This window comes from Myxocyprinus asiaticus, chromosome 14, assembly GCF_019703515.2.
Source record: "Myxocyprinus asiaticus isolate MX2 ecotype Aquarium Trade chromosome 14, UBuf_Myxa_2, whole genome shotgun sequence".
NCBI classification, from domain to species: domain Eukaryota; kingdom Metazoa; phylum Chordata; class Actinopteri; order Cypriniformes; family Catostomidae; genus Myxocyprinus; species Myxocyprinus asiaticus.
In genome coordinates, this window is record NC_059357.1 from 13,224,509 (window position 1) to 13,286,238 (window position 61,730).

A 61,730-nucleotide genomic window follows, 5' to 3' on the forward strand; every position below is an offset into this window, starting at 1 on the left:
TCTGACTGAAAGGGCACACCGCAGATTGCACACTGAGGTAAAAAAGTACCCTACAGAGACAGCTAAAGAATTAAGGAATCATTGGAACTGGTTAACATCTCTGTTCATGAGTCAACTATACTGAAAACATTAAACAGGCATGATGTGCATGGCAGGACACCACAAAGGAAGCTGCTGCTTTCCAACAAAAAGATTGCAGCACGCCTGAAGTTTGCTAAAAGCCACATTGACACTCCATAACGCTACTAGGAAAATGTTTTGTGGATTGATGAAACTAAGGTTGAATTTTTTGGGAAGAACATGCAGCAATATGTATGAAGTAAAAAGGGCAACGCATACCAACATGAAAACATCATCCCGATGTTTAAGTATGGTGGAGGGAGCATCATGATTTGGGGCTGCTTTGCTGCTTCGGGGCCTGGAACGCTTGCCATCATTGAGGAAAAAATGAATTCCCAAGTTCATCAAGATTTCCTACAGGATAATATTAGGGTGGCTGTGCACCAGCTGAAGCTCAGTAGAAGTTGGGTGATGCAGCAGGACAATGACCCTAAACATCAAAGTAATTCCACTACAGAATGGCTTCAAAAAAAGAAAATTCACCTTTTGGAGTGGCCCAGTCAGACCCCAGACCTTAACCCAATAGAGATGCTGTGGAATGACCTCAAGAGAGCCGTTCACACCAGATATCCTAAGAATATGGCTGAGCCGAAGCAGTTTTGTAAGGAAGAATGGTCCAAAATTCCTTCTGAAAGTTGTGCAGGTCTAATCCGCAGCTACTGGAAACACTTGTTTAAGGTTATTGCTGCCAAAGGAGGATCGACCAGTTATTAAATCCAAGGGTTCACTAACTTTTTCCACAGCACTGTGAATGTTTAATGGGATGTGTTCAATAAAGACATGAAAGATTATAATTGTGGGTGTGCTGTTAGCATAAGCACATTGTAGTTTGTCTATACTTTGATGAAGATGAGATCACTTTTCAGACCAATTAAAGCAGAAAACCATGCTAATTCCAAAGGGTTTACATACTTTTTCTTGCCACTGTAGATGGCCAATTTGAGATTATCGGCTTTGTCTTGTAACAGTGGCCATTTGGACAATTAACCAAGTGCTCAAGGTTTGGCTGGTTAGCATGGTCCAGTTAGCCCCTGTTGGAAGATATCGTAACTATACCATTCTGTGATGACAAAAAGCATTTTTCTCCATTTAAGGAGTTTCAAACATAGCTGTGTATTCTGACTAATTTTCTTTTTATAACTATATTACAAGTAACATATACTGTAATATGCGTCAATGAAGTGACACTCATTTTCTTGTCCAGATCCATTTAATTATTAAAAAATCCAATTCACACAAAATAATTACTTGAATACACCTCTTCTGTGATTGACATGCTTTCAATACTGAGTTCAAACTAATTTGGGGCTTAAAAAAATGCTGACATTTTTTCAAAAGGAAATGTTAGCTTGTGTTCAGAATAATCTTTTATTATTTCTTAAAGCAGTGAAACAAATATCAAAATATGATTAATATTTGAAAAAAAATGTGTCCACCAAATCAAAGTCATGTGGTGTAACCAACATGCAGGTAACATTAGACCCTTTAGACTCTCAAGACCGTTTGTGAAGATTTTTAAAAATATTTATTTTGCCATATCATTAATCAATATTTTTATATTGTTATGAAAAGGCACATTTTGTTCAGGCCATTTTGTCACTGGGGAATCTTCTTGACTCAAAAATATATTTGTTAAAAATAAATTTTCACCTTGAAATATGTTTGAAAACTTTTTTTTGAAATTAATGATTAAGTTGCATACACTCTTAGGTGCAAGAAAAGTATTTAATTACTGTTTACTTTATTTTTTTTTAATAAAAATAAAAGATAAATGCTACAAATGTTTTAAAAAAATTACATGGACTTAAAGAGTACATTTCTATGAACCTGACACGTGTTTTAAACAAGAGTTTTAAAAGATTTCTCATTTTTATTCCCTCGGACAACATTATTTGTCAATGAACCCTATTCATTATTCAAAATCTAAATATATATTTGCATCAACAAGAGTGTCTAGCTATACTGTACGTATGTGTTTCTGTTTGGTGATGAGTAATATAGGGTGGTTAGGCTTATTAGTATGCATCTGGGAAGGACACTTTTTCATCCCAATCATAAAATATTGAGAATCCTAGTCTGCCCCCTAGCGGCAAATGCTGTTTAATGCAACTGTTCAAACACATGTAGATCCATGTTCCTCTAGCATTCATGCATCCATCCAGTGTTGGGCAAGCTGCTCAAAAATGTAGCTAGCTAAACTACTCAACAGCTGGATAGGATACTATTGTTTAACTTTAGAGAAAGTAGTTACACTATACATGGATAAAGTAGCTTGCTACACTTAGCCTGAGCTACTTCATATTTTTGTAAATATGAGATTTTAAATTTAGTCAGCTCTAATACGTGTTTATTGGTAAACAAACAGCATCTCCAAATGAAGTAGGACTACAACTATTGCCAGATGCTGTTAAAGTTTCTCAGAATCGGCTTTAGAAAAGTGGCAGTAGCTATTTCCACATTCATGGTACTCCAAGATACTTCAAAGAATATGGAACTTAGATATATGTCCAAAAACATGGTAATTCCTTAGTACTTTTTGGTACGGTGTAAGTTTTGTAAGTGTTTTCGTGTATTGTTTGATCTGACACTCTCTAGTGTGGAAAATGTCTTTACCTGGCATACAGAGTCGTTCAAAAGCGGCACATACAGGTGTTGAACTTTATAAAGACTACCTTCATCGCTAGCGGACGATATGACACTTTGGCAGCCTTTGTTTCAATTGATTGTTGGTAAATATTCACTTCATCCAGCGCTCTTTGTACGTATACAGTTACTTCTCCAAACGATGCAGTCCATTAACTGAGCGATTCATTGAAAAGAACCGATTCAAAAGAATGATTCATTCACGAAGTGTTGCTTTTCTAATAGCCGAGAGGAAATACATCATACACGACTTTATTGCTAAAAAAAATATTATTATCCAGTTGAATATGCAGCGTTGTGGCGATTGTAAACGTTTCCCCGCTACTTAATCGATAAATTAGTTTCGTTACTAAAACCTTACATTAAAAACTAGCAACGTTACTATGTCGCTAATATGTAGTTCAGGGGTATTCAACGGGCGCGAGCCTGTCAAGGTAGGTTTTTGATTCATCCCACTTACTCGAGTCTTTTGAATCCGTTCTCCAAAGAGAGTCGTTCAGATTCTTTCACTTGTGCGGTTAATAACCATTTGTGAAATAAGGGAGTCATTGAATCATTGATTCGACTGATTCGTTTAAACAATACTGAGTCGTTCACAAACGAAACCTGAAAGGCTGAAAAGCCGATAACGATTCCACTAATAGCTTCAATATTTGTACTGTAGCGACGCTACTGCCCAACACTGCATTCATTCATTCATTCATTCATTCATTCATCCACCTCAGGGCCGGAGCGGCAATCGGGAAGATCGGGAGAATTCCCGCTGGGCCGGTTAAAAATTGGGCCGGTTAGGTCCGCATGTTGATAGACAAACTTTCATCATATGTCGCATAACAATTGCCAACAGTCCGTAACATCCGGTATTTAAAGGATCAGAATTGCGTTCCGTATTATAGCGGACGCAGTCTGTATTTCATCATCTCACACCCAAACAAATGAGAGAGTATCCTGTGAGAGACGAAACTGATGTTGCCCCGCTTCACTTGACAGCGCGGGAAGGATCACGGAAGATCCATCGAGAACGGATAGACTACTAATAGCTGAATGGATGAACGTGCTTCAGGTACAAGATCATCACAAGTTTAATACTGACTGCAGTCTCACAATCTCAAGCAATTAATCTCTGAAATCCTCTTCCCTAGCAGTGCAGAATGATAATAGCAAAATTATTTTTTGTCACAAAATAACAGAATACTTAAAGTAAATGAATACAGATGCAACAGCACGACACGGTACAAAAATAATAGGACTTTACAGCTCTCAAAAGATTAAAATTAATGAAACAAACTGCACAAAGTGCCTTAAGTGTTGTATAATGCGATAAAACCCTCTTAAAGAGACAGTAACCATTTTGCCTTTGTCCTGAACATTTACAATCCAAGTAAAAGAAAAGTACAAATGTGTTATTTTTGGTCTTTTATTTCACTCTTATCGTTGTAAAATGGCACGTTTTTGAATGGCATGTAAAAATGTAAAAACAATCACTCAACCTTCATTGTTTCACTGGATCTGTTGCTATTTTAATTATCTAAAATACAAAGCACTGACCATTTAAAGTGTGAGCCTGTACATCTTGAAAGAGTTATAAACATTTACAGTTCTACAGTGTTATTATGTGCCAAGATAGTCTTTAAAATAAACTTAGTTTACTCAAAAATGAAATTTCTCTCATCATTTACTCACCCTCATGCCATCCCAGATGTGTATGACTTTCTTTCTTCTGCTGAACACAAATTAAGCTTTTTAGAAGAATTTCTCAGTTCTATTGGTCCTTTCAATGCAAGTGAATGGTGATCAGAACTCAGAAGGTATAAAAATCACATAAATGCAGCATAAAAGTAATTCATACAACTCCAGTGGTTTAATCTATGTCTTCAGAAGCGATATGATAGGTGTGGGTATGAAACAGGTCAATATTTAAGTTTTTTTTTTTTATACTATAAATTCTCCTCCCTGCCCAGTAAGGGGCGATATGCTTATGTAAATCACCAAAAACAGAAGAACTCTTACGAGAGAAGAGCGCTTATGAAAGTGAAAGTGGAGATTTATAGTAAAAAATAGCTTAATTATTGATCTGTTTCTCACTGCTTCTCATTTACTTGCATTGAATGGACCAACAGAGCTGAGATATTCTTCTAAACATCTTCATTCATGTTCTGCAGAAGAAAGTCATACACATCTGGGATGGCATGAGGTTGAGCAAATGATCAAATATCCCTTTAACATTCACTTATTTTTACAACACATACAATGAAGTCTTATGACAAAGTGAAAATCTTAGTGAATGCTGTATGTGGTATAATGACATGGAGAGCTTAAATAATTTTCAAGTAATTGCATATATTGCATATTTTTGCTGTGATCTTGTTTTATTGTTATCATCTTCACCTCCAACCCCCCTTTTGGGTGTGGGCTGACTTAGACATGACATCCCGGGCTGAATATGAATCCCACTCCGACCCTGATCCACCTTATGTGCATTATCAGCCTATTATAACTGTAATGCATCCAGTCTGTGACGAACAAGTCAGTACTGTGTCTCATTCTACATGGAGGGTGGGACATAATCAAACACATCCAGAAAATTAACAAGACATGTGACTAATTCATTAGGATTTTTTTTTTTTTTTTTTTCTCCAGGAGTGACTATTTGCACCCAGGTGTAAATAACACCTGCCACACATCGCGGCTATTTGCACCCCAATCGTCTATTAGAAAAATATTTACACAAAGAACTGCATTATACAGTAAGTGTTGCTTCAGTGGCATGGGGTGGAATGCTGGTAAGACCTTTGCCTTTTCGACCCGGGTTCATTCCACGCTTGTCGCTCTCTTTTTTCCATGCTGTTTCCTGTCTTCTCTCTTAATAATTTCTTTAATACTACTAATACATACAAATTAATATAAAATTTTCCCTTTTTTTGGCTGAAACCATAGATTTTATGCAATTAACAACAGTAACCATGTTTAATTTTGTGGTTACTATGATTTTACTACAAAATACCATGGTGATACTATGGTTACTGTAGATAAACCATGGTTAGTTTTTGTAAAGGAAGGTTAAGGTTAGGTTTAGGGGTTGGTTTAGTGCGTCTGTGGGACTCTAAATAAACACGCTGCAGTGATGTCCCTATACTGTATTTTAGTATTTAATTAAGGGTGCAAATAGTATCTGCCACTATTTGCACCGGGGTACAAATACTGTAGTATGTACCATTATTTGTACAAGTGTTGGGGTGCAAATAATATTTGCCACTATTTGCACTGGGGTGTAAATAGCATACCTTTTTTTTTACTCCAGCTCCAAATTATCTTTAAATCAAAAGTATTATTTCATTTGTCACTTTTGTATGGTAAAATAAAAACTCTGATTACTGTGATGACACATATTTCCAGCAGTCACATAGCAAACATATTCTTTATTCATTTTTTAAACAAATTCATAAAACAAAATATTTAAAACAAATATAAAAATGAAAATTTTTCATTGTCTTCACAGGGACTGAATATGATTCATTTTCTTTCTTTCAGTCAAACAAAAAGTGTTTCCCATAACCTGTTTATTTAGTGTTCAGGGCTAATTCAATCTGAACCAATGAAACAAACAAACAAAAAAACGTTTGAATGATTTCTGCATAACACGACTGTTTGCAATACCATGATTGCAGTGAATGACATCAAATTCCTTGTCTGGTCATTTAGTCATATAATAGTCTAGTGTGATGAAACAGCTGTCTGAGCTCAGTGTGATGTACTGCAATTTCAGGTCATGTGTGACATACCTTTGGCACATGTGAATTAAGTATGCTAGCTCAGATTAACAGCACTGTCATGTCTACACTGTCTTACATTGATATTAAAGGTAATTTTCATACAAATCTATTTTTATATTTATAACTGCAGTGCTAAGCAAAATGATGTTTCAAAAGTGAGCAAAAATTTTAAAGTGTAAAGAACAGCCTATAAGTGCAGAATTGGTGCCACATCTGCCCTCAAATTAACAAAATCTTGCAGCGGATATGAGTAAAGTCAGCATTGATATATGGAAGCTCTGGTTACTGATTCATATAAGCGGTGCTTGCTGAGGCAAGCATCATTATTTGTGAAGTTTTCTGATGCAAGCATAACTATTTTTATTGCTCATAATCAAATGTGGCTTGTTGCAGAGATTTGTGCTAGTACTTTTCTAAGTGATTTGACTTACAATGATGAAACAAGCACAATAGGTTTACATTGAAATTTTCTTCAGAAAATGTAAATGTATATTGTAATTTAAGTCTAATGGCCTTCCAAATGCAGAGAGTGTATATTGTTCCTAAAAGGACCCCAGGAGGGTCCTTGCCTTTTAGACCATTGTGACCAATATATGATCATTCTGGACACATTTGGAATTTTTGGACTTGATTTCAAGTAGAAAATTCTCTTAGAAATGTTATTTGTGCAAATATCCAGCAAGGAGCAGTAAAGTAATTCCCCTTTCAGTCACCAGCACTTCCCGTAACTCCTGCTCAGCTAAAATCACTTTTTCTTCCAAGCCCCACCTCTTACTGTCCTTCTCTCCATCTTCTCCCCTCTTTTCAAACCTCCATGCAATCCCTTTACCATTCTTTCTCTCTCACACATCTTTTTTCTCTGTCTCTCTCTCTTGCCTTGCCCTCTTTGCTCCTGAGTTCTGATTGGTTCCAGACCTTCCACTCGCTGACTCGACATTCCACAGCTGGCCACGGCACCGTTTCAACCCAAGGCCTTTCCAAGAGTTGAAAGGAAAAAAAGAAGGGCAAGAAAAAAAGTGAAAGTTAAGAACTGAAAAGAATAAGAGAAAGATATGGTAGAACAATATAGAGGAGAAAATGGAAAGACACACGGATGAATTACTTGGTGCAGATTATATTTGAGCTCATCATTATGGCTGCGATCAACCAAACAGTTACAGTGAGGTCAGCCTTCCCACTGGGTAGCCCTGCGTTCACCATGTGATTAGAGAGAGATACTGTGGTGCTTTTAACAGGCTCACTCTTATGCACTTTCATCTATCTATTTCTGTCCTAAGCTTTTTTTTTTTCTTTTTTTTCCTCCGTTCTGCACCACTAAACTTCAAACAGGCCGTAGTTTCATTTGATCTGTAATTACTGTCATTATCATTTTCAGACAGCTTTGTGAGGGACCTGGATTCTGACCCAGAGAATGTTGCACATTAGCTGCACAAATTTTAAAAAGCAAAGAAAATGCGTCACAAAAAATAACGTAAAAAGTCACAGTCTGAAACAAAAATACTGTTGTGGCATTACCTTTTGGTTGAAAGTATGTGCTTATGGAGTGTGTACACTCATGAGCCAAAACATTATGACCACTCACAGGTGAAGTGAATAACGTTGATCATCTCCTAACAAGGCCACTTGTCAAGGTCTGGGTAGATTAGATCCTAAGTGAACAATCAGTTCTCGTAGTCAACGTGTTGAATGCAGGAGAAATGGGCAGGAGTAAAGACCTCAGCGACTTTGATAAGGGCCAAATTGATATGGCCAGACGACTGGGTCAGAGCATCTTTGAAATGGCAAGGCTTGTGGGGTGCTCCAGGTCAGCAGTGGTGAGTACCTACTTACAGTGGTCCGAGGAATGACAAACCGGTGACAGGGTGTTGGGCGCCCAAGGCTCATCGATGCACGAAGGCAATGAAGGCTATGCTGTCTGGTCTGAACCGACAGAAGGTCTACTGTGGCACAAGTCACAGAAAATTTTAATGATGATTACTGGAGGAATGTAGCACAACACACAGTGCATTGCACCCTGCTGCGTATGGGGCTGTGCAGCCGCAGACCGGTCAGAGTGCCCATGATGACCCCTGTCCACCGTCGAAAGCGCCTACAATGGGCACGTGCACGTCGGATCTGGACCTTGAAACAGTGGAAGAAGGTCGCCTGGTCCGATGAGTCCCATTTTCTTTTACATCACATGGATGGCCATGTACATGTGCGCCGTTTACCTGAGGAAGTGATGGCACCATGATGCACTGTGGGAAGACGACAAGCAGGTGGAGGGAATGTGATGCTCTGGCCAATATTCTGCTGGTAATCCCTGGGTCTGGCCATTCATGTGGACGTCAATTTGACATGTGCCACCTACCTAAACATCGTTGCAGACCAGCTACTCCCCTTTATGGCAATGGTATTCCCTGATGACAGTGGCTTCTTTCAGCAGGATAATGTGCCCTGCCACACTACACACATTGTTCGGGAATGGTTTGAGGAACATGATGAAGGGTTCAAGGTGTTGCTGCGGCCTCCAAATTCCCCAGATCGCAATCCAATTGAGCATCTGTAGGATGTTCTGGATCAACAAGTCCGATCCACAGCGGCTCCACCTCAAAACTTATAGAACTTGAAGGATCTGCTGCTAATGTCTTGGTGCCAGATACCACAGGACACCTTCAGGGGTGTGGTAGAGTCCATGCCTCGGCGGGTTGTTGCTGTTTAGGTGGCACGTGGAGGACCAAAAGCATATTATGTGGTCATAATGTTTTGGCTCATCAGTGTATGTGTTTGTGTGTTTGTACTTAGCTCTAGTTTGGGGACAAAATTGTCCTGCAAAACTTCCCTTTGGAGACATTTGGGGACGTCCTCATTTGGAAAATCGATTCATAAAGCAAAAACCTCTTTTTCAGTTTAAAAAATTTGGGTGTGGGTTAGGGTTAGTCTATAGTTAGATTAGATCAAAATTAGATTTATCTATAAACAATTGATGTATATTGCATGTCCCCATTTAGACAGCTAAATATGTGTGCATTTGTATGTGTGTGTGATTGTGTGCTCTGATCTCTCGAAGTTCAAGTCAATGTGATTTTTTTTTGGGGGGGGGGGGGTTCCCTTTTGGCTCTAAAGCATAACTATAGTATGTCATTAAGAACTTGAAAACATATGATTACAAACTGCATTTCCATAACCACATAATTACCCAACCCAAACAGCCCCTCTGAGATGGTGGCATTTGATTGGTTGACAAAGGCTTAGATGGGATGTGATCTGCCCATACTGAATGGATGTACTTTCAGATAAAAGAGTTTGCTTCTGTTTATTCTGATTGGTCCTCTGCTGCGCACTACACGGCTCTCTCAATGTCTCTAAAAAACACAAAATCTTTTCCTTAAATGTAAATTCTCTCAGTCAGTTGCTGTCTTAGCAGATTTGTTTTCTTAGATATTCCGAATCAGTTTGAACACATCCGGCATTATTCTCCCTGTTCGTTTAACTCCATGTCCGAAACAAGAATGTTTTTTTCCATTTCTTCTGAGGGTGCTGAGTTAGTGCGGCTATACCGAGCACTCTCAAAGGAACCTGTAGAGCCAAAGCTCCGCCTGCGATACAGATAAATCCCGCCCACCACCAGAGCAATAAGAAGCAGCGCTGCAACCAGGACCTGAATTAATACATGGATATGGTTGGCCTCAGCTGGAGAGAAAAAAAAGAGACAATTTAGTCATTTAGTAATATTCAAATTAAGCAGTATCCAATTTTGTATTTTTTTTTTTACATTGTAAACATGATTAGGTACCAGTACATACTGTATATGAGGTGTAAATATATGACTAGAACTTACAGTGGACTACAGGATCTGCTGAGGGTCCTATTGAAAAGGAGAAATGAAACAAAAAAGCAAATCTGAAGCAAAATTTGAATGAATGTATTAGTACTACAGTATTTCTTTTTTAAAAGGGGTCATATTGATTGACACGTTATTTTATCAATATATTTTTGAGGCATAGATATATTAACATTAGCCAACATTTAAATTAGAAGCCTAATTTGTGTGCTTTCCTATTCACTCAGTTGGGTTTTGTTTAATGTCTGGCATAATAGTGTTGGGAGACCACAAGGGGGTGATATAACATTTACTGAAGCAGGTCGCAAGGCACTGGTATCATAACACAAGACGGGTATTTTAGAGTTCCCTGCACAGGATGCATACACACAAAAGCTACAAAGGTTTTTGTACTTCAAGAATGAAAGTGACATTGGTGAGTTTGCAGGTTAGTGTATGAAACTGGTTTAACTGCACAGACTGAATGATTAGAAATTGTAGCCATGAAGAGGTTTTATTCAAGTTTTCACACCACAAAAAGACATACTTGTAACTGAAAATACATTGTGTAGGCTACATGAAAGATGCATATGCACAATATATCATCCACTGATGGCTAGAGTAAATAATCTTTGTTCTTTGATAATGATTTGTGTCCAATTTTATGGAAAACTATCGAGTTACACACTTTGGCGCTGCAGATTTCTGAGCAGCTTCGAAAGGCGATGAGCCTGTGGTGTGCGTACACAGCTTTATAGAAAATAATTTTAGAACTGGCATGTCGTCCGCCAGACACGTCCGATGTGTGACCCCCTTTAATTTACCCTGCCACTCACAGTTTACCAAAGTTGTGTTGAGAAATATGTTTGAAAAGACAAAGACTACTGTGCAACAAGCAGCCCCATTTATAACTGAAAAAATCCTGATATACACTGGCGGCCAAAAGTTTGGAATAATGTACAGATTTTGCACTTATAGAAAGAAATTGCCACTTTTATTCACCAAAGTTGCATTCAGTTGATCACAATGTATAGTCAGGACATTAATAACGTGAAAAATTACTATTACAATTTGTAACAAATATTCAGAAATTCTTAAACTACATCAAAGAGTACTTATCAAAAAATCCTCCACGTGCAGCAATGACAGCTTTGCAGATTCTTGGCATTCTAGCTGTCAGTTTGGCCAGAAACTCAGGTGACATTTCACCCCACGCTTCCTGTAGCACTTGCCATAGATGTGGCTGTCTTGTAGGGCACTTCTCATGCACCTTACAGTCTAGCTGATTCCACAAAAGCTCAATGTGGTTAAGATCCATAACACTCTTTTCCAATTATCTGTTGTCCAAAGTCTGTTTTTTTGCCCACTCTAACCTTTTCTTTTTGATTTTCTGTTTCAAAAGTGGCTTTTTCTTTGCAATTCTTCCCATAAGGCCTGCACCCGAGTCTTCTCTTTACTGCTGTACATGAAATTGGTGTTGAGCAGGTAGAATTCAACGAAGCTGTCAGATGAGTACATGTGAGGCGTCTATTTCTCAAACTAGAGACTGATGTACTTATCCTCTTGTTTAGTTGTACATCTGGCCTTCCACATCTCTTTCTGTCCTTGTTAGACCCAGTTGTCCTTTGTCTTTGAAGTCTGTAGTGTACACCTTTGTATGAAATCTTCATTTCGATTTCAAGCATTGTATAGCCTTCATTCCTCAAAACAATAATTGACTGATGAGTTTCTAGAGAAAGCAGTATTTTTTTTTTTTTTTTTTTTTGCCATTTTTGACCTAATATTGACCAATAGACATGCCAGTCTATTGCATACTGTGACAACTCAAAAACAAAGACAATGTTAAGCTTCATTTAACGAACCAAATAGCTTTCAGCAGTGTTTAATACAATGACAAGTGATTTTCTAGTAACAAATTAGCAATTTAGCAAGATTACTCAAGGATAAGGTGTTGGAGTGATGGCTGCTGGAAATGGGGCCTGTCTAGATTTGATCAAAAATGACTTTTTCAAATAGCTGTTTTTTACATCAGTAATGTCCTGCCTATACTTTGTGATCAGTTGAATGCCACTTTGGTGAATTAAAATTTAAAAACAGCTAAATCTGTACATTATTCCAAACTTTTGGCCGCCAGTGTATATCGATAATCATCGGGAAAATCCTCCGATTATAGATCGGAATCGATCGGCATCGATCCCAAGCCTAAATGTAAGTCAAGTCTTTTAAGCACATTTCTTGTCATAATTCTTGTTTAATTCCATTGAAATGAAACGGGCCAGTTTGTACTGAATTGATCAGGAACTTGGTGAAAATAAACTTTATACACTCTTTCTTAAAGATGTGTAAATTTTTATTGTAATGTCCTGTACCTCGTGGCCGCTTACAGATGACACCATGAGTCCGATTTTTGCAGGAGCCAGGCCTCCAGAGGCCCGTGTTGCTCTGAACCCAGAAGCAGCTGTTGGCGGAGAGCATGCTCAGGTTCGCGTCCTGCTGCTCCCAGTTACTATAGTCCACCACCTCACTGTCAGACCACTCCAGATTGCCTTCTGTACACACACACACACACACACACACACACACACACACACACACAGGTCTAGATAAATGATCCAAACTGATGATCAATAGATTAAACAAGTGTTATTAGTTAAAGTTCTTGCCTTTGGAGTTAAAGATCATTCCGAGCCAAGCGCCATGAGCCTGTTCTTGAAAACTCTGAATGTGTTCCCACACAAAACCATTCTCGTTTTCATCTAGTATTGACAAGAGCTTTGCTCCCACTGAAAAATAAAATAAGATTATAAAGTTTCTTTTTAGTGTAATATATTCCTGTGCTCAGTTTTTTTCTCTGTGTTTTTCAGTACGTGTTAGTGTGAATGTTACCTTTGCTACAGGTGCGTATGGCCTCGTGTTTAAATTGCAGCTCGTGCAGGACAAATGAGTAGCAGTGATTTCTAAAAGGAATCCAGGACCAATTACCTACAGCCTGTGGGCAAAAACCTGGATACACCCACCTGTGGTCTATCGTTCTCTCTGTAAGAAAGACAGAAATAGGAAAAGACTTTTACAATAGACCTTCACATTTGTGTGCTGTGGCAGCGGGGGCGTGGTCAAGCATCTCTCCGGAGAGAGAGAAAGCGGTAAGGGCGCTTACACCTGAGTTAAATTATGTCTAACACCTGTCTCTAATTTCAGTGAGCACGGGGAGAGCGGCATAAATAGAGCCACACCGCAGGTAGAAGAGAGAGAGCCTGGGCATCAGAGACCCGATTGTGGAGCGAAGAGTTTATTGTAAAGTTGAGAGTTTTGTTTTGTGAAGTAGTTTGTGTATTTTTAGACTGACTCATTGAACAACGGAAAAGCCCTGCGAGTGTGTATCTGCCACAAAGAGGAAAATAAAAACATTTACCTGAACCAGGAAATCTGCTTCTCGCCTCCTCTTTCCACTGAGAAGTATTACATGTGCAAATAACTTTTATTATAGAAACAAGCCCACCAAGTCTCTATCAGACAGACCAGACAAACAAGCTATAGAAAGCTAGCATACAGCATACTTCACATAATTTACTGAATATGGCCTATTATTTTTCAAAATGTATGTGAAACAGTACACATTATGTAGCGATAAACATTTAAAGCAGTATTATGCTTCATTTTTGTCACAAGACATTAGCAGAGTTTGGAATGGCATACTACCCATACTACATTTATTTCTTCTGCCATATCAATATGTGTAAGAGTAATATTGAAGTATGCTATTTCGAACTTGGCCATTATTACATTTGCCACATGACCTCATTAAGTGCAAGTTTAATTCCACAAGTGGCATCCAATATTCATTTCAGAAACAAAACAGTCATCTCTTAGTGGTCATCCATGCATACTGAGGATTCTAATACTAACCCCAGTATGCATGTTGTATACTTGTATACTGCAGGAATAGTAAGAATAGTATGGTAGCTTGTTATTCTGAATGCAGCCAAAGGCTGTGTCTGGAATGGAATGCTAGCAAATAGTAATAATAATGTTTGATTAAAAGACATCTGGACTAAAAGTCATGTTTCCTTTAATGGTGTCTTTAATATTTTGCAATCCATTCAAATAATGAATGGAGAAGGAAATGCTAAAATGAATTGCCTATGGTTCATTCGTCACACTGGAATTGCAAAATTCCATGTATTCTGAACATACCATAACATTTTTTTACCTGTATTAACTTCACAGATGGCTGCATTTAATTTTGTATTACAAGCTGCCACAGACCACTGGCCCTCAACGGTCATGTGACCACATCCATACATATGATTGGGCTCTCCATCCCGCCAGTCACTAAAAGTGATCTCCTCTTCGCCCAACCACGTGTAGCTCCGCCCCTAGTAATACAACAAACATTTGCTAAAGCTCGGACATGTCAAAGGTAGTATTATCGCTTAAACATACAACACATACACACAACGTCACTCACCCCGTCATTATGTAGTGCAATCCAAGCGGGTTTGCGGAGTGTGTTGAGGAGGAGGGTGAGGTAGGCGTGCTGTCGAGGGTCCTGTACTGCAGCTAGCGTTCCATTAACAGATTCACACACTTGCAAAGCTGAATGCCAATCAAGACGCTTCTGAAGAATCCGGTACTGGATGCCAGCAAATTCTAATGGGCCATCTAACGCTGGGGGAAGTGGGTCCCCACCAGGGGGCAAGCCAGGGTCTGCAAACACATACACTACCAGTCAAAAGTTTGGACATACCCACTCATTCTATATATATATATATATATATATATTTTTTTTTTTTTTTTTTTTTACACATTTTACAATAACAGTAAAGTCATTAAAAGTCATGAAAACAGAAACTGATGTATGGGAATCATGTAGTGACCAAAAATGTTGAACAAATCAAAACTATCTTATATTTTAGATTCTACAAAGTTCCAGCCTGTTGATAGTACCTACATTATCCATCAAAATCAAGATCCTTATCCTATTTGGCTCTTAAACTATTAAATAACCTTCCTAGCATTGTTCGGGACTCAGACACACACTCTCTCAGTTCTAAACTAAAGACTTCTCTCTTCAGCCAGGCATTCACCTTATTTATCCCTCAACCTGTAGTTATGCTGCATTAGTTAGGCAAGCCGGAACCAGAAACACTTCTCATATTGTATAACTCTGATTCAAAATTAAATTAATGGCATCTAAGCTAATATTATTCATTTTTTTCCCCATCTCATCCTCTGGATACATATCCCATGGTTAGCAGTGCCCAACAATACCAGCTTTGGTCCATCCCAATGTCCCAATCACACTGCTGTGTCGCTGAGCGATGACTACTAACAGCAGCCTGTGCCAGCAGTGCAGCGAGGGACGATTCGATGATCACTGTCTGCATCACTACACTCTACTACAATGGAATTCACAGCCTACACCTCGGTCTTAGGATGGACTTAACCAAAAATTAACTGTCACAAGCTTCCAGCAGGACTGCAAGGTGCACCTCACTGACCACTGCCTGCATCTTCTTGGTCGTAGGATGGACTACACAACGAATAAACTGCTATCAACTGCAATTCAATGGAACAGTAAGTAACACTTCTCTGACCACTGCTTGAATCACTTTTCTTAGACATATATATATATATATATATATATATATACACACACACACATATACACACACACACGAACATATACAATAATAAATAGACAATAAATGAATGCCAAATAAAAAAGGACAGTGCATCTATGTGCACTTCCACAGTCAATTCAAGATGGACTTCAAAGACACTTAATCATTAATTTTAAACTTCAATCAATATCCTTTAGTTTCAAACATTGCCCACCAAAAATATACTCAGTTTACATAGTAAATACATGACTTATATTACATATAGTTAACTGATACTGGCATTATATTCATGCTGTATAGCCAGAGGGGAACTTGCTCCCCCAGCTGAGCCTTGTTTCTCCTAGGGTTTTTTTTCTTCTTCTTTCTGTGAGCTAACATCTTATGGAGTTTTGGTTTCCTTGCTACGGTCGCCTTTGGCTTGCATTATGGGGGCCTAAAGACAAATAATTTTAAAGGAATATTAGGGGTTCAATACAAGTTAAGCTCAACCGACAGCATTTGTGGCATTATACTGATTATCACAAAAACTTATTTTGACTTGCCCTTTCTTTTCTTTCAAAAAAGCAAAAATCTGTGTTCCAGTGAGGCACTTACAATGAAAGTGAATGGGGCCAATCCATAAACGTTAAAATACTCACTGTTTGAAAAGTAGAGCCACAAGACATAAACAATATATGTGTTCACATGATTGTAGTGTTATAAAATCACTTACTAACCTTTTTTGTGTAAAGTTATAGCCAATTTTACAACTTCGTTGCCATGATTAGGTAATGTCAACAAACACTATAATCCTAAAACGACTTTAAAAATGATGATTTAAACAACTTTACAGCTCAAATAAAACATGAGTTTTAACAGAAGAATTAATGTTAGTGCTTTTATAAAATTATAAACTTCATATCTCTGTCTTTAAATCCTCCAAAAATTGGCCCCATTCACTTCCATTGTAAGTGCCTCACTGTAACCCATATTTTTGCTTTTTTTTTATAGAAAAGGAGGGACGAGTCAAAATGATTTTTTGTGGCAATCAACATTATACCACAAGTGCTGTTGATTGAGCTTAACTTGTATTGAACCCGGAATATTCTTTTAAGGTATGATTTTTAATGAAGTTTCTTTAATAAAACAGCTCAATTAGGATTCTAAGACATTTAAGACAGTACAGACATTACAGCACACTTTTCTTGTAAAGCAGCTTTAAAACGATGTGTATTGTGAAAGGTGCTATACAAATAAAAATGACTTGACAAAGTAGCCACGCTTTGCCTAGATTACAGCTCTGCACACTCTGGGCATTCTCTCAAACAACTTCATGAAGTATCCACCTGTGATGCTTTTTAAACAGTATTGAAGGAGTTTTGGCTGCTTTGCCTCACTGTCTGGTCCAACTCATCCATTTAAAAAAAATATATATATATATATATTGGTTTTGTAAACAAATTCATAAATGTGCACAAATTATTTTTGTCTATAAAACTAATTTCAAAGAATTTAAACATAATCCTTTAGATAAATTTTTTTTACAAACATGGAATACATAAATTCAGTCAAGTGTGTCAAGCACAGAGTCCAGGAAATTTTATGCGATGCATATTTGTGTGTGTCTGTCTGTGTGATTGAATTTGTGGTGTTCCTGTACCTTTGTCCTTCATGCAGATGAAGCCATGTTTCTCTGCATCACATTTGCGAGATGCCCACATGCCCATCCGCCGGTGAGGACTACCATGGAGGAGCACTACGCAGTTACCCTAATGACACACACATACACACACACACACATGCATGTTGACCATAAAGAGAAAGAGAGAGAGGAAGAAAGGGTGGGGGAGTCAGACACATAAAATGTCTTAAAAGTGATATGAAATTAATGACTGGATGGATGGATGGATGGATAAGCAAACTAGTACCGGGCTTTTATTATGTCTGTTGTCCACTGGTTCTCCAGGGGCCCAGTTAGTGTAGCTCAGCAACCCAGGTTCAAACCACCTGAACTGAGCTAGTGAATCTGAGGTGAGCCCCACCCACATATGAAAACTGCTATTGGGTAGCAGAGTTACAAGGAATGCTGAGGAGAGAGAAATAAATAAATATAGTTCAAAGGTTAGTCTGTTTCAAATAAAACAAGTTAATACAACACAAAACATGTATGTTAATACATCTGTGTGTTTGAGTTTGCTGTACCCTGCACTATGTGATTTGGCACTGCCACTATTGTGGCTCTTTGTGTCAGACAGATCTTAGAAGCTGCCTCCCACGTACTACGACGCGACACCTCCTCTCCAAACACTTTGTAACACTGTGAGAATGAAAATGAATGAGAAAACAGAATGCTGACAGAACATATGAGAATGATGATAATTCTGTCACTATAATAATTTTTAATCTTATATTTCTTTAAAAGCATTATGTTTTTAAAAAACAAAAATAGATAGCACAGCTAAGTCTAAAACTAAAAAGTTGTAGTGGTTTAAGCTAATATTAAGTTTATGTTTTCACCTTGTGTAGGAAAGGGCTCCAGCCCTGGGGGCAGCCAGCGGGTGTGAGAGGAGGAGAAGGTGTAGGAGGGATGGTACCGGTCACATTTACCCTTTTACACACGTATGGAAGATCAGCGTGACACCTCTGATCTGACCACTCACCTGAAAGAGGATGACAGTAACTCAGCATGTGAATCAGCTACTTTAAACAGGCCACATATTATTCCCCAACATTTTCTTGACACAGACATTTCAGAATTTTATATATTCAAATATCCTTAACATTGAGACTGCCTTTTATTTAGAAAACATGGAAACGGCATTTTTTCATGCTTGAAGTGTGCTTAAAGGTGCCATAAGCCATTGTTTCTGGTTCTGGTCGGAGGAGTGGCCTGCACTTTTTTAGCCAATCAGAGAATGCTCTCCGTCTCTCTGCCTTTTATGTGCTCGGGTTTGCTGACATGTCTTTGGAAGGTGGGGTTTTGAATCTATTGAATGTATGGGGTGAGTCTAATTCAGTGCCTAAGTCTAGAAGAAAGACCTAAAACATCTTATATCACTTTTAAGCTTAAAAATGTGCTGTCAAATCCGTTGCGTCTCAAATCAAGTTGAAAATGACATATTTCTATTTGAGTGTGTAAAGGTGAGTGAGAGTTGTCAAACCTTTGGAGGCTGAGATTTGGACACATTTGGGCTCTTTGCTGATTGGTCGAGGCTGTCCGAGTCCCCAGGACACATAGTTGAGCACCGAGTGATCAGACCACCTAAATCGCCCATCACTCTTAAAAGTGTGTAGCCCCACCCACCACAGATCGTTTTCTTTGCGGGACATCTTAATACAGTGAGACAAAAACATGCAAAAATGTTAAGCCCTGATGGCTACATGTATGCCAGAGCACATTCAGTGTCATAGTCTTAAAAGACAGTATGTGTGTCTGTTGTGTGTCTTCTATGAATGTGTGTGTACCTTGCGTAAAGTGCCAACCAAAAACTGATTCTCTTTAGGAGAGTGCATGGAGACCAGGGAGGCGTCGAACCAGGAGCAGATCCTCTGAGCCTGGTCCCATGTGGAGCGGTGCTCAAACATTTTATACTGAGCCTCCTCAAAGTCAACCCACTCTACACCAGTGTCTACACAGATTTAAAATCATTTGTTAACCACACACGTTAACCTGCTTCCATAACCTATATTACAGACTTATATGTTTCTAAAGGTGAAAAAGGGAGGATAGCATTTTCAAAGGCAATTGTAAGTATTATCCAGAGGTCAGAATTTAGACATGCATTGTGACACACCTTCGTGGCTCTCAGGTTCCTCTTCCACCTTTCCTGCAGCATACATTAAATAAAAGTTAACGGGCTGTTTAGTGGTCATTTAAAATGTGCAGGCATTAATGTTTGTGGCTACCTTTTGGTATTTTGCAGATCCAGTCAAGCTCAGAGTCGCAATGTGACACCAGCCAGTTGGTATCAGCCATGTTAGCTGCTCCACACTCAGCAGAGCCATAATTCCCTCTGCCAAAGTTCTGATAGGTCACCTGAAAGAAAAGAAACAGAAAAATCGAGATTATGTTAGTATTAAATTACTTTTTATTATGATTATTTTATTATATAAGGATTATAATAGTATACCATACATGTATAGTGATGGTAACAGATGTTAATATTATGGTACTTTAACCCTTAAATGCATCGGCATTTCACTAAAAACTCTTACATATTCGGGTCTTAAGAGACCCGGCACATACACTGTATATCTATCACAAATGGATCTATAAAATGCCCAGATAAAATACAATTTTCAAAATATTTTCAAGACTATTAAAAAATAATAGAATAAAAAACATTTTAATATATTTTGATGTTTTATTTTTCATACAGCAAAGAGACAATGCAACAAATCTAGAACAGGATTCATTACTTTCACACTGAAATTTCATGAGATGCAGCTGGCTTTCAAACACATATTCAGCTACACATAACACAATCTACACAAAAGCTGCACATTAGCTACACATGTGATTTTCTCAGGCACTTATTAAGTCTAAATAGATGCACAACTTACATAATTTCAGTCATAAACCCAAATGACAACGGTCACATAATACTCTTCATGTGTTTTACTTGCTATAGTTGGTTCTTCATCAAATAGCAATGTCAAAAGTGAATCAAAGTCAATCACTGAAACAACAGCGCCACCTTGAGTAAGAAAAAGCATGTATAATATGTATGTGTTCACGCATATGGGATACTGACAATTCCCCATTGTTGTTAATTCATTGTTGCACAGAAAATCAATGTGATTTAGTATTTATTTGTATTAATATAATACCCAGTTCTCTTGTAATAAAAAAGAAATAGATATCATGTGATAGTAAACTTATATAAATATGAAATAATCATAAAAATATAATTTATTGAAGTGAAAAAAAGAAAAGAAAAAAACGACACTATTACATACAGTATCTAGTGTCTCTAATGACCCTATACACTTTTGGTACTCAAGCCATTCTAAAAAATATTTTTTTGCAATTTTGCCTTTGTGTGTGTGTGTGTGTGTGTGTGTGTGTGTGTGTGTGTGTGTGTGTTATACTCTTAATAAGAGAGGGGTTGAGGAATACTACAGAGGTGTGGGCACAACTCCAAAAAATGGATGAGTAACGGGATGGAATGAGGTCCCAGGCCACTAAAGACCCGAGGTATGAGTTTAAGGGTTAATATGTACTGTACTATGGTACTGAATGACTTCAAAATTCATATACCATAATATTTACATGGTACTGCAAGGTACTTCAAAGAATACAATGGTACCTTTTGTTAGTTATCTTTTTTATTTTTATGGACCTCTAGTACATTAAAATACTGTGCTTAAACATCAAATTAAGCAACTCACGGCTGATCCATCACTCCATGTCCAACTGTCACTATTCCGGCGGGAAATTCCTATCCATAGCCAGTGCTGCTCGTGATCCTCCGCCTCCCTGCATACACAGCCAATCAAAAGGTTGCACTGTTAGGGGCTGTTCATACTTAACACGTTTTTGCGTTTGTCTGCACAATTATTTTTCTATGTAAACATGGGGCTAGATGGACATTTTTGACCGTTGTGCTTCGTATCAGGTTTTTTTTTGTGTGTCTCACACAAAAGCGCTGGGTTTTTAGATGTCCTGACAAGTTTGAAATAACTTGAAATAACTAATTAAAAAAGCTTCTCAAATTGCGCTGCAATCTAGCCTTATTAGTGCAAGAACACATCTGGCCTGATTGGCCCCTAAAATACTAAGGTGATTCAGAGACCCAAAACCATTTAGCCGAATTAATTAATACTTAACAAACTAACAAATATATAATGTCAAAGCCACAACAATGCTCTACCACATGCATTAAATAGGCCACTTTTATTTTCTTAGTCAATGTTTCTTACATCAAAAACAGTCCTAAATTGCTACTGTATCTTTAATACTTCTATATGTAAATGAGTGTTTATTTGAAAATGTGGGTAGACACACATTAATGGTTGTGACATAATAACCATTGTGATTTCTGAATGGCCTGTTTTTGCCTCCAAGTTTCAATAAATGGTCTGGGTAGCCTGGGAAAGGAGCTTTACACATCACACATACTTACCCAAAGGCCTCGTGGAGAATCTGGAAGACAAAGGCCTCTTCCTCCGGCGTGCTAAAGCTGGCGAGCTGAGCTCCATGTTTCTGGCAGAACTTGTGAGCTTGAATCCAAGTCAACCTCTTCTCCAAAGCACCTGCATGAAAGACCTACGAGAGCACAGCAATGAGATAAAGGGATAGTTCACCGAAAAATGAAAAAAAAAATAAAATAAATAAATTTATAATAATTATATATATATATATATATATATATATATATATATATATATATATATATATATATATAATTATTATAAAATATTTTTTATTTTTTTATTAATTAATTGTTTTATATATATACACAATTAATTCCAAACCAATATGACTTTTTGTTCTTCCATGGAACACACACACAAACACATCATCCTACTCTATAATAGGTAGAATGACAGCCTCAGTATTAGTCACAATTCACTTTTATTGTACTGGAGGGGAAACATTTTATGAAAGTGAATGGTGACTGAGACTAACATTCTGCCTGACACAGAAATAGAAAGTCATACAGGTTTGAAACAACATGAGGGTTTGTTTTTTGAAACAGACATGTGAATACAGACATACCTTGTAGCAGTGGCGGAGTGTGTTAGTGCTCTTCCATCCTGAAGGGCAAGCTCCCGTCAGGGAGGGTGTAGGCTGAGGAACAGGAGGGCTGGGGATGAAAGAGGAGTCCAGGTTCTGTTTGCAAATGTATTTGGAGCGGACGCTGGCACAGTCCTTCACCTCCCACAGGCCCATAGCCTGACCCGCCACCATCACCACACAGCCTCCCTTTACCTGCGCTGCGAGACCAGAGGACGGGACATCAGCAGGCCCATCATTAGCTTTTATACGATTTAGTACCAAATGATAAAGGAAATAACGCATAGACACACACAATTCAGAACTTTAAAGATATGAATGGTTGAGACTCAAAAAAAAATAATTCATGCTTGTTCAATTTAGTCAATTAAAATGAGCTAATGCAACACAATTCTTGAATATTTTGCCACAACTTAATATAATTGTGTACAATCCATTTAAATTAGAATAATGGAAGTTTACTTAATCAGTTGCTGTTGGGATTATGAATAATTTTCATTGGCCAAAACTGGAGGTAGAGAAATCGAGATCCAAACCAAATTGAAATTTTTTTTTTTTGAGTGTTATTTTTTTAATTTAGCAACATCTGTCCATGTAGCTTAATATAGTACTCTACAAAATAAAAAATATGGTAATATCTTATTATATGCCATTATTATTTCAAATGTGTAATGGTATTATGTAGAAATATAATGTAGCAATATCTTTAATACTGTGTTACAGTGACTGACTTCATCATTGGTGGATAGGCAGTGCACATCATATATGTTTTATGGTGGTTCATGTGTGCAAGTGACCAGGATTCAAATCCTGATCAGTCCATTTCACTTTTATTGCATCTAGTAGGCACAACAAAATTAATTTAGGTTTGTATATTAAGCATTGAACAAATCTGTTTCTGTACCTGGCTCATCTCTGTTCCAGTTAGTGTATGTAAGTTCCTCTCCCGTGATCCAGTGAAACGGGCCGGTGCTGTTCTCATTATACAGGCCGAGCCAGAACTGATCGTCAGAACGGCCAAACACCAGACTGCTCACAAACGCCTGCTCAAATCTGGACACGCACACATTTGCACTTCATTTATTACTTCACAATTCATTTATTTTGGGAAAGAACCTCCATTTCAGGAAGTATTCAAGCAGTCCATGTTCTAAGGCTTGTGTCCTGTACCTGTTATTAATAATGACAAGTGTGGCATTGTTGCTAGCGCACATTCCTTTGGCGTCATTGAAGGTTAATGATTCTTCCCCAACCTTGAAACAGTTAGGACTGTGCAATCTCCAGCCCTGAAAAAGGTTAACCATACAGAGAATGAGAAGTTTCATGCATTATGATGCATTATTAGACTTGTTTGAGAAGTAATGCATTGGTAGAACCTGCGAAGATACACTATATTGCCAAAAGTATTCGCTCACCCATCCAAATAATTGAATTCAGGTGTTCCAATCACTTCCATGGCCACAGGTGTATAAAATGAAGCACCTAGGCATGCAGACTGCTTCTACAAACATTTGTGAAAGAATGGGCTGCTCTCAGGAGCTCAGTGAATTCCAGCGTGGTACTGTGATAGGATGCCACCTGTGCAACAAGTCCAGTCGTGAAATTTCCTCGCTACTAAATATTCCACAGTCAACTGTCAGTGGTATTATAACAAAGTGGAAGCGATTGGGAATGACAGCAACTCAGCCACGAAGTGGTAGGCCACGTAAAATGACAGAGCGGGGTCAGCGGATGCTGAGGCACATAGTGCGCAGAGTCAATCGCTACAGACCTCCAAAGTTCATGTGGCCTTCAGATTAGCTCAAGAACAGTGCATAGAGAGCTTCATGGAATGGGTTTCCATGGCCGAGCAGCTGCATCCAAGCCATACATCACCAAGTGCAATGCAAAGTGTCGGATGCAGTGGTGTAAAGCATGCCACCACTGGACTCTAGAGCAGTGGAGACGCGTTCTCTGGAGTGACGAATCACGCTTCTCCATCTGGCAATCTGATGGACGAGTCTGGGTTTGGTGGTTGCCAGGAGAACGGTACTTGTCTGACTGCATTGTGCCAACTGTGAAGTTTGGTGGAGGGAGGATTATGGTGTGGGGTTGTTTTTCAGGAGCTGGGCTTGGCCCCTTGGTTCCAGTGAAAGGAACTCTGAATGCTTCAGCATACCAAGAGATTTTGGACAATTCCATGCTCCCAACTTTGTGGGAACAGTTTGGGGATGATCCCTTCCTGTTCCAACATGACTGCGCACCAGTGCACAAAGCAAGGTCCATAAAGACATGGATGAGCGAGTTTGGTGTGGAAGAACTTGACTGGCCTGCACAGAGTCCTGACCTCAACCCGATAGAGCACCTTTGGGATGAATTAGAGCGAAGACTGCGAGCCAGGCCTTCTCATCCAACATCAGTGTCTGACCTCACAAATGCGCTTCTGGAAGAATGGTCAAAAATTCCCATAAACACACTCCTAAACCTTGTGGAAAGCCTTCCCAGAAGAGTTGAAGCTGTTATAGCTGCAAAGGGTGGGCCGACGTCATATTAAACCCTATGGATTAAGAATGGGATGTCACTTAAGTTCATATGCATCTAAAGGCAGATGAGTGAATACTTTTGGCAATATAGTGTATACACTATATTGCCAGAAGTATTCGCTCACCCATCCAAATAATTGAATTCAGGTGTTCCAATCACTTCCATGGCCACAGGTGTATAAAATGAAGCACCTAGGCATGCAGACTGCTTCTACAAACATTTGTGAAAGAATGGGCCGCTCTCAGGAGCTCAGTGAATTCCAGCATGGTACTGTGATAGGATGCCACCTGTGCAACAAGTCCAGTCGTGAAATTTCCTCGCTACTAAATATTCCACAGTCAACTGTCAGTGGTATTATAACAAAGTGGAAGCGATTGGGAATGACAGCAACTCAAAGTGGTAGGCCACATTAAATTACAGAGTGGGGTCAGCGGATGCTGAGGCGCATAGTGCGCAGAGGTCGCCAACTTTCTGCAGAGTCAATCGCTACAGACCTCCAAAGTTCATGTGGCCTTCAGATTAGCTCAAGAACAGTGCGTAGAGAGCTTCATGGAATGGGTTTCCATGGCCGAGCAGCTGCATCCAAGCCATACATCACCAAGTGCAATGCAAAGCGTCAGATGCAGTGGTGTAAAGCACGCCGCCACTGGACTCTAGAGCAGTGGAGACGCGTTCTCTGGAGTGACGAATCACGCTTCTCCATCTGGCAATCTGATGGACGAGTCTGGGTTTGGTGGTTGCCAGGAGAACGGTACTTGTCTGACTGCATTGTCCCAACTGTGAAGTTTGGTGGAGGGGGATTATGGTGTGGGGTTGTTTTTCAGGAGCTGGGCTTGGCCCCTTAGTTCCAGTGAAAGGAACTCTGAATGCTTCAGCATACCAAGAGATTTTGGACAATTCCATGCTCCCAACTTTGTGGGAACAGTTTGGGGATGGCCCCTTCCTGTTCCAACATGACTGCGCACCAGTGCACAAAGCAAGGTCCATAAAGACATGGATGAGCGAGTTTGGTGTGGAAGAACTTGACTGGCCTGCACAGAGTCCTGACCTCAACCCGATACAGCACCTTTGGGATGAATTAGAGCGAAGACTGCGAGCCAGGCCTTCTCGTCCAACATCAGTGTCTGACCTCACAAATGCGCTTCTGGAAGAATGGTCAAAAATTCCCATAAACACACTCCTAAACCTTGTGGAAAGCCTTCCCAGAAGAGTTGAAGCTGTTATAGCTGCAAAGGGTGGGCTGACGTCACATTAAACCCTATGGATTAAGAATGGGATGTCACTTAAATTCATATGCGTCTAAAGGCAGATGAGCGAATACTTTTGGCAATATAGTGTATGTTGTATTTTGGAGGCTGTTATGGTGGTTTGACCCCAACTGGCTTGCTTAAAGGCGAGTTGTCATTTTTAATTGTTGAAATACTTTCTCATATTCCAGTTGAATGTGCAGTGACAACTACAGGTATATAAAAAAGCCATTGTAAGTTGACTCTGTGGCACTCTCAAAACATTGCTCTGTTTGTTTGAGCAATCGGACATGTCAATTTCTGGCTCAACTGAAGGGGTGAGTTTGAAAACAGTCATATTTTTGCCATTCCATTTGGTGCTGTTAGTGGTGCAGAAATTGCACACTTTAGGGCAAATTCACTAAACAGTTGTGGCACTTTTGCGTGGTGTTTTAGGGCAAAAACTTACATCTTATTCACTAGCCACCCGCAATCTAGTTTAAGCAGGCGCAATTAGCACTGAAATTGCACTGTGCTTTAAGTCATTGTCATTCCTTTCTGCGCAAACACCCAGTATGTCCTTTGAGCATGTCAGATTGTCGTGTCTGCTGCATCCTCCGCTATATAGCGCTCAGAACCAGCCCGCAAGATCGGAATTGTGTGTACAAATTGTGTTCAGCAGCAATTTTGCGGGCTCGTATGCGCTATTACCTGATCTGCGTAATTCCTTTAGAGAACTGGACTGTAAACCAGCGCAGACAGCACATGCAAATGACTGCCGCATTTACCAGGTGCAGTTCATTCTTTATTAATTCCCCCATCATCTTTAAATTTCTTAACCAACAAGCCCTTTTTAACCAGCTTAAAGGAGTTCACCCAAAAAGGAAAATTTTCTTTTCATTTACTCATCATCATGATCCCAGATGTGTATGACTTTCTTTCTTCTGCAAAACACAAAAAAATTTTTTGGGAGAATATCTCAACTCTGTAAGTCCATACAATGCAAGTGAATGGTGACCAAAACTTTGTAGCTCCAAAAAGCACATAAAAGTAATCCATAAGACTTCAGTGGTTCAATCCATGCCTTCTGAAGTGATCCAATCAGTTTTGGGAGGGAACAGACCAAAATGTAATTCCTTTTTCACTGTACATCTTGCCATTGCAGTCTCTAGGCACGATCATGATTACTTCCAAGCGCATGACACATGCGCAGAGCGTTTAATGGTGCTAGGAAGTGATATCGAGCTTATAATCATGATCGCCATAAGACTGCTGATGTCAAGATTTGTCTGTTCTCACCCAAAACCGATTGGATCGCTTCAGAAGACATGGATTAAACTACTCAAATTTTATGGATTACCTTTATGCTGCATTTTTGTGCTTTTTGGAGCTTCAAAGTTTTGGTCACCATTTACTTGCATTGTATGGACATACAGAGATCTGATATATTTTTCTATAAATCTGTGTTTGTGTTCTGCAGAAGAAAGTCATACACATGAGATAATGTAAGTTAATGATGAGAGAATTTTCATTTTAGGGTGAACTATTCCTTTAACCAGCAAAAGCATCACTAGCTTTCACCCGGTTTTACCAGAAACCCCATGTTGTTTTTTTCAAGTGAACTGAATGGCTATGTTTGTCCAGCAGCTAGACTAGCACCAAAACACCACTAACCAGCATAAACAAGTCTGGACCTGCATAAAATCTGTGCTGTTCTTTCAAAAGAGGAATTTGCCTGTACAGCCCAAGACCTTTTGGCAAAAAGAGCAAATGAAAAAATTCACACTAACAGCACGCACGCACGCACGCACGCGCTTGCACACACACACACACACACACACACACACATTTTAAAGGAATGTATTCAGATTACACGTCAGCACTTGGCAAGAGGCGGTAACATGACCTGTCTGCCGGCTGTCTGCTCTACTGTTTAAGACATCATGCATGGACAGATGTGCTTTCTCGTTGTCTGACAATGATGAACTCACAATGACTCCACATTCAGCTGTCTATTCCAAAAATCAGTATGAAAGTCTTGAAACAAGATTTGCATTTGCAGACGGAAACACCAGTGCTTAGAGGGCAGCAAAATAATTTATAAAGAGCTTTTAGGTAAAATGTCTTTGTAAAGTTGTAAACACAAATACAGGGAGAAAAGAAGAGAGATTGAGAGATGATAATGTGCAATGTAGATGGATAAATATAAATATATAACAATTCAGTTTGCAAATAGGTGTAGAAAGACCAATCACACTGTCAATTAAATTTGGAATGCTGATTTTGAAAATTCTAACAATGTAAGTAAAAGGGAGATATTCAAAATGTAATCTGAAATGTCCAAAAAAGTATCAAGTTTACAGTATTGTGCAAAAGTTTAAGCCACTTGTGAAAAATGTTCCATAGTGGAGATGACTTCAAAAATAATGCCAAATAATAGTTGAAATTGATCAATTAACATCATACAATTCCAGTAAACATAAAAAAGCTATATAAATATTTGGTGTGACTACCTTTGCCTTCAAAACAGCACCAATTCTTCTAGGTACACCTGGAAACAGTTTGTCTTGGTTGTTGGCAGATAGGATGTTCCAAGCTTCATGGAGAATTCGCCACAGTTCTTTTATCTGTTTAGTCTGTCTCAATTGTTTCTGTCATTTCAGAAACATAATCCCAGACTGACTCCATCTGTTAGTTTTATGTAAGACTGATAGTTTTAAGTCAGATTGGCCAAGCAGTCTGTTTAAAAGCTTTGGTATGAACATGAGAAACCTTTTGACCTACTCTGATGTCATGGCATTTAGGGTCAGGGCTCTTTGAGAAAGTGCTAATTTAATAGATGCCTATAATCAGGGTCACAGCAAGGTAACAGCAATAATGCACACACTCATTCATCACAAGAATCAAGAACAGTGAGAACTGTTGGAAACCTTGTGGAGACCTGGAGGAACTGGGGGAAAAAGAGACAGATGTGTAGAGAAAGACTATTTCTGCTGCTGTATTTTTGGAATTTTTTTTTTTTTTTTTTTTAATTCTAAAAGTGCTAAATAATTTCTTTTTGGGGTATGGTTAGGCAATGGTAATTATAATAGGCTTTACATTGAAACAATAGAAGTCTATGGTAAGTCCTCATTTACATAGCTAAATGAACGTGTGAGTGTGAGCGTGTCAGACTTTACTGTTTACTGTATGCTTGTGGCAGGTCTGGGGTTACTGACCACATCTGGAGTTTTAACAGCATGACACAGCAGCGACTGTGAATAGAGTCTTTATGCAGAGAGAAAGACAGAAAGTGAAAGAGACAGAAAGTATGTGGGGGGAAAATCCAGCTAAATACTACTAACAAACAGAGCACTGTAGGAGAACAAAAAGAGAAAGGATAATTAGAGGATTAAAACAAAGGAAGAATGATGAATACAAATGAGACGTGGAAAGAAAAAAAAACAGGGTGAAAGAAATGAGCCATTTACCTTTTTGCAGCCATGGTCCTGTACACGGCCTTCAGCTTTCTGAGCAGCTTTCTTACAAATGGACGGCAAAGAGTAATTACATGGGCTATCGTTCCAGCGTCCCTCCTACAAAAACACACACATACACACATAATGAGGGGTTATCATTATGAAGCTATGGCCTCAGAGCTGTTATAAATATAGTCTTTAAAGATAAAGAAAAACAGATTCATATTCATTAACATCACTTTGACATTTGTAAAGTGATAATGTTTCTAAAGTGATTAACTTACTAAAGCGACAATGTTTGCTAAAACACACTGCACTAAAATACTGTACCTTTAACAGCAACACACTATGGATTATGGTCACAAAAACTGTCTAAAACACGTCCTTGTCGTATTTCACCCAAAAATCATGAAAGAAATAAGGACCATTATGGGCCATTAAGTTAAGCACTGTGACATTAAAATACACGCGGAAATCAATGAATGAGAATGCAAATGAGATTTCAAAACTCCAGTGAATGATTGAAGATTACGTGTGAATATTGACTTGGCTCTGTTCCTTACGTAAAGCTACAAAATAGCTTTAGAATATAGCACACAAGTCATATGGAACTACTTTTATGGTGCTTTTTCTGTGCTTGACATATGTGGTCACTGTCAACTGTCCTTTTATTGAAAAGAGCTGTATAAAGATTTTAAAAAATTTGGGGGGTGAAGCATGTGGGTTTGGAATGACATGAGGGTGAAAAAAGGCTTTTTGGATGAATTATTCCTTAGAGACCTATCAATATAGAGAGTATTCAGAGGTCATAAATCTGCAGGGTCAGAGGGGTACTCACAGGACCCCAGATGGTGACGCAATCCTCATTGACATTTCGGAAGTTGTTGGGTTCAAACGGGTGCCAGTAGGTGAAGATGACTGGAGTACGATCCGTCCATTCAAAGTTCATTTGCATAGCTGTATCATGCAAACCAATCCACAACTCTTCTATATCTGAGAGACAGGAGGAGAGAGATGGAGATTGTGTGTGCGAATATACTGTACCATTCTTGCTATGTGTACTGATAAAGCTGATACATGAATTGCTTGTTTCTGTATATATGTATGCAAAGGTGAAACTGCCCATTTGTTGAGGTGTATGCAACATATGTTTACATAGCATTTAATTTCTTTATGCACACTCCCATAGGCATCTAGTCAGGATAAAAACCCATTTAAAATCATTTACACCCATAAAAAACTGATAAGATAAATGCTTTTGTTATTTGTAGGCTTTATTATTAAATATTTATGATTTTGGCACCCCACTTTGTGTGTAGCCCCCTTGTGTTGCCTGTTGCATACCCTCATTTTGCACCCAAGCATGTATAAATATTTTCTTATGTATACCTCTCTTCATATTCTTAGTAATAAATTCGAGCTCTGGGAGGGTGTGGATGCTAACAAGATTAGCCTCCATCTTTTGGCACATTTTGTGGGCGGAGTTCCACTCCAGGTTTTCTGAGTTCAGCCTATAGCAGCCCGCCTGGAAGTTCTGCCAGCCCACATCACACTGGTACTGCCCATCATCCGCCCAGGAGTCTGTAAACCACACAAGAACACACATAAACACGCAAAGACACACTGTTTTGATTTGAAAAAAAAAGGTCTGTGTTATGTTATTGATCCAAAGATCAAGTCTGTAGTAGAGTATTTCCACATTTCCAAGTCAAATCTAAAATGTAAACAATAAAATGATTCAAAATGTAAACACCAATTTCAATAGCACATTCAGTTGCTATTTTCAACATTAAACTAAGTTCTCATTACACAATGACTTAAGGGAGCAATCTTTCTTGGTGACAAATTTTAATGCAACATAAAGGGGTCATGACAAGAAGAATCCTTGATCTTTTGACATTCATCGATCATTGTACTATAACATACTGTAAATTTCAAAACATCCTCCTCAATGCAAAAAGAGCATTTGTTGAAACCAAGCTGCCAAAACAACTAGTTCTCTACTGTGATGTCACACTGTGGTAGACGTTTGCATCTGATCGCCTCTACAACAACAAATTAAAGGATTAGTTCACCCAAAAATGATAATTCTCTCATGATTTACTCACCTTTAAGCCATCCCAGATGTGCACGTCTTTTCTTCTTCAGCAGAATCGAAATTAAGATCGTTATAAACACATTTCAGCTCTGTTTGTCTATACAATGCAAGTGAATGGGTGCCATGACGCTGCTGGTTGTTTGATGATCCAAAAGGCATTTTTAGGCAGCATAAAAGTAATCCACATGACTCCAGTCGATCAGTGAATGTCTTCTGAAGCAAATCGATAGGTTTGTGTTCAAATTAAATCGATAATTAACTTTATTACAGAAGCGCTTTTTTTTTACAACAGAGGAACGAACATCACGCGAGAGTTAGGTCATTTTAAACAGCAATACAGCACTAGACGGAAGCAATGATTTAAAGTTTAAAAAGTTTTAATTATCGATTTGTTTCCTACACAAACCTATCAATTTGCTTCAGAAGACATTCATCGATCGACTGGAGTCATGTGGATTACTTTTATGCTGCCTAAATATGCCTTTTGGACCGTCAAACAGCCAGCAGCCACATGGCACCCATTCACTTTCATTGTATAGACAAACAGAGCTGAAATGTGCTTATAAAAACCTTCATTTCGGTTCTGCTGAAGAAGGAATGACATACACATCTAGGATGGCTTTAAGGTGAGTAAATCATGAGAGAATTATCCTTTTTGGGTGAACTAATCCTTTAAAGCTTACTTTACCTTATCACTTCTGTAGCGCACCCAGTAGTGGTGAGCAGTAAGATGGCAAGTAAAAAGCAGATCAGTCAAGAGCAGGGAGCAAAGGACGTTTACTGTCGAGTCTTAAAGGAGCTTTTCTTGTGGAGTTCAAAGCTAAGATTGATGCTGGCATTGACGCTCTGACACAAATCATTATCGCAGCTTCATGATTGCTATAGAAAAGAGGATAGCCACAATCTACTGGCAGATTAATATTGTGGAGGATGAAAGATAAAGAGATTTAATGCCCATAGCAATGAATATGCAACCTATGGGGTGACCAGTTATTTCAATTAGTCAAACTCCCAATTAGACTTTGGGAAACGTTTAATGTTGCTTAAATTGGTGCTATTTTAGTATATTTCTATCTTTATACTGTAGAAGGCTTTGTTTGGAAAATGTTAATAAAGCATTACATTGTTACATACTGTATTATTTTGTTTTCTTTCCTAAGATGGAAATAAATGCATTTTGACAAGAAAAGATAACGTTTTTAAGTTCAGCAAAACATAAAATATGACAAATCACAAATTTCAAATCACAAAAACACACGTGAATGAAATAAAAATTGTGAAAATCGGATGAGATCTAGGACATTTAAACAGCTTTATACAGTGCATGCCACTGTGCAGACTGTAAGTCTATCAATAAAAGCCTAACTTTTATTAATGTCAAAATATAAATATTGGGCTATGCCAAATAAGTTCTACTGGAGATGTTGCCTCTGTTTTAGATACATCCCTGCTGCAAGCCATTTCATAAAAAATTGGCCATTACAAAAAGTGGCAATTTATCACCGTAAATGATCTCCCAGACAGAAGAAAACTTTGAGGTGGACCAGCATAATCCAAAACTAAGAACAGTCTACTTCTCGACATGCACACAACATATCTTGACCCAAATTACATGACTCAGCCAGCCAAGGTTTACCTCTGAAATAAATCATATCATTTTTAATTATTTTAAAGTAGAACTGTAAACAGCAGTACCATTACTGCATAACATTCATAAGTGATCCTCACACCACAAACGTGCACACACACACCGAGACACATACCTGTGGTGAAGGGGTCAAGAGTGGCGTTAGGTCGTTTCTTGCAGATATAAGGCAAAGCCACTGAACAGTCTCGGTTGTGCCAGCGACCCTGAGCATCAGTGCTGATCACTCCACAGTTCTCCTCCTCGTCATAGCTTGGCATGTCTACAACACACACACAGGATAAAAACATATCCTCCCTCTAGTCTCTATGAAATCCTGGTCCCTAGAAATGGCCCCCAGGTGCAAGCAATTTAAATAGTGATGCTTGCCTTAACAAGCACCACTAATAATATAAAAAAATAAAAAGCCAATAAAATATACTATAAAGCTGGTTTGTTATTGTAAAACTTACTGATTGTGTTGTCTGTGCTTTGATTGTCAGAGTAGGTGTGGTTATATGAGGGTGTGGCTGTAAAGGGGGTGATCTCACCTGTTTCCCAGTTTAGGTATTTGAGAGGGGCAGAGTCAGCCCACTGCCAGCCACCATTGAGGTCTACATCATTTAAACCCATCCACAGGGTGGAACTGTACCCAGTAAGCAAACCTACAGTACACACACACTTTATAAACACATTCCACAGAGTTTTAAACCAAAATAAGAGTACATTAAATGAGCATGCTGCCTCTTTTTGAGCATTTCCTTATTCTTTACCAGAATCCACATGCCCAAACATTGCAATAATGTAATGAATGTGATTGCATCATCATCTCTCACCATTAATATAGATTTGTTCCTCTAATTTAGTGATGCTGAGCAGGTCTGCTCCCTGCTGCTGGCAACTAGTTCGTGCCTCACTCCAGGACAGCGTGGCCTGGAAGTTAAACTGGTAACAGTTATCCATCAATGGGTTTATGTCCCAGAACGTCTCACAGTCAGAACCTTAAAAAGACAGACAGAGAGCGGAACAGATGAAGAAAGATAGATAAAAAGTGAAGGGGTGATAACAAAAACAAAAGACCAGGAAAATATTCACTGTGATATACAGTAGTGTCACATTCGAGTCATCAACATCTGGCTGTGTCCAAAACCAATGTTTAATTCATGGTTTGTTTAACATCCTGTCTATTATGAGGCTTCTGCTCTCTGGTCGATTTTTCAAGGCAGAATAAATGTGATATGCAGAAACTTGGCACTGGGGCACCACAAGTGTTGTTTACTCCCGCATGATAAATTGCTTGTGATGTCCCTCATTTGTAAGTTTCTTTGGATGAAAACATTTTCTAAATGATTAAATGTAAGTGTAAATGTATTATATTGAATGTATGACATATGTGCGATTCAGCAGTTAGTGAAAAAATTAAATGGCATCTGATGGAGGAATGTTAATTTTTTTCACTTATGATTCCATTTGTACTGAGAAATAAGCCCTGGTCGGTGCCACATTCTGTCAAAATGTTGTATTTGAACCAATTTTTATAATTTAGTTATTAACTTTCAACCTATATATTCAACTTAGTTGTAAATAAATTAAAGTAAATTAATCCTTAAACTATTTATGGTGAGTAATTGAATGTTTCAGGACAATTGACTGCTCTCTTCTTAATTAGAAAAACGTTGTCTGCCTAAGGCTAAAAGAAGGAAATAGATTTAAGAAAAGGAATTTACGGGGGCCTGGGTAGCTCAGCAAGTATTGATGCTGACTACCACCCCTGGAGTCATGAGTTCAAATGCAGGGAGTGCTGAGGGAATCCAGCCAGGTCTCCTAAGCAACCAAATTGGCCTGGTTGCTAGGAAGGGTAGAGTCACATGGGGTAACCTCCTTGTGGTTGCGATTAGTGGTTCTCGCTCTCAATGGGGCACGTGGTAAGTTGTGCGTGGATCACGGAGAGTAGCATGAGCCTCCACATGCTGTGAGTCTCCGCGGTGTCATGCACAGCAAGCCACGTGATAAGATGCGCGGACTGACTGTCTCAGAAGCTGAGGCAACTGAGACTCCGCCACCCGGACTGAGGTGAGTAACCACGCCACCATGAGGACCTACTAAGTAGTGGGAATTGGGCATTCCAAATTGGGGAGAAAAAGGGGATAAAAAAAGAAAAAAAAGAAAAGGAATTTACCTAGGATAAGGATTTAACTAAAGGCAAAGGCTATTTGCACTAAGTGTAAAAAGCAACAAAAAGCATCTTCTTTGCACTAAGTGCAAATAGCGTTAGATGCTATTTGCACTTGGTGCAAAGAAGATGCTTTTTGTTGCAGATGGCAGAGTGGCAGATACTCTTACACCCCTGTTTAAATACTAACACTGCAGCATTTTTATTGTGTTTATTTGGAGTCCCACAGACACACTACACCAACACCTACCACTAACCCTACCTTACCCATAGTATCACCAAGGTATTTTTCGAGTAAAATCATAGTGATCACAAAATTAAACATGGTTACTATTAACTACTATTAACAACATGTCACTATAGTAACACCATGGTTAATACATCAGAACTATATAGTTTCTACCAAATCACATGGTTACTACAATATTACTACAGTAAAACCATGGTTAATTTTATCCGGATCAAATCCTTCTCTCAATGCTCCGACCTTCACTGTGACCACATCACTGCAAGGAATTTCTTTTATTTATTACTATAAGTAGTATTATAGGAAATATTAAGAGTATAGACAAGGGAAAAAGTATGTCAAGGGGCGGGATTCAAACCCTGATCTCCAGCGTGACAACACAACATACTGTCGTTACACCCACAGCTACTACAGCTTCACATGGGGGGAGCAGTTTGTCATAAAATCCTGTGTTTCCACCAGACTACTGGAGTGCAAGTAGTCACTAAGTTGGAGTCATATGGATTACTTTAATGCTGCCTTTATGTGAGTTTTGGAGCTTGAAAGGTCTGGTCACCATTAATTTGTATTGTATGGCCCACAGAGCTGAGATATTCTTCTAAAAATAATTTGTGTTCAGCAGAAGAAAGTAAGTTTTCATTTTTGAGTGAACTATCTCTAAGTCATTGACTGATTTATCAGTGTGAAAGCAAGGAAGCGTTGGAAGCAAGGAAGCTGCCTTTGGTTTTGAGGACAGAGGCCCTGATTTTAACAAGCCAGTTAAGCAGGATTTGAGATGAGGAAGGAACATTTCTGAGCAAAATACACTCACTTTTCACTGGGCAGAAGCCCCAGCGTTGGTCCTTTCCATAATCGTGGGTAGTGGCACACCAGTGAAAGCCATCCTCCCTGCCCACACTGGTGCAGCTGTGGAACCACTGGCCATCATACAGGAAGGGAAAGTAACAGGGACTGCCTTGAGAGTTGCCTTGGATGGTATAGATTGCTATGAAGTAGAAAAAGGAAAACTCTAACTCCTAGAATGCACTGAACTTGGAAAATTCCAATTCCTTGTTGTAAGTGCAACAAGTGTTATAAGATGCCTCTGCATCTTTTTTAATTGTTAACTAAAATATGCTTATATGAAGCAACAGAACGTGGATGACACAATTCTTTCGTCATTCCCACTATTGTCATTTTCATTCCATGAGAATGACTTCTCTGGATAAAAGTGTCTGCCAAATGGGGGTGGGGGTGTTATCATGAACTTACAAAATCTGTAAGTGTTCTTTGCTTTTATACAAAGTATGACTAAAAATATTTATGCAAAGTAACATTTTTAAATCAAAGAACAGAAACATTTCAAATGTACATTTTGTAAGAACAATTCCCTCAGCACAAAAAGTAGTTTCCCCACTAGTATCTCTCTGCTATAGATGTTCCCTGGCTAATGGTGATACAGACAGTAAGCAGAAAAGTACATTTACAAATGAAAAAAATGCTCTTCAGAAAATCAGACTGTGTTATAAAAGGGACTTAAACCACCATAATCAAAATTGCGTATTGTCATGCTACCCAAGCAAAAACAAATGGATATAGTCATTACAGAAAATGCAAATATGATTTTTCGGTCAATAAGTAAACTGTTTCAATTTTAGAGCCGTTTTGCTGTTGTTATGACTCAGTGCACATCTTGTATTCTGTCAGCTGTATAAAAGAATCAACATATATAACCTGACACCGTCTTTGAAGTGTAAAGGCGGTTAAAGTTAAATAGATGCAAGAAAGAAGAGTTTGTCAAGACAAACATTGATGTTGCTTTGAAAAAGGCTTGAAAGTTACAAAGGCCTGAACTTTTAAAGCAGTTTAAAAATCCTTGATGTTTGAAGGTTGTACAGGCATTATGTACTTACATAATGTCTATACAGTACCAAGACAACAATGGGTTAAATAATAGGTAGACAGCCAGACAGGACGGATGGACAGACGGACAGACAGACGGAGAGACAGACAGACAGACGGATGGAGAGACAGACAGACAGACGGACAGATAGATAGGACAGACAGACAGATAGGACAGACATATAGATAGACAAAAATGAAGTGAAGAAAATAAAGACAGAAAATGGGAATTTACTATCAACAGAGGTGGTATAGGTCAATGGTGAAGCAGTCGACTGCAGTAAAACATAGGCTACTTCATAGTCAGATCATGTCTTAGTGGAAATTCAATTTCTCTTCCTTAAATCTGCTATTTCCCTCTTTGCATTTTCACACTTTCTTCCTCTGTGTTGCCCCTCTGTAAGAATGCAGCTGTTACTATAGAAACCCCTGGGCATTCTGTCTGACTGTAAAGATTACTTCAGTCAACAAAGACAGAGGAAACGAGAGACACAGAGAGAGCACAGCAGTGTGAAGGAAGAGAAGTTAAACTAAGAGAAAAAAGAAAGATAACTAAAAATAGGATATGTCAGACTGAGGAATGGCGAGAAAGAGTGAGTGTTGCGAGTCTGTTCTACTGCTGCTGCAGTTCAGAGCTGCGGAAAAAGTAGGACACTCTCAATAAAAACAGACAGACACTTAACTCTCTCTCTCTCGAACTTATGCAGTTTAATACTTGCATACACAAACAGCTCGGTGTTAGCATGATGTCAGTGGCAAATCTTTGTCAAGAAAACTCCAGAACCAACTTGCCACAGCAATGAGACCAGCAAACACAGAGGTGAGAGAAAAGAGAGGGAGAGGGGTGTCTAGCTCTGATCGGCAAATAATGAAGACCAGGACTGGGAATAATAAGGAATTTATTGGCTCCAAACCAAAAATACTAAACAAAAACAATACCATTTTGGTATAAAAAAAAAATTTGTATGTTTCTTAAAGAACTGTTACAGGTTCAATAGAGTTATGCTCAATCGACAGCATCTGTGGCATTATGTTGATTACCAAACAAAAAAAAAATAAAAATAATAATATGACTCACCCCTCGTTTATTTTTTATTTTTTATTTTTATAAAGGAAGGCATTTACAATGGAAATGAATGGGGCCAGTCCATAAAATGTGACTATGTTTACATTCACTTAAGAAAACGGTTTATTCCAGGGTTTTTGCAGAAAGCAGTGTTCGAAAACTGCAGTTTTCCTAATGACATTTAAAATACAGACTACTGTCCATCACCACCATGTCCGAGTTTGACATAAAATACCACTGCAGGTTATGGTGGAAAGTTAAGGAAACAAACACAGCAACTCTACCTCTAAAATATAAACTCAACTCTGAAATATCTGGAAATAAAGTGAAGCCTCAGATGCTATGTTTGATATTAACACAAGCGTTGCAGGGAAATTAAGTTGCAGTGAAGAAAGCCGCTTTATAACCAAGTCACATATATATGTGAGTAAAGAGAAAGCCGATAACACAGTGCATATAAACGCATATGCCAATTTCAAGTCTTAAGCAGCTTTCTCCCAATAAACGGCTTTCTGGTGTCCATGTAAAAAAGGTCACACTGTTTCGAAAGTATAGCCACAAAACCTAAACATTATACATGTTATCATGATTTTAGTGTGATAAGATCACTTACTAACCTAATCTGTGTAGAGTTATGTCCAATTACAGGGGATTACAGTGTTTCATTGTTATGACAACAAAGTTGTAACATTGGAAATAACGTTACTAGGATAAGTGTAACCACAAATTTAGCATTTTTTTAAATAAAGGAGGTATGAGTCTAAATTATTTTTTGTGGTAATCAACATTGTGCCACAAAAGTTTTCGACTGAGCTTATTGAACCCAGAACATTCCTTTAATTAAGGTCCCATTTTATTACAACAAAACTATGTTCTGAAATAAGCAATAAGGCATGAGAGGCTGTGCTATATTGTGCAGTGGCGATTTCTCAGGGCCAGCAAAGCCTTCTCTGCTGGTGTAACATGCCTAATAAATAAATATTTTTTCATCCTTTCATTCTCATTGACCTTTTTGCCTATGTATTTTCAACTCTTTCCACTCCTAATTTATCTACAAACGAATAGCAAAAAACAAAAAGTTTATCCAATCAGAATTTATTCCTTGATGCTTACAAGCAAAGTGTGACGACTGTTTCACAAATCGCATCCTTAGCCGAAGCAGCGCGGGAGTCTGAGCTACACCCCGTCAGGCCTTCAGAATTTCCACAGAATCCCTCAACAGTGCAAATGAATAGGCATCTAAAATCAGACTGTCAGATTCATCAGCCAATCAGATTGATTTATTTGTTCTTGGTGGGTGTGGTCTTTAAGATATGTCCCTGTCCAGGCCTTCTTGCTGGCCTTGAGTGACGCAATCACGCTTTAAGTGATGTATGTAATTTGAAAGCAAAGAGCAAGAGATCTTGCTGACGAGACGGCTGTCATCACTGTCTCATCACCATCGAGAAAGAGATCCTTATGGATTTAAAAACACGAGATGTTCTGCATGCGATTGCTTAATTTATTAAACAGGAAAGGAGGACTGATTTTCACTTCAAGCAAATTGGTAAGTGGTTTTTGCATTGTTATAGCATCATCAGGAGTTTTCTAAGTGTAAATTAGGCTGCTTCAGCATTCAGTGACGGATCAAGTTTTGAAAACTAACCGTGTACCCAGAAGAAACAAAATTTATTGCAAGCAAAATTTAAATCACAAACATTATTAGAGAGCTTTTTCTTGGTATTAGACCTCCTTGGTTCTTGCTTTCTTGCATGGACGTGTTTTTAAAATGTCAATTGGTATTATTAGTTGACTGCCATGTAATGTATGATATGGCATACGGTGTCTTATTCATTGTAAAACTGTTTTCTTAATGGCATGAATCGCACTGAAGGCCTAGACTTAAAATGCACGGGCCGCGGCTGATATTGTGAATATAGTCACGGCTGAAGGGTGTTCAGTAAATAGGTCAGAGCTGTGCTTAATCATGAATAAAGCACGGATGTTGACAATCAGCATACAGGACTGGAATTATACTTTTTATTATATGTATTTTGAACTACACATTGTCATGCAATGGATTCTCCCTCCCAAGGCATCAACAACCAGTCAGTAAATACAATGATTCAAATATCACATTAAATTCAGACTGCAAGCTCACAACTCATCTAAAGCATAACTTTTTTTACTGTGGCGTTTTAAATTCCACTGCAGAACAACAGTGTTCCATCTATACTGGTGGAAAAATGCAGAAACATTAATGGAACATAAAATCATGACAAATACTTGGATCAAGTAATTTTATTTTTAATGGAGCTAATTCTAGAACCAGTTCTTGATTCCCAACCCTAGTGGAGATACTTGCCAAGAACAGACAAGGGGAAAATTATTATAAAAATGCAATATATCAAAGTCTCTGCCTCCTGTAAAACCATGTTATCCATCACTGGTAATGCGCTGACCTGCAATGATGTAGGAAACCTCAAAAACTTTTTAAAACAAAGTCTTGTGAATGTGAAACTATTCGTAATCATTATCATTTTGTTCAATAACATATTTATCCAGAGCATTAGAAAAAGTTCTCCATCAATATGAAACAACATAGCAAAATTTAATTACTGTGGGGCAATGAATGACTGTGATTTCAGACCTAAATGTGTAAACTATGAGACAGAGTGTCTCATGAACTCAAGACTGTGAGATAACTGTGCCTCAGCAATGTATACAAACACAGGGCTGCCTTTTAGTTGCCTCCTTTTTTGGTGGGTAGCCAATCAGTAATTTAGATTTGCCTTTGGCAAAAAAACAAAAAAACAAAAACAAATCCACCCTCATGGAGAACATCCTAGTCTAAATATTGCTGAGTGCCAGAAGACATATGGGCTTGTTTAGACTTCTTTCCTCTGTCCGGACTACCTTCCTTTGCCCTTGTTTCTTTAATAAATCCCTCCTTTCTCAATTTCCTTCCCATTTACTCACCTATAATATATATATTCTTGAGTTTACATATATTTTACTTTATTTCTAACTGTATCTATTCTCTATTCTCCACACTGCCAATCACCCCCCCCCCCCCCCAAAATACAGTGACAATGTTTTAAGCATTTTTACACTCTTATTCCATGTATAATTCAGACTGAATCTCACAGTGAATTCTGAAACAGTACAAAATCACTATTCAATCAAAAAGAAAGAAAGAAAGAAAGATAGAAAATGTAATGTGCTAACCTCGGTACGTCTTGGAACATAGGTCCTGATTGTCATCATAGACTCGCCACAGTAACTTTTCAGGGGGTGGTCTTGGAGGTGGGGTGGTGGAGGCAGAGATGTTGCCGCTGTTGAGAAGTAATTTAGGAGAGGGCAAGTAGGTGTCCAGTATCTCCAAGAACTTGCTGCAGCTCCAGGTCCAGCGGACCCGTGGAGGCTCATAGTCGCACCGAAACATACCCAGTGGAGATCTGTCACCCAATGAGCTCACGTTGCCCACGGTGATCCCCAGGCAGAGGGAGGAGCCAATGTTGAAGAGCCGCCCTCTAGACACCCATTTCCAAAGCTGTGCGACACCCGTGCAGGAAGAGGAAAGGTAGAGCATGTGATCTCGTACCCCCAAGCAGCCCAGTGCCCCCTCATGAAAAAATGCAAAATTGTCTGTTCCATCTGTATGTGCTATAGCAAAGAGAGCGCGTTATACACAGAAAGAGAGAAAGAGAACAGTTAATAAAGGAATATTATAGATAGTTACATTTTGTTAAGCCATACTATAGCTGGGGAGAAAATGGGAGGAAAAAAAAAAAAGAAAAAAGGCCATACTATAGAGCTTTGTGTGAGGAAATGTAAGTCATTATTTACTGATGATAAAAAGCTTCTGACGAAGCTCTGAAATGGACTACAAAAGTTGTATGGACTTCAAAGTTTATATACCCTAAAATCAACCCCATACTGCTGAATTACTGACAAGCGCCATCCCCCATCAGACATTTTTGCATCAATTCAACTGTGATCACCTTTCCCTCTAGCGCTACTGATAGCGTGTTTGTGAGAGAAACTTCCAAAACATAAGTCCTGGTCCTGTTGGAATTAGGAAGCAGGGTTAGCGCCAACTGTAATATTATACCAAACTGTTATATTTAACCACAATCTTTCATGTGTGTTTAATTCTACTTAACATACACATTATGCAAATCTTATACTGTATGCAATGAATAAATCAGAAAATTGACTAAATGAAACTATATGCTTCTAGCAGTGATGTATCCTGGCACAGGCGATTCAGGCAGTTGAACAAGCGTTTTCTGGGACTGCAAAGGGCAGGGCGCTCCCTCTGCGGACAGGAGGCACAGCATATTTGGGACAGTTTAGTTCTCCGTTCTGCTCAACCCCCTCATTTAAATTTAATTTGATTTAGTATATAACTTTTTTGAGCAGCTCCATGTACTATCACACAAAAGTGACTAATGACACTCATCTATGTGAACGTGCTTCAGGGTAAAGCGTAAACTCAGAATCAAACTCTGAGTTGACAGGGAACGTTAATAGAGATCTTGTGATCGCTGAACCAGATCTAAACCAGTTTGGCTCTATCTGGTTTTGTCAACCTGAAATTACTCTGAAACTCTGAGTTTGTTCATGCAATAGGCCTATGAGCACAAGGTTTGTTGTTGTTCTGTGTTACACATGTTCTTCCTTTTCGTTTGCACCATGGCCACACCCCCTTTTACACATATATTCCTGCCTTATTTCTCTTTTTGTACTGCTTTTTTTCCTGTGGGATTTTTCCTCTTTTTTTGAGCTCTCCATGCAGTCTTGTTGGTCCATTGGTTTCCTGTCAATTTGTTTTTCCTTTTACTCAGTTGTGTTATTTTTTTATTTATTTTTTACTAATAAAGTTCCCTCACTCACCCAATGTCCAGCGATTAAGTTACTTTCCCAGATCCTGACAGTATCTCTGTTTTTTAACAATATTTTTCTTAATTTGGTTTCATTTTCTAGCAGGGTAAAAAGGTGTAAATATTATTTTGAATATTTGAATATTGTTTTTAGGGTCATGCAGGTTGTTTTGTCCTTTTGACCACAAATTTTAGTCTTGTCAAAGTACAGTGAAGTAAGTCTCAGCCTCGAACAGCTCACCCATGGACTGGCCACAGTCAGTGCTCTTAATGTTTTAGTCAAGGGTCTGGCTACTTGAGTTAGGGTAAAGTGAATGTGTTCGCATTCACATAAACCATGGTGAGTGTAACTGGGTGGTTCCGTTTTCGTTCTAAGATTAAAATCTTTATCCATTGATGGTTATGTTTAGGGTTAGGGGGTAGAGGTAAGAAATTATGCATTCCTGTTGTATATATTACATAATATCCGATTAAAAATGCAACTCGCTTTTGGCGCCACTCTGTGGACTTTTCACCAGGTGTCGATACGTTCAACAACATTTACAGCTTCGGCCACTGGGGGCAGTACTTCAAATTTAGGTTAACACAGACCAATTTCAGCAGCTGAAGTTTCGACCTATTCACAGTGTGATCAATCTGGTGTTCAACAGATGAAAGAAAGTTATACATGTAATTAATGACAGAAATTTCAGTTTCTGGTGAATTATTCCTTTAAAAGTGCAGTATGTAAGATTCAGAAACCCTTGTTATTAATGACACCTGTGGCCGTTAAGTGAACTGCAGCCAGCTACCTGTTGCTCATACACGCTCTCATCTCGCGCTCATGTACACACTCCATAGGGATGCGAACGAGCGAGCATCAGCCAAAACAATGACGTAACGTACAAAGAGACTGAACGTGATCCACCGGCATCATGCTGACAGATGAGGTAGCATAATTAAAATTACACAGTTATGATTGTTTTACTACAAACTTTGAGACTAATCTAAAACTATTTATCAGCTAACATAGCATACTGATACACACATACAGCTACATACTACCAAACTATACCAGACAGTTTACTGTTGCACTGCAGTTATGTTGCACTACTGTATGTTTTGTATGTCATATGTTGTACTACGAATAAGAAACCAGCGTATTTACTTAAATTTATCCTGTATACCTGAGTTTTAGTATAAAGAGAAGATCGTTGAAATTATTTGAAAATTACGAAGCAAGGTAGCTTGCAATTCGTCAGCATTAGCAGGCAAGATCAAGTTAGCTAAAATTACACAGATCAATCCTTACGGCACTATATTTCACATGCTTTGTCCAAGAAGAAGAACGTCAACTCAGGGTCAGTTTTGATCCCCAAAACCGAACGAAGGTCCCTCCAGGAATCAGATGTTCACTCTAGTTTTTGCTCGACCATGATCACGTTCCTGCTTAGCCAGACAGGATTCAGTAAATAAAGTTTTTTTTTTTGTTTTCTGGCTTACTCAGATTGTGTAGGAGTCGGCGTTGTGCTGGGAGCCAGACGTTTGCTGGATTCCATCTCTAAAATAACGTTACCTAGTGTTGCAGTTTGTTGTCGCTGTTGAATAGCGGAAGAGAAGCACTGAGGCAAGGCTCTCGGGAGCACGCATAAACGTCACACCCTTTGGATTTTCCCGGCAACCCGCTCCCTTCGCATGAAAATCAGTCTACAGGCTTTAATAGGCAACCTAGGAAGTCCGGGAAGGGCTCATTTTTTAAGTTGCGTTACAAGCCGTTCACACATTGACAAAAAAAACATATTACATATTGCACCTTTAACCCACCCCATATTAGAAGATAATTTTGATATCTGTGATATCTGTGACAATAACCACGGTGATGATCATCAAATCCCCATCAAAGTCAAACGAAGGCTAGTGTGATTTCAATTGCTGATGGTGTTTTGATGGCAAACATAAACATTTACATAGGTTTCTAATGGTTTTACCCAACATTAGACTAAACGACTGAACCTACAGACAAAATTTGTCTAAATTTTCAAGTCATGAGACGAAACTGTGTTTTTGTCTCACAATTAATTTCATTGTATATTATTACTGGAGTAGGATAAGCAAACCCCCTTTTCACCCACTCACATGTTCCCAAAAAGAATATCGTAGCCAACACAAGCAAAGCACAAATCCTGCACACGCAGTCCCACAGTTCCTTTGTTGTAGAATTTTTGATGTGTTATGTGCACCAATGTGTGTAGACTTGCCTTGGTTACTATACACTGATTTACTTCAGATGAAAAGTCATTGTTTAAGAAAAATCTAGAGTTTCAGGTTATTGCATTCTGGATATCATAACGGCTGCTCTACTATGGCATACAGTTAATTCCAAATTAAGCATTTCATACTGTGTTCTTTTACTTTTTATCTGTTTTCATCTCTTTATACTGTGGTTTTGGAACACATTATATGTCTGACTGCAAAATATAGGTAGTCATTTACGAAAACAAAAAAAGAAGTGGTGATAGGCAGTGGTGATATTTGGCAATATTCCGCTTTTGTGTAAGCACACACATTTATCCCAGTTTCATCACAATGGAAAGTACCGGCACCCCTGCACTCATACATTATAGAGATGTGTACCGTATACTCACATTAGAGTAAGGATAAACACATATACCTGATTATGACCATGTATGTGTTATTTAGAGCAGTAGTTCTCAACTGGTTTTGCTTCAGGACCCAGATATTATATTGGGCATCAAGTGACATCCCAACACAGTATCAAAATTGTTTATCGTAGAAAAATAAAACTTAAATGTCCTTAAAATCAAACATTTAAATTAATTAATATTATGTGTTTAGAGGATGCAACCTGTCATGCAACCTATCCATGTTGACAAACCAAACCCAGCAGACATCCCGAAAGGGGGTGGGGGGGTTGAAGTTTATGACCACAAAATTCAGAGTGAAATAGAATCAGAGCAAGAAAGAGAGTGAGAGAGCCTAGAGAGAAACCCAAGAGAAACAGCTGTTTCCAAACAGAGGAGTATTAAAGCAGGGGCAGAAAGTGGGAAATGGGGTTGGGAGGGGGGTTGAGATCAACCCCAAAACAAACAGGATCTTCTTCACTAAACTTTAAAAACAAAATACAGCCAGAGAGGTTGACTGCGACCCTTGGAGGCTCTGAGAACATAATCTGTATGATACAGTGCTTAAATATCACAGAACTCAAATTCGCTCAAGCAATGTTCAGACACACTTCACACAGTAAGCATGTTTTAGAAAATGTTAGGAACAATTACCATTTACATGAACATCATTTTCCAATTATGGTCTATATTCAGGTTAAAGGGGTCATGACATGAGGAATAACATTTTCCTTGATCTTTTGATAGAGGTGGGGGAAAAAAAATCGTTTCAGCGATGCATCGCGATTCATAATCAAACGATTCTGAATCGATGCTCAAAAGAATTAGAATCGATTTTGAGTTCTGTTTAAAACACGGCAGAGCAGTGGCGCATGCCAAAGACAGATGTAGAAACAAAGACGCGAGTTAAGTGCATACACTAAATTCAAGTGCACAAACACAACTGTTTGCAGACCAGCTGTATCAAACACATGACCATTTATTTGTGATAAGCCAACAAACAACATGAAAGACGAGCTCGCACCCATTATAGCACTGATTGCACACAACGGGGGAAAACACAGATGAAAATAATGACGAGGCAGCGGTTCGGGAGATGTTGGTGATGTTTTCATTTAATTCTTTTTTTCCCTACTCTTTCACGCTCTCCATTTCATTGGCTTTTGTCATTGCCGGTCACGCGCTTGTCAGGACAGTGCGCACACCTGATGATAAAGGTTTGAAATCCATCGTAGCTTTTGCGACAGGGTCGTGCGATCTTCTACTCGCAGAGCAAACAGATGGAACAGTGCATACCAGATGCTTGATAAATTACTGAAGCAACAACTGTGCTATTTAAACCGCTTTACTTTCACCTGTGCAGGTGAGGAGAGAAGCTGACAGCTGCACTTCTCATAGAAGCAGATATATCTCTCATCCTGGACCAGCAACTTCCAATTGTGGTTAAAAATGTAAATGAATAGCATGGCATAGATTAATTTTAAATAATAATTAAATACTATTAAATGATTTACAATGCTTAAACAAAAATAAAAAATAATAATATAATCAGTTGAAGTAATAGTATTCAGTGTGCTTTGATGGAGAACTAATATTTTATTTCTTGTGCTTTTAAGAGATTTTTTATAAGGTTCTAAAGAAAGAAACTGAAAAACTGAGATACTCATTTAAACTATAGAACCATTTATTTAATCTTGTGGATGTTCCATGTTTTGTTCACAGCTAATACTGAATGTAAAATGCCAGTTTATGTAATGTGACTCGTTCTGATTTTTTTAAAACAGCTGTTAAATAAAAAGCTGAAAGGGGAAAAAATAGAGAGTAAAAAATTAATTTTGAAGAAACTGAAAAAAAGAAAGAAATTGAAGGACAAGATGCATCGTGATGCATCGAGAATCGTTTTATAATCGAATTGTTACCCTTTGAATCGTAATCAAATTGAATCGTGAGGCCAGTGAAGACTCACACCTCTATCTTTTGACATATAAGAGGTCATTTTACAATAAAAACATACTGTAATTTTCAGAACTTACAGTATGTAACTCTAAAAACGTCCTCCTTAATAGAAAAAGAGCATTTATTTAAACCAAGCTGCAAAAATGGCATGTTTGGAATTTGTGGAATTTGTGACATCACAAGGACCAAATACATCTGCATATAACTGCCTCTTCAGCAAGACATCCACGCCTATTTTTCATCATTGCACCCTTGGCCATGTCCACTGGTGCTCAGTCAGTCACACAGGTGAAGCAGAGAGAGATGGGCCTGTCATGGTAAATTCATCCAGAGTGGACTTACACAGGACACCTTCATGTGCCTTTCTGGATTGAAATATTTGTATACATAAACATGCACTAGACGAACGGCTTTGACCGTTATCATACATCTCGCACCGCTTTTAAAAGACGCAATGTCAAGTTATAACTCTAAAATGTGACCCCCATTGTGTTTCATTCAGTCATGCTGTTGTGCTGTTTTGAAGGGGACCTGGACCGTTTTTGCACGCATCTGTGCTATTTTTAATTGTTGTTCTTTTGTAAACATGGACATCTTTGATCGTACTGATTCATTTCTGCACAACACCGGTGATGTGCATCTTGTTTTCAGAGCGGTACAAGCACAACTTTTAAAAGCACGTCTCATTCTGCTACTGCCACTGACTTGGAGAAACAAACATAGAAGATGTGGGATATGAAGACCAGCGTCTCTGCTTTGGCCTGCTGAAGCAGGTTGAAGCACCCCAACATCACCATGGACTGTATTACGTTTGTGTATTCAGAACATTTCAGCATGGATTGTATTGTATGTTTGTGAACCAGTCACAACAACTGTTATTGAAGGATGGAGCAGTTAAAACACTACTGGACTGCAAATTCGTAAGTAAACAATTTCATTCATGAATATTTCATATGTCATGACTGTTTGATAGTTTATGGTGCTGCTTGAGTGAACAGTTTAATATATTCAGATGAAATGTGTTGGATGTGAGTTATATGTTAATCCTAAAATTTAGTTTTATAAATGTTGTGTACTGTGTTTCAAATATGGCTCTATTGGAAGGGCTGCATGATGTTAGCGAATCACAACAGTGGGCATTTACATTGAAGTCTTAAAGGGCCAGACAGCTTAAAACTGAGCGTTTCAGACAGAGGGCCAGAGACAGGGTGGAAAATTATTAAATAAGACTAAATTATGACTGTTTTTGTGCATAAAAACTATACTAACATTATAAGTGGACCTCAGGAAAGATAATAAAATTATTTAAAAAAAAATAAAAAAATGTCATGTATGTCATGACCCCTTTAAGCCTTTATTCTGAAAAATACATATTTACATATTGAAAAAAAAATACATATTGATTTATGTTCCTTATTATGTTTAGCAAAAATATATCTGCTACTCCCCACAAAATTTTATTTTTCAATAGCTTGTTTATGTAACATAAATATGGTACATATTTATGTCTATGACACATACATTAAATACACATTTTATAGTAGAACGAATTTGATAATTTAATGTTGTCCTTGACAACAGAACACCAATGGAGAAATCCTGCATCATGTTTAACTAGAGAGATGTAAAATAACAAGAGCCGAAAAAGTGAAGAAATCCAGCTAGGACAACTCTTTCCATGAGGCTATGATTCCACGTATTAATGACATTCAATCCATGACAAACAAGGATTAAAACGGGATTCTGTCTATGCTTTTCTGCTTCTCTCTGCCTTCAGAACAGCAAAAGAATCTTGGGCATCATGTGACCTGAACAATCCATGTGATTGGTGGAGGTAAGACCCTAGGGAGATATATTTCAGAAGGAAGGGTGGTACAAAAATGAGTGGTCACATAAACATCAAAGTGTTTTTTTTTTTTTTCACTACATCTGACAGATGAAGGCAAAGCATAAATTTGCCATTAGATATGAGTAGGCTCAGACATTTCTTGAGCATCTTCTTAATGTCTTTATAAAGAATCAGGGCATTAATGAGATTGGCTAATTATGTACTTCTAAATAAAAATTTTATTTTAATGATGATGTTTCATAGTAATAAGATCATAAATAAACAGAGGTTTATATTGAGCTCTATCATTACCAAATTCATAAATAAAATAAAATAGAAGACATGTTATACATAAGTAATTACATTTATTACATGAACCAATACCGTATGCTTTTAATATTTACTTATCAAGTCTGATCTCAATTCTGTTCTTTTTGTTTGATCTATGAAAATCTGATGAAGTATACTTTGGCCTTAACAGGGAGCTAGCTATCAAGTAAAGCTTATTCTTATTTTTCTCACTGCAGGCCAAGTGAAAGGAAATAAATAAAATATATGTTTTCTGGGGTTTTCTTGAGGTGGAGGGGCATAGTGGTTAAAACTTAAGCCTGACTGGTCGCTGGTTCAATCCCCGCAAGGAGTGTGCTAAGAGCTATCATCATAATTGTGCCCTGGGGTATTGTCCCTGTAATAAGTGTACTGTAAGTCACTATGGATAGAAGCATCTCCTAAATGACCTCTAACTTCCACAACTATGGTGTAACATGAAACAGAATATCAACATATCAGCTGGCCCAGGAAGTCACATAAGCAGTAAAAAGAAAGCGAATTGATAACGCGGGTAGACACGTTGCAATGAAGTGTTTAATGTCAGTAAAGTGACTGTAAAGCGGCAGAAATTGTGTGAAAAAATTAATAAATAAGTTGCGTTATGAGTAGCCTACTTTTTGTGTACTGGCACATATATTGAGTAGGGCTTGGTAAAAATATATTTTCTGATGCATCGTGATCTTCTTTTGAACAGTCGCAATATCGAATTTTAAATCCCAAGATCTACCTTACTCAACCCTCTACAATGCGAGTAAATCTCTCGCATTTGCAACCAAATTTCGAGCTATGTAACTAAAAAGATATGATTAACCACTGGCTGGTAAATGTTCTCACCAGTGATTGAGTAATATAGTGGCGAAAATTTTTAGCACCGAGATCCTTTCGCTGCGTGTTGAGAGTAAAGGCTGGGTTGACTCGTTCTGTGTAATGTGTGTCCAAAGACAAGATCCATGCAATCCATTTTTCATTGAATAATGTCTCTTTTAATATCCTTTCTGTTCTTTACACACCAAAAACATCAAAAATAGAAACATTTAATTTTAATCACACATAGCATGAATGAAGCCATGTGACTCCACTCTCGTTAATATGCGCTTAACCAAAACATTCTGTGAGATGCTCGCTGAACTGCCCCTATTCTTAAAAAGACAGTACCGTTTTAGCATGTGTTTACAAATCAATGTAAATATGTATATAATAATGTATAAATACCTTCCCCTAATGTCATTAATATAATGTTATATAACACCCAGCCCAAGTGTACAATCCATAAGAAGTTTGTCAGAGTCACAATTCATATGACTTTATTCGTACGAAAACATACATCTTGTACATCATCCAATCACATATGCTTCACAAAAACGCATTCGGAACCTGGAAGTGTTGCTTTCTTCCATATTACACATCAGCCCTATTAACATTAATATAATGGTTTTGTTTACACTCTATGGTTAGGTTTAGGGATGGGGTTAGGGGTTAAAGTTACAAAAACAGTTTTGGATCAACATGGATCAAACGCCACATTGGGAACTACAAGGAAATGAGGGAAGCGTCTATCATTGGTGGGTGTAAAACTCATACGATTTTGTACGAATTAATTCACCACATTGTGCTATTGTGACAAATTCTCGTGAGATCTGTTTGGAGTAGTCTGACTACTGAGTAGTCTGACAGCTTACAGGAAGAACTTTTTTTATCAGTCTGTGGTTTTGGCATTAATGCTTCTTAATCCAGATGGTTAGGCATGGAGGATGCTGCACAGCCATATGAATTATTTCAGATCATTAGTTATATAATGCTGACGATGACATTGATACAACTAGTGTGGGTGAAATTTGTACAAGCTTTCCTTCACATTTGGTGGAATGTTCCTGATAAATTGTTGTTGCGTTTTTCAGGATCTAAAGTGGTAAAACGGGTCTGATGCAAGATATCCCGTCTGAAACAGTCAAGTTAGCAAATAAACACTGTACACCACATCACATAATCAGAGCAGAAAGCTAACTAGCACTTTAGAAGCGGATTGGTTATTTGCCTGAAGAGGAATGTCATTACCTTAGCAATTAGCCATGTTCTGAGTCTGACAAGGGTCAGGGATTGTACACTTAAAAACACTTGTTTTGCTGATTTTACAGACTAACTTTCATGAAACAGCAACTTCATACTTTAACAAATGGAACTATACTTATGAACTTTCTTCAAGTCTAACTGGAACACCGCTCACTTTTGCCAACATATTAGAAACTATTTGATGAGAATTCTGAATTTGGGGTGCAAATCACCACAAATCCCCCCCCCCCCCAAAAAAAAAGAACAAAATAGAAAACACAGAAGAAACAAGCTCTAAGTAGGGCGGACCAGTAGTGAGTGTGTGAGCTTAGTCATGTGGTGGTATACGGTTTTCTTGAACTCTGATTCTAAGCTACCAAAGCAAAACTTTTATTATTGTGAAAGATGTATTTTTGTTTCTCCTTACCCTATTTCAGGAGGGGGATATAATATGGAAGAGGAACAGAAAAGCACGAAGTTGTGGGGAGTGCGGTAACAAGCCAGCTGGGAGACAGGGAAGAGAAAAGGAGCAAAAGAGTGCAGAAAGAGGTCAGGGTTTTTGCATAGATTATCCTTTTGTTCTATAAACACAGAGATTGACCAACACGCAGGAAATTCTGGCTGGCATTTGTGCGTCTGCTCCCGTAAATGCATCCTCAACTCAGTCAGAGATTTGACCTAAGATCCAACCCCAACTAAGCTAGAAACAGGTCTAATATGAATGTTTACTCCCAGGTTTGGGTGTAAACCCACTAACCTACACTGCTTCTTTTATCTATGGTATTTTGGTATTCTCTGTTTAATGAGTTTTACCTCCTGGGACCCAGAAATTCATTTTTGTCCTCTAGAGGACATTATTTTTGTGAATATCACTGAAAGCATACAGAAAACACATTAACTGCCATTGTGCTGGGTCTCAGGAGAGCCAAAGAGCCAAAAACTCAACGATGACACTGAACTCAATGGCCTTTTCCTGTTACCTGAAATTTACATTAAAGCAGATTTTTTTTTTTGATGTACAAATACTTCTTTCTCCGACCCAGTGTTAATTTATTACATTTTAGTTGATAATAATGTGCAAATTGTCAAACTGTAACAGTCCAAACTTTAATAAAACATTCAAACATTTAGTAAAAAATAAAATATATATAAAATACAAAAACAAAAATCTTAATTTAAACAAATAAAAGATATGAAAATATCCTGAAATAATAGCATATAATGAATATACTGAAGTTTTAGCTACTCTTTAGAAGTTAGCCTACTGTATTCTGAATACTTCATGCTTTAATTTCCCTCGTTTTAGACAGTTTAGGATATTGCATCATTTGTAACATGTTATTTACAGAAACAACGTATTCACAACACAAGTTACATAATGCATGTTACGGATATTATGGCTAGCACATAACAGTTCAAGTCCACCTGTTCACTCGCTTAATTTCTGTGCAGATGTAAGCTGTAATATTACATACAGCATATGTTGTGAATATTATCATGTATAGGATGCGTTTAAGTGAGATAATAATCCCGTTTTAAATCAGTTCCTGTTGCTCATGTTTAGCGAGTTCAAATCACGCAGCTCAAGCGGGGAAATCCCCAACATACTGGATTATTGGATTAGATTAATCTATATCCAATATCTTCCTCTATAAACAAATGTTCCTCTAGCTGTTTCTTCTTGTTTATATTTTGCACTGTTAATATCTTGCAGTATTATTTTTTCCTCATCATATTTTTGTCAACAGTATGCTTTAATAAAATTGTTTAATTATGGTCATGATGCGTCTTTTTCATCTGTTTCGTGTTCGTTATCGTTGAAAACATTCATCAACTAACGTTTTCATCAGTGATTTCGTTGACGAGATTTAACTGCTTCTATCCCAAATTAATATGCAGAAACAATTAAAAGTAAACCATTTGTAGGTTGATTTCTCTGAAAAGTATAAACACTGCAGCTCTGTGGCACTTTCAACATTCCTCTGTTTGTTTAGAGCTACCTGTCCAGCCCGACATAACAACATTGGCTCGACCAATGGCGTGAGTTGGGGGCGAGACTTTTTGTTTGTTTGACCAATGGCAGATGAAGGGTGATTTAAGACAACTGTTTGAAAACAATGTTTATTTTTGTAATTCCGTTTGGTGGCACCAGTGGTGCAGAAATGACACTCTTTAGATTTATATAAAAACTGCAAAATATGAATAAGAAAATTTAGAAATGTTTAAAGGGATAGTTCACCCAAAAAGAAAATGTTTTTGTAATTTACTCACCCTCATGCCATCCTAGATGTGTAAGAATTTCTTTGTGCTGCTGAACACAAAGATTTTTAGAAGAATATTTCAGCTCTGTAGGTCCATACAATACAAGTATATTAAAAGAGCACATAAAGGCAGGATAAAAGTAATTCATATGACTCAAGTGGTTAAATCCATATCTTGAGTGATATGATAGCTCTGGGTGAGAAACACATCATTAATTAAGTCCTTTTTTACTATAAATCTCCACTTTCAATTTTACATTCTTCTTCTATTGTTTTTGGCGATTAACGTTTTTGTGCATATCGCCACCTACTGAGCAGGGACAAAAAATTATAGTAAAGAAGGGCTTAAATATTGATCTGTTTCAAACCCACACCTATCATATCACTTCTAAAGATATGGAGTTAACCACTGGAGTTGTATGGATTACTTAATGTGCTTTTTGGAGCTTCAAAGTTCTGGCCACCATTCACTTGCATTGTATGGACCTACAGAGCTGAGATATTCTTCTAAAAATGTTCATTTGTGTTCAGCAGGAGTACAAAAAAATTATATCTGGGATGGCATAAGGGTGAGTAAATAATGAGAGAATTTACATTATCTGGTTAACTATTCCTTTAAAATAATTACATTTTCACAGTAAGCTGGTGTGTAATGCATACAAATATTTTTGTCCAAAATAATGAAGGCTAGTTTCAAGGATCGGGTCTCTGTGCTTGCCTGCAAAGTTACAGTTGCTCTCAGACACAAATATAAATGGGGTGAAAAAGCATAATTAATTCAGAATTCAGAATTTGAATTCCTTTAGCTTGCAACTACAGCAATCTCCCCATCAGATTTTAGATGACGTGTTTTGGGGTGTTTAACAACAGTGCACTGTTCCTCTAAACGTCTTGCTTTTCTTTCTTTCTTGTTTAATAGGGTCATGGCAGTCCCTGGCAGAGAGGCGCAAAAACGTATCCTGTGTATCTGCTGAACCGTGGAGTTTAGAGAGGCACTAAAAACGACACAAGACCACCGAGACGGTGGACAGCAGTCAGCTGTGCTCATTATTGTATAACCGGATAATTTAGGGCACATCTGCTGATCTGATGAAGTGAATAAAGCTCACGAGAACACAGTTTAACAGGGCAGTGAGAAATCAACAGTGTTTCTGCAAACAAGCATTACAAATGTCCATTTAAAATTGACAAAAATGTCCATTCACACACTAACATTTGCACTATAAAACATAAAAGCAGAGCACTCCCCTCCCCCTGCTCCCTCTTCCTCCTCTCACATCTGGATCCACTCAGAGTTTGGACTTTCATGGCATTCCTTCACATCAGTGCAGCCACAGAGCCACACAACACCACAGCTCTCCAAATAAAACCAAACCCTCATATTATTAGTATTGTTTTTAAATCACAGAACTCTACAATAACCATGACAACAAAAAAAGTGATAAAAGAGATAAAAGGCAGGAGAAGGTCAAAATGAGGTGTTAGTGAACTTATGGATTTCTAAGTCTCGTTAAAACGTTATTTACACTTTGACTAGTTGATTAATTAGTCTACTAACAATATCCAACAGTGTATGTATATGCATCACAAGAGATTTATGTCATTTTTTTTTTTTTTTTCATATAGCCTACCAGTGTCATTTCCTCAAATTCTGTACTGTATTTAATAGAATTCTGTGGTGGAAATGATGGTGATGGAAATGACATGTGAAAGTTTTTGAAATAAAATGGTCGACTCCTTTGTCTTGCTTAGGCTTATTTCATAGCTAACATTTAATGTATCCTTAATACACACAATTAAATAATTTTCACACTTTATGCATAATTTGGCAACATTACAGCTTGATTGGAAATGATGCCCAATAAAATATTCAGCTCACAAGTGATATTTGCCATGATTTTTCTTTCTTTTCTTTTTTTTTTTTTTTTTCAAACATCACTTGTCTCATATTTCATCTCACGCTTTTCACTGACACTTTCGTCGACTTTGTTAAGTTTTAAAATTTTTAAAAGGGGCTAAATTGTTTGGTGTGGTGGAAATGACGACACTGACGTTTAACATCTAAAGTGTGGGTCTGGGACATGGTAAAAACAATACAATCTATAGGCTATCCATAGAAGGCATTTAAAAGTCCAAAATATATGATGAAGGCTTGGTAAAAGTTTCTAAGTCCGTTTTTATGTGACCTTCACATAACAAAACTACAAAATGTGAAATCTGTTTTTATTAAAAACAACACTGGGACTGAAATTTCCCACAGTTGCAAAGACACCCAATGAACAGAGTCATAGCGAACCATTACAAATGTTTCCTACCTGAGTGCACGGTGCTCCACTCCAGGCTTAACACCAAAAATAAATATAAAGTGCATCTGCAAACAATTATACACGGGCGTCTCCAACTGCACTCCCGGTTTCCGTGTTGATGCATGCCCGCGGAAAGGTGAAACGAAGAGGACAACGGCTAATTTGTCCCCCTCCTGTTGAAAGAGAAGCAGGAATGGAGAAGGAGAGACGGATGTCAGCGTGGCTATGTGGACTGTGATGAGCTCGGAGTGAATGAACGGCGCAGACCGTACACTTTCACCGCACACGCGCACACTCCGTCCTGTGCAAGTGAAGGAAGGCGGAGAAATGAGTTTGAATGACACACCGACCGACACCAGGGATAAGAGTGGTAGAGAATTTACTAGAAGTTAGAAACTTTTGCCTCTGAGGAAATTCACAAATCAGTACTAGCAAAATGTATAAGTTTTTAAGTCTGTAATTGGTTTGTCTTAAAAAAATAAAAAATAGCAGACGAAATCCCCGATTTCCTTGAACCGCAAACTATCTTTACTGCAGTCTGAGACCAAAGGACAAAGTTATCGTTCGTTGTGTCATTTATATTTGCTCTTCAGCTCTACTTACTAATTCAACACAGGTTTTACTTGAGGGAAGAAAATGTGGACTTGGAAGTCTACTTTGACAAAATAAGAAGGAATTACCCTGATAGCACACGTACATCACCCAGACGTGTGTTTACATCTGGAAGACGTATTGTTTTACGTTGTTTGCTCATCTGCAATACGTCTATAAGACGTATGTCAATAAGTCTCGGATGTCTTTGTGACGTTTATGATTTAGAATGTTTGTAAATCTGAACCTTTTAAGATGTTTAGCCTACGTTAATTTGATTATAATGCTCTTCAGATGAAAAGATCTCAAATAGACATCTCAGAGATGTACGCGTGCTATCTGGGTACTGAATTAAGTAAATGTTCTGCCTTATTTCTGGGCATGATGCTGAGGTACAGTGTGTTCCATTGCAACTACGTTTATACAGGCCATGAATTAAAGTTTAATTAAAATGTGTAACGATGTGTGACGGTGCTTCTTCTTAATGCAGACTACCCGGGTTCAATTCCACCTTTTGTCCCACTTTTTCCCCACTTCCTGTTTTTATATTTCCTTTAATAATACTTATAATAGTAAATAATAAATTAATATAAATATTGATTGCCTCGTAGTGATTTGGTCATAGTGAATGTCGGGGAGATGAGAGAAAGGTTTGATCTGATTTTGAAAATTATATTTAAAATCAGCAATAACGTGATAATATTGGAATCATAAATTGTGCTTCTTTACCTCATATTACGCTAAAACACGTGATTCTCCCGGCTTGTATAGCTATTGCGCATGCGGGTTACCGAGTTGATTGACATGCGATTTCTGTATCTAAAAGGTGATTGGCTCTTTTACCTGTAAGGCGGGACTTCCTTTCTACATCCTTTGACCTTTGGCCGCTAGAGCTTCTTGGTTGAGCGTTCCAATTTCTCTCGTTCATTTTAAATAGAAGTGGCCCATCGCTGCAAAATAGTCTCTGGTAAAACTGTTCACTGACCGTTATTCTCCCGTGCGTGTTCATGAGTCTGCACGCGAACTTTAGAGCTCTTTGCACAAGAGTAAGTAAGGCCGGTTTCGCGTATCCTTCGTGAGCAGCACATTTTCGTTTCGGCGACCATTGATTACACCCTTCACATTGCAAGCGTGAGTCGCGACGTCGCAGTGAGCGGATAGATTCGGCGCAGCCTATTTTTTCCGTGCGGCTCATGCTGAACACAGAGGCTCTGTGTGCAGTAGAAAATTATAATAATCAGATTATAGAAAAGAAACAAAAGCAGAAAAAAATATTTTAACCAAACCTACAATACACTACAATGTATAGTCTGCATGCATTCAAAACACAAAATAACTATATAAAGGAAAGAATAAATAAACTGCAGGACTTTTGCCCGTGTTGTATAGCCTATATACAGAGACAGTTTAGAACAGACAGATCACTGGTATTCAGTCAAGTCAAATTTATTTTTAAAGCACATTTAAAAACAACAACAGTTGAACCAAAGTGCTGTACAAAATAGATAAAAGAGTGACATATTATAAATAAATATCAAAAGCAATCAAGTTTTATATAAAACGACCCTAGATATTATTAAAAGATACAGAATGCAGATAAGTTTTAAGAGAAGTCTTAAAATTAGACAAGGATGGGGCCGACCTCACGTGAGTAGGGAGACTGTTCCAAAGCTTGGAGGCAAAAACAGAGAATGCTCAATCTCCCTTGAACTTGTAAGGACATCGGGGAACAGATAGAAAAAGTTGGTTACAAGATCTCAGCATTCTAGGAGGTGAGTATGGGTGAAAAAGGTCACAAATGTATTGTGGAGCAAGACCAGACAGGGCCTTGGAGACACAGATCAAAATTTTAAAATCAATTCTATACCTGACTGGTAGCCAGTTGCAGGGAAGCCAGTACAGGGGTAATGTGCTCAGTTTTTCTAGTCCCCGTTAAAAAAATATCTGCTGCAGCATTTTGGACCATCTGCAACTGAGAAAGGGATGACTGAGGCAAACCAACATACAGGGAAATACAATAATCCAGCCATGAGCATGGACTACAGTTTCAAGATCTTGACTAGTAAGAAAATGTTTCAACTTTGTAATTGATCATAACTGGAAAAAACGTCCTCTTGTAACAGCACTTATTTGTCGAAAAGTAATGACATGTCAAAAATGACCCCAAGATATTTGACATTCTTATGTGTGTTAGCAGATAGAGGCCCTAATTGGACTTCAATGACAGAGGAAGTCGCGGGAGGGCCAAAGCTCATCACTTCCGTCTTGGTTTCATTTAATTGCAGAAAGTTATCCACCATCCAACATCTAATTTCCTCAAAACACTTTAAAATAGATGCAGCAGAGCAGCTACTACCAGGTCTTACTGGTAAATAAAATTGGGAGTTGTCAGCATAGCAGTGATAGGAGATATTGAACTTCTGAAAAATGGTGTGCAGTGGAAGCATATAAAGAGTGAACAACGACTGTCCCAGAATAGAGCCCTGGGGCACACCACACGATAGAGGGGCTGTTGAGGAGGAACAATTTAACATATGCACAGAGAAACTGCTCTGTTTAAGTTAGGAGGCAAACCACTGCAGAGCCAGACCCTGAATACCAGCCATACACTCCAGCCTATTTAAAAGTATTATATGAGCAATAGTGTCAAATGCTGAGCTCAGATCCAATAAAACTACATGATCCCGAATCAAGAGTGAGCAAAATATCATTAGTAACCTTCAGGAGAGCAGATTCTGTGCTATGAAACCTGTGTTCTGAAGCCAGACTGATACTTATCCAAAATGTTACAGGAGTTAAAATATGTGTTTAGCTGAGAATAAACAACCTTCTCCAGTGGCTTAGAAATTAACAGCAACTTGGAGATGGGCCTATAGTTGGTATATACAGTAGGATCAAGATGTGGTTTTTTGAGCAATTGCAGTTGCATGTTTAAAACTAGCTGGAACTATCCCACTAGCTAGTGAGCTATTGATAATAGCAGACACATCAGAGCTCAATGTAGCAAAAACATTTTTGAATAAATGTGGAGGCAGAACATCAGCCGTGCCATTAGAACACTTCATCACATACACCAAATCAACAAGGTGGGCTGAGGAGACTGGCTGAAAGCATGTTAAAGAGCCAAGAGGCTGAGCTACCAGTGGTAAATGAAATTTCGAAGGCTTCATAGAGGCCTTAATTTCTTGGACTTTATGGTTAAAAAATTGCATAAACTTTTCACAGGTCTCAGCGGACACCTCCTGAGAGGCGACTGACATGGGATGTAACACGGAGTCAGTCGTCTTAAACAGCACTTTAGGCCTGTTCACATTTTCTGAAATCAATTTAGAAAGGAAATTTGATTTGGCCAGTTTCACTGATTTTTGATAGCTATTTAAACAGGCTCTTAGAATCTCGTACAAGACCTGGAGCTTGTCTTTCTTCCACTTACTCTCAGCCTTTCTGCACTCTTGTCTGAGAGAGCGGGTGGTGTCATAAAAACAAGGCTGAGGGGGACCCTTATGCTTAGTTCTTCTGGGTTTAACAGGAGCAACAACATCTAAAGCAGAAGAACATGATTTATTGAAAGTTTCATTCAGCTCCTCAGTATCCAACCTTATAAGAGCAGAGTTAAAAAATGGGCTTGATATGGCAGTGGATGAGTGAATGGCCTGAGAGAAATGTACAGACTGTGAGATGGTGGAGAGATGACGTGCATACAGAGTCAAATTTGCAGCAATCTCCAGATTGGTTACAGAAAATCCACATGATAAAATATTAAAATGAATGGGAGAAATTGGAAGTCCCGCCTTAGAGGTAAAAGAGCCAATAGTCTTTTAAATAAAGACATAGTCTGTTCATTAACTCAACAACACGCATGCGCATTAGCTGATCCAGCCTGAAAAAAGCAGCACAATTTATGATACTACTGTTGTCAGATTTTACTGCTGACTTTAAATGCGTTC

At 38.3% G+C, this 61,730-nt stretch overlaps 1 protein-coding gene and 1 long non-coding RNA gene across 3 annotated transcripts; one reads left to right on the top strand and one right to left on the bottom strand.

Annotated features, from left to right (window-relative positions):
• The first annotated feature begins 3,711 nt into the window (after window positions 1-3,711).
• Window positions 3,712-9,633, top strand: LOC127451934 (uncharacterized). Its single transcript, XR_007899166.1, has 2 exons — window positions 3,712-3,826; window positions 5,404-9,633. It is a non-coding gene; the product is annotated as an uncharacterized LOC127451934 (long non-coding RNA).
• On the bottom strand, window positions 6,163-57,480 carry LOC127451919 (C-type mannose receptor 2-like). Of its 2 annotated transcripts, none has more exons than XM_051716981.1 (29): window positions 57,202-57,480; window positions 42,184-42,621; window positions 36,841-37,014; window positions 34,446-34,610; window positions 34,161-34,274; window positions 33,749-33,892; window positions 31,277-31,468; window positions 30,726-30,880; window positions 29,900-30,004; window positions 23,851-23,966; window positions 23,585-23,733; window positions 22,663-22,880; window positions 22,067-22,209; window positions 21,333-21,420; window positions 19,848-19,977; window positions 19,736-19,768; window positions 19,407-19,570; window positions 19,103-19,271; window positions 18,459-18,601; window positions 18,144-18,258; window positions 17,870-18,027; window positions 17,602-17,710; window positions 14,807-15,045; window positions 14,549-14,714; window positions 13,225-13,374; window positions 13,002-13,121; window positions 12,708-12,887; window positions 10,357-10,383; window positions 6,163-10,208 (listed from the first exon to the last, which is right to left on the bottom strand). In XM_051716981.1, exons 1-29 carry the CDS (start codon window positions 57,314-57,316, stop codon window positions 9,988-9,990), a joined length of 4,440 nt encoding a protein of 1,479 aa, XP_051572941.1. In that variant the 5' UTR covers window positions 57,317-57,480; the 3' UTR covers window positions 6,163-9,987. The 2 variants fall into 2 exon arrangements, with proteins under 2 accessions (XP_051572941.1, XP_051572942.1); XM_051716982.1 differs by lacking the exon at window positions 57,202-57,480 and adding an exon at window positions 53,053-53,294.
• Between the last annotated feature and the right edge of the window lie 4,250 nt (window positions 57,481-61,730).

Coding starts and splice junctions, on each gene's coding strand:
- LOC127451919 (XM_051716981.1), bottom strand. CDS start 57,316: ATGCATCAACACGGAAACCGGGAGTGCAGTTGGAGACGCCCGTGTATA. Junction 23,967..29,899: donor AGGACCATGGCTGCAAAAAG/GTAAATGGCTCA, acceptor AACCTTTTTCAG/GGCTGGAGATTGCACAGTCC. Junction 18,259..18,458: donor GGAGCCCTTTCCTACACAAG/GTGAAAACATAA, acceptor TCATTCTCACAG/TGTTACAAAGTGTTTGGAGA.